At 39.9% G+C, this 72,089-nt stretch overlaps 2 protein-coding genes and 1 pseudogene across 3 annotated transcripts in view; 1 reads left to right on the top strand and 2 right to left on the bottom strand.

Annotated features, from left to right (window-relative positions):
* PRDM13 (PR/SET domain 13) overlaps positions 1–3,301 on the bottom strand; it is a 9,000-nt gene extending 5,699 nt beyond the window's left edge. Inside the window, exons 1-2 of the mRNA XM_003897947.3 lie at positions 2,012–3,301; positions 291–422 (exon numbers count right to left, since the gene is read on the bottom strand). Coding sequence (XP_003897996.1) covers positions 291–422; positions 2,012–2,155 — 276 coding nt within the window. The 5' untranslated portion in view covers positions 2,156–3,301. The remainder of the gene's footprint in view (positions 1–290; positions 423–2,011) is intronic.
* A 31,925-nt stretch (positions 3,302–35,226) lies between these two features.
* LOC101000703 lies at positions 35,227–37,154 on the bottom strand (annotated as a pseudogene).
* Positions 37,155–42,263: 5,109 nt separating this feature from the next.
* CCNC (cyclin C) lies at positions 42,264–68,924 on the top strand. 2 transcript variants are annotated; one of them, XM_031667319.1, is made up of 13 exons: positions 42,264–42,859; positions 48,390–48,496; positions 49,657–49,741; positions 49,912–49,981; positions 52,779–52,830; positions 59,397–59,452; positions 60,253–60,288; positions 60,974–61,065; positions 61,703–61,770; positions 64,806–64,885; positions 66,066–66,184; positions 67,037–67,131; positions 67,697–68,924. In XM_031667319.1, the coding sequence occupies exons 1-12, from the start codon at positions 42,828–42,830 to the stop codon at positions 67,086–67,088; spliced, it is 849 nt and encodes a 282-aa protein (XP_031523179.1). In that variant the 5' UTR covers positions 42,264–42,827; the 3' UTR covers positions 67,089–67,131; positions 67,697–68,924. The 2 variants fall into 2 exon arrangements, with proteins under 2 accessions (XP_031523179.1, XP_031523178.1); XM_031667318.1 differs by lacking the exon at positions 67,037–67,131.
* The last annotated feature ends 3,165 nt before the right edge of the window (positions 68,925–72,089 follow it).

The raw sequence follows: 72,089 nt of genomic DNA, 5'->3' as shown, positions 1-72,089 counted from the left end.
TTCTCTGTCATTTCCTGGGTAATTGGTCAAAAAGCAACTGAGAAGAAAGGTTCAAATCCCGATTCTGATGCTGTGTGACCCTGGAGAAGCTACTGGAGCTCTCTGAACTTCACTTCCCTCACCCTTCAAACGGAAAAACAATAGTATCTACCTTATAGGGTTGTCAAGACATTTAAATGAGACGTCTAGCTAAAGCACTTTGCTCTTAATATTGTTGGCCACCGCAGGGATGGTTAGGTAGATTGAATTGGTGGTGGGGACTAGGGGACGTGGAGAGAAGCCCGCAGTACCTGTCCTCCGGGTAAGTCTGCAATAGCTTCCAGAGTCTGTTCCTGGGAGTTTCTGGCTGCCCGGATTAACCCTATCCACTCCAGAGGGGAGCCCCCCGACTCGTCCACCAGCTCCCCTCTCACCATGCGCACCTGCAACACAAGCAGTGGTCGTTCTCCCCGCACCTTGGCCAGGCCCACAACCCAGACAGAAAGTTTATCCTCCACCCCCACCCAACACAGGAAAGTGGTTGTTTTTGGTTTGGCGAGACCACTAGGGGCTACTGGAAGGAGGAGAATTCCTAATGACCTTGCTTGGGGGAGGGAGAAAGAGGAAAGTCTACCTATGCTAACAGTACCACCACTTTCCTGCGCCCCACCTTGGCAACACGGGGAGGGGGGAGGGATGTTGGGAACATCCTCCCTTAGTGCTTAAGCACATCTTGTACCAAGTTGTTCCCCACACACTACCCCAGCTCTCCCACTGGCAGTTCTGAGAGCAGCCCTAACACCAGGTTAGAGACGTTTCTAGGTCAGTCCCAGGACCCAGAGCGTCCCCCTACAAACAAACAAAAAAATTATCTCATGCCTCCTCTATTCTGTGTGCATCGCACCTAGGTGCCTGTGAGCCTTGCAGCGAAAGTCTCAGAACAAAGCCCAAGCGGGTAAAGGTTGCCCGCAGCTGGCAGGCCATTTAAAAGCAATTAAAAAGCGTTTAAAGAGGAATGAGTGGTGGGCACCAAACCCTGCTTTAGACTATAGAGGGGCGGAGGGTGGGGGCGTGATTGCAGGAGGAGCGAGGTACAAGTCCCGCTGGCTGGACACCGGAGCTTTTTCTTACTAGAAATCTCCAAGCAAAGCAAGCTATAAAGCCAAGGAAGCCAAAGCCCTTCCTTCTACCCCTGACTTCTGCCTTCATTTCCTGGTCGCTGTTTGCCGACCTTTGGCTCCTGGGACACCCCCAAAGCGGGCGAGTGCTTTAAGTCTCCCTGGTCAGGGGTCGCAACGGTGTGTGGGGTGTGGGAGTCAAAGCTAGTGGTTTGGCCCTGGCGCCTGCCGGTTGGGACTCTGAACTCTCAGAGCCCCGCTGTAGGCGCTCTGATCCTGTGCCCCGCGCGGATGGGCGCCCCTCGCCCTTGGAGCCCGCGTCAGAGCCAGCACCTTGCTCATCCTCTCTCCATATGCTCCAAACCCACAAGCCGACATCGGCAAGGGAAAAAATATATATATCTGAGGAGATTCTGGGAACTGAGAGCCTCCCAAAGATTTTTTTTGTTTAGGGAAAAAAGAGGTAAATTATTTTAAGGCGAAATTAGGCCTCAAATTAACATATTGAAGGGCAGAAGGGATGAAAGGTTCTCGATGCCCTACGCCCCCAGAAAGAGGGTGCTTTTGCAGAGAGAGCTGAGGTCAGGGTGCGGGGGTGGGCTTCTGGGTTCTGAGGAGACCCGAGAGCGCGGGGGAAAACACAAGCCGCGAATGGTCCCGGCACCTACAGCCCTCAGTGCACCCCACCCAGGGCTGTCCCCTCTCGGCCACATCCTCTCCTCTCAACCCGACCCGTCCAGCTCTCACAGTTAAAGAGGCTACTTGCTCAGAATAACAGGAGTCCCCTTCCACCCGGCAGAATTAGCAGGTAACGACTTAATCACTCCCTTCCTCCACTTTCTCTCTCTAGCCCTTTCCCGGGTCAGGGCACTGAGAGGCGAACAGCAGTGGGCGGAGGTCTGAATGGTCAATACCTTTTTCTTGGGCCCGGGCTCCCTGCGGTCTGACAGGTACTTGCCCAGCTTGAAGGTACCAGGCACCGGTCCGAAGCGCAAGCCGGCCGGGATGCAGCAGTCGGCACTCACGCTGGTGGCTGGAGCTCTGGCGGCTCCGTGCATTGTTGCCGCCGCCCCCAGGCAGGCGCTCGGGTGCGCCAGGTCCTCGGAAGGGCGCGAGTGACAGAGCTGGAGCTGCGCGCTAGCCAGGGAGCCGCGCCCCGACGTGCGTCCTCCGCCCGCGGAGTGACGCGGGCGGGCATGCACTGCGCCTTTTCAATTGGGGCGGGAGCCTTTTGGCACCGCCAGCGCAAGGGCGCGTAGTTTGGTGAGAGAGTTGCGCTGCGAAGCAGCTGCAGAGTCCTACCCGAGAGGGTCACATGGAGTGGTTCCCTCAGCCCCCTGCATAATCGAGGCCTCTGAATGGCTAGCACACAATGGTCCAGGCGACCTTCCCATTCCTAAAAATCCAATTTGTCAAGGGCGAAGAAAAGGCACTGGTGAATCAAAGGTCCGGCGGGACCATTAATCCTCAGCATGGGGTATTGTCCTCGAGACAGTTACGATATTTTAAGTGACAAATCCACTGTATAATTTCTCCATAAATTTTACTTCCTTTTATTGTTCCCCGACAAACCAGTTTTGGGAAATAAGTGACTACTTTAAGTCTACTTGGCTGATTCCTTTGAGCCTTGGTCTACTTCAAAGATTTTTAATTCTCTCCCCTTGGCTTTATTGTAAAGGAGATTAAACAAAGAGATGGAGACTGTTTGGAGGACTTGTTAACTTCTATTGATTTCTGGCGTGTGCCATACAGAAATTAGGCAGGTACTTGACGGGAAAACACCAGAAAATACCTACACTTTTTAAATAACGACCATTTTACCATTTCAGGGGATTGGGTTCAGGCCAGTCGTCTATTTAGAACTGCTTTAATAGTCACTTCTGTCCCATTTCGTCCCAAAATATGATGAAGCCTCCAGATCAAGTTGAGAAGGCGAGGTCAACTGTGCATCACTTTTCTCGGGCACACCCCGGGCCTGCACTTTCTCTGGAGAATGGGAAACGACCCCAGAACCAACAGTTTCGACCGGGGATCCTGCCCCCCGGTCCGCGGCCCAGGGTTGAAGAGGAAGAAGTTCTAACAGTGGGTTATTGATCACGTCCCCTGGAAGAGGTCCTTGGACTAACTCCCCTAAAACCAACAACCTGGACTTTTCTATTAAAAAATAATAATAAAATAAACAAAAACGAAATCACCGCAATCTGCTAAAGGTTGTAGAGAACGGGGGCGAGGTGGGCGTTTGGGACAACTCTTTCTTACACCTACTTTGTGAACTAACAAGACGTTGTACTTCAGAGTTAAACCGGAGAGCTCCCCGTTTTCTTTTAGGGAAGCCTCCAATTAGCGTGCGGACATTTATTTTCATAAATAGTAGCCGAGTAATCAAATTCATCAGATATTTGTGACTCCTGCCGGCACCTGCCGCGTGCTGCTAGCTCTGGGCACAGCTCCCCCAATCCTATGCAGCCAGCACCGAGCCCGATGCAGTTCTTCCAAGAGAGGCCTGAGTGGTGGTGTATTTCCAAGCCTAGCGCCAGAGGCCCAGCCACTGCACAAAAGGGCGGAGGGCCCTCAGCAGCGCCCACGCTGCTAGCTTCTCCAGGCTTTGTGGGCTGAAGGTGCTGGAGCGATTGTGGTTAGCAAGGGTGGCAGGACGCAAGGTGGCGACACCTGCAACTCAGCAGTTTATCTGAGGAGGTCTTCAGAGAAGCTCCGTGTAGTGCCCCTCAGTCGAAACCTATGTTCGCTACACTGGGCAGGTCCAGGACACTCAGGATCATACATTCTGTGCTCTCCCACTCAAGACTCGGGGAACCTTTAGTGGATTGCTTCGGAGGTTCGGCCTCCTAGTTTGTAAAATGGGAATGATGGATACAAACAGACCCTTTGCTCCCTCTCCGCGGTTCACTTTCATTTGTAACAACAATCTGTAGAGTGAGTGCATTCTGGAAGCTCCAAAACTGGTTGTTTGCCTAATGGGAGAATCCAGGTCAGGCCAAAGGTTTCAAGTCTAACGTCTCACGTCAGACCCTGAGAGGACACACGGATGGCTGGCCTCGGGCCAACTCCAGGGCCTGTGTATACATGGCTGCTGAGGCAGAGAGGAGTCGCTTGGAAAGTCTGGAGGGCCACACACTGTGGCCTCTGGGACCGTGCAGCCACACTATGCCCAGGTCACTTTCTGAGGGAGCTGCCACTGATTTTTCCTCGGAAGCCTCCAATTGCGCCTCTGAGGGCTGCGAAGACTGCCCTCGACGGAGAAGAGGGAGCCTTTGATCCAGCGGCCCATGAATGGCAAAAGCCGGGGGTGGGGGAGGGAAGGAGGAGAGGAAGCCTCTCCGAAGAGTCAGGGCAATAAATTTAAGCCATGAACATGTCCCTCTAACCTCTGGCCTGGCGACTCCGGGATGACACCCAGTTTAAATTACCAGCACTGCAAACGGGAAGGGGCGAGCGCTGGGCCTGGGTTCGGGGCGCCTCCCCGGCCCTCCTTAATGAGTGAAAAAGCGTGAACGACACGCGAACAATTTTATCAATAGGACCATGTAAAGGCCGACTGTGAGGAAAGTTATTTATTAATATAGCCAATTGTGACTGGTTCCCAGCCCCGAGAGAAGAAAGAGACTGCGCCAGAGGCATTCACACCAGCTCGCCGAGTTTTATTCTGTCCTGTGGCTCAGAGTTGAAGTTCCCCAAGTGAAATAAATTGTCCACAAAGGAGAAAAGGAACACATTTTCTTTTATTTTTCCTCCCCTAAAAAGCAAGGGTGAAACCAATCTAATGTGCCCAGTGGAGCAAGATGGGCCGTGAAAGGCTGGGTGTTAAAAGTAAAAGCGGGCTGTGCAGCAAATGGGATGGAAAATTAAATGAAATTAAATAGCTTGAACGGCCGTATTGTCCCTTATTAAAAAGACACATTAATTACATGGTCTCAGCCTTATTCAAAGACAATGTTGAGACTCAATCAAAACATTCCACTCGGCTTTTTTTTTTTTTTTTATCAACTTGAAATGGGCGTCCAGAGGCCCCGTTAAAGCGAAATCTCTCCTACACCGAGGTGCGGGGAAAGGCGGTTTAGGGGCGGTCCTGCTCCCTGCCCACTGTGGAACCGCTCGGGCAAGGCTCCCGCTCCAGTAACAGGTTGCCATAACAAGGCTGGAATGCTCACCAGCAGCCGCCGGCCCTCCGAGGGGCAGGCTGGGGAGAGCTAAGTCCCACCCGCGCGCGGCTTTCGGACCCGGCAGTGATAGCGGACGGCCCCGCCCGGTGCATAGTCGCGAATGAGCGAAGAGCTGGGAATGCGGCCGGCGCCGAGCACGTGTGACCTGACTGGACTCCGCCTAGAGGAAAGGAGCGCCTTAAGACTTTGGCGCTGAGACGAGTGGCTTCTTTCAGACCACACTTCTCCTGCGCTGCTCGTCACCGTTGCTCAAAGGCTTTGAGTTTCAGGTCCCCACGGGGACCGAGTGAGCTGTCCTGAGGGGTGGCGGGGGTGGGGAGGGCTGAGTCTTGGAGACCCTGGTGCTGGTGACTCACCAAACACCCCTCCCTCCCAGGTCGGCGCGGAATCCCGAAACTGGGCCCGGAGGAGTCCGGAACCCGGGGATGCAGAGAGCCGCTCGGGGTCAGCGACCCGAGAAGAAGGAGGTTGGGGAAAGCAGAGAGAGGCCTGCAAGCCCCGCTTTCAGTAGCCGAATGTTGGCCGGAGGTGGCCTAGGCTGCACCCCCCGAGGGTGTCCGCGCGGGCCGGGCGGGCGGGTCAGCTCGGACCAGCTGCGCGGCCCCCGAGGCGCGGGTGGGACATTAAGGCCGGGTCTGAATAGGGCGGCGGCGATGGGCTCTGGGAACGCCACCAGATGACACGCCGGCGATGAGGCCATTTTCCCCTTAATTGCGTGGCCGGTGGATGCGCGGCGGCCGGGAGTCTCCAAAGTGGCAGCCAGGACGCAGCCCGGACGCCGCTGGTGGGTTTTGTGGTGCCTTTTTTGTTGTTTTTTAAGTCCTCCGTTGGAAACGGCTCAATAAAAGTATTCAGAATCCCTCTCAAGTTGCCTTTTAACCGGAGTTCTCCAACTTATTTCTTGGTTCTTTCGGTTGACATGGTGCAAAGAAAAGTCAGCGAGCGTGTTGCTGAATTGCAATGTCTCGGGGCACCTCCACATTCAGCGCTTCTCTGCCGGCCGCTGCCGAATGAGCCCGCACTCAATTCGATTTTCCTTGCTGTTGGGCACATTTAGGAGCGCCTCTATTTGTGAAGTTCATTTCTAGGCAAATGTATTCAAGAGCTGATGGGAATGAATAGGACCGTGTGTCAGCCGCCCCTAATTGGGATTAAAGCACTTAGGAGCATATGCAGAGAGTGACAGAAATTCTCAGGTTGCATTGTGTTCAGACTTCCACCCGCTCGGACGCTCCTCCTCCAGGGGAGATTTATAGAGATTTCTCGGAGAAACTGAGGAAAGAAAAGCGAAAAGGGAAACAACTGGGCTAATGGCTCACGATGGGGCTGCGGTTCCGCAAGTGGTGGTGACAGCTTCTGAGAAAAGATGCTGGGGAATAATTGAACGCGGGCGGGGGAGCAGGTCTGAACTCTTTAATCAGAAAGGCGGAGAGTTAAAAGGCGAAATAAAGATGTTCTGGAGATTCCCAGACGGTGTTTCCCCCTTTTCTTCTTCTTCTTTTTTTTTTTTTTTTTTTTCTTTTCCTTGAAGAGCCGGGATACATTTCTTTTTATCTCTACCCTCCCACACCCACCCTAAATAACATACCCTCTCTTGGAGCAATAATAAGAACAATTTGGTACTCGAATTAGAGAGGGGAAAAGTCACAAAAGAAACAAAAATATCTCTCTTTTTTTGTATGTTGAAGACTTCACACCCAAATAAATCAATGAAAGTATTTTGACATATGAATGTGTGTGTAAACTATACACATGCTATGTTAAACACGATCATAATATGTATTTATATAATTAAGGCTGTGTGTAGATATATAGTGTGGTAAATCTCCACCTGGAAGTAGCTGATAGGTTTCTGAGCTGAATTGACAAAGCTTCCCCCAACTTCCTGCTCTGTCACCCAAGCTGGAGGGCAGTGGAGTAATCATGGCTTACATGGCTCAGTGGTCCATCATGGTTCACTGCAGCCTTGATCACTTGCGCTGAAGCGATCTTCCCATCTCAGCTTCCAGAGTAGCTGAGGCTACAGGTGTGAGCCATGACACTTGGCTATTTTTTTATTATTATTTATGTTTTGGAGATTCCAACCAGGCTGGTATGGAACTTCTGGGCTCAAGTCAGCATTCCAAAGTGCTAGGATTACAGGCGTAAACCATGGTGCTCAGCCCACAAGGCCTTTTAAAACCTGAAAATCAACATGGAACTGAGGCTCAGACAGTTGTCTAAGCAAAGAGAAGTGACAGCCTCTTTTAGCCCTTGAGGAGCAGAGAAGCCAGAAAGGACAGATGAACACTGAACAAAAGAATGAGGGGGAAAGCAGATACTTCTTTTCTGGATTTTCTTTCTTTTCTTTCTTTCTTTCTTTCTTTCTTTCTTTCTTTCTTTCTTTCTTTCTTTCTAATTCATCTGCAAACATTGATTCCCAGGAAAAGTGAGAGACTCTGGTTGTCTGAGCTCAGGATAGGAGAGAGACTTCTCACTATACTACTTTTGGTATCATTTTGGATTTGGTACCATAAGAGTATATTTCCAATTAAAAGTTATTCTTGCTGGATGTGGTGGTTCTCACCTATAAACCCAACACTTTAGGAGGCTGAGGCTGGGGTATTGCTTGAGAGTTTGAGACCAGCCTGGGTAACATAATGAGACCCTGTGTCTACAAAAAAATTTTTAATAAGTTATTCTTGATATTACATTTTTTAAATCTGTATGAGGGCAAGGGGAAAAGAGGAACGAAATAAAAGGATGGTAATGTGGAAATATGAAAAAGAGATGACAACCAGCAATTTTTATAATAAATTCCTATGCAAAATTAGTCTCCCAAACTCACTCTAGAAACACCTGCTAACCATAGGCTTAGCCATGGTGAGAAGCTGTGTTCTCCAACTACAAAGGAGATTCTGGATAAAGGGGATGACCATGTGACAGAGTGACAAGCTCCCCCCACCCCACAACCATGTCAAGCCATGAGTGGAATATTTTCTTTCTCCTTCAATTCCTAAAACCTTCTTTCTCCCCCAGGCTAGCCCACCTCATAAAGAAAGAACTTGTGAATCTGTGTTCAGGAGGCACAGGATTTTCCTTTACCCCCAAATCTAGTTTTAAACTTTTTGGAAAGTAGTGCATTATCAGAGGAAGCTGGCCTGGCAGATACCTTGGTTGTCCCTGGGAGAACCTGTGAGCAGTTGAAGTTGATCCAGTGATCACCACAATAACAAAATAAACAAACAATAAAAATTTTCTGCTTCTGTCACAACTAAGAGCCAAATTTATGTTCATAACCAGCATCTTCAAAGAGCAATTAGAAAGTTCACTAGTAGGATCTGTGTGTTCTTCTACTGTCACCACTAATTATGTGTCTGATGCAACGCTATCACTCATGTTATCCATACTCATGTTATTTATATGCGTGAGCAAATGAGGATACATTTCAATTTCTTGAAAGTATAGTTGAATTTTATATATCCTTCATTTTATGGTAGGATAAACATTCAGATAACCTTTCCAACACATAAATAATCACCATCTAAAATTTTGGTAAGGTTACAAAAGGTAAATTTTATGTACATACACACGAAGATATTGTTTAAATAGTTTTATTGAGATTCACAAGCCATAAAATTCACCCATTTAAAGTGTACAAATTTTGTTAGCGTATTCACAGTTCACATAGTGTACAACCATTACCACAAGCTAATTTTGGAACATTTTCATCTGCCTCACTCAAAGAAAGCTCGTACCCAATAGCTACCACTCCCCATTCATCCCCAACCTCTCCAGTTCTAGGCAACTACCAGCGTTTTTCAGTCTCTAAACATTTGCTTATTCTGGACATTTTATCTAAATGAAATCATACAACATGTGGTCTTTTGAGGTTTTTTACTTAGTATGTTTTCAGGGTTCATCCATGTATAAGAGTTCATTCCTTTTTGTGGATAAATAATATTCCATCGTAGAGATATCTCAAATTTTATTTTTCCATTCATTAGTTAATAGGCCTTTGCTATTATGAGCAATGCTGTTTTGAACATTGGTATACGTGTTTGTGTGTATGTGTCTCTCTGTGTGTGTATGTGTGTGCGTGTGTGTGTATATATATACACACACATATATATATATATGTTTTGTTTTATTTTATTTTATTGAGACGGAGTCTTGCTCTGTTGCCCAGGCTGAAGTGCAATGGCACGATCTCGACTCACTGCAACCTCCACCTCCTGGGTTCAAGAGATTCTCCTGCCTCAGCCTCCCAAGTACCTGGAATTACAGGTGTGCATCACCATGCCCAGCTAATTTTTGTATTTTCAGTAGGCACGGGGTTTCGCCATGTTGGCCAGGCTGGTCTCGAACTCCTGACCTCATGTGATCCACCCACCTCAGCCTCCCAAAGTGCTAGGATTACAGACATGAGCCACTGCACCCAGCTGTTTTTATTTCTTTTGGCTGTATACCTAGGAGTAGAATTGCTTGGCCATACAATAACTGTGTTTAATTTTGGGGGGATTGTCAAACTGTCTTCCAAAGCAGCTGCACCATTCTACATTCCCACCGGGAGTGTATAAGGGCTTCAGCTTCTCCACATCCTTGCCAACACTTATTATCTGTGTTTTTAATTATCGCCATCCTAGTAGGGATGAAGTGGTGTCTCACTGTAGTTTTGATTTGCATTTCCCTAATGACTAAATGAATAATGCTCAGACATACTTTCGTGTGCTTTCTGCCATTCATATATCCTTTTTAGGGAAATGTCTATCTAGGTCCTTTGCCCATGTTTCAGTTGGGTTATTTGTCTTTTAATTATTGAGCACACACATTTTTTATAACTTTTTAAATGCCCAACACATAACAGGCTATTAGGTTGAATGATCATAACAACACTATGAGGTAGAATTTTTTATCTATCTTTTACCAATGAGAAAATTTCAAAGAGGTTGAGAGCTTATTGGGGTCATACAGTAAATAATGGAGACAGAATTCCTCTCACATCATTCTGGGTTTAAAATCCAGGCCATTTACACTTGACCTCACTGCGTTAAGGGGCTTAATTGATGTCACATATCTGTTCTTCTCTATGCAAATGATTAAGTTACCATGGGACATCCAAGTAGTTGAGAGAGTGGGCTCTGCAGTCAGAGTCCCTAGATTCAAATCCTTCTTCTGACACTTAGCCACGTGAACTTGAGCAAGGGTAACCTTTCTATTCTCCAGTTTCCTTATCTGTAAAATATGAGTAATAAAAAAGACCTACTTCTCAAGTGCTCAACAGAGCACTGAAGATGTAGGACATACTCAGAAATGTTACTTAATAATATTCTTATAATGATACTATGCCCACCATTTACCAAGCCCTATGATAATGTATTTGTACTGTTAGGCTAGGAATTGTATATGATAAATTAAATGGAGCAGGACTTCTGGCGCCAGAGGCTACTTGGTCAGTCACATAAGATACAGTCATGCATAGCTCAGGGCAACAAATAATTGATGAAGGAAAGCCTCTCTTTATAGATGTATTCTATCTCATAAATGAATAAAGAGTTTGGGAATTCAAGTATTATTGTTTTGGAACCCTTAGTGAAATAATGAATCCAGGCAATGATCATCAGTGACGGCTAGCAGCACAAAAAGCAAGACAACTACATATTATGTGCCTCTGAATGGAAGAAGGCAACACCGCCTGTGAAACAATCTTGCCAAAACAAGCAAGCAAGCAAATAAACGAAATCAAACCTGAATCTGATTGTTCTCATAATAGGAAATAGAGAGAACAGATGAACATGACAAACAAATCAGTGGGACTTGATCAGCAAAAAAAAAAATAAAACAAAAACAGATTGTGGGACCCTCTACTGGACAACTCATTTTTATTTTTAACAAGTAAGTTGCAAGGTGAAAGGGAGAGGGAGGGGAGACCAACACATTTAAAGAGATTTAAAGAGTGTGGTGGTTTAAAAATATGTCCACAGATTATTTAACAATTCACACCTCAAAAAGCGGAACCTTGAGTGTGGGCAAAATTTAATCACTTGCTTGTAACAAAGAGAATATGGCAGAAGTGATGGTGTGTGGTTTTTGAGACTAGGCCATTGCACATTCCTCCTTGATATCTCTACAACACTGACTAGATATTCCATGGTATTAGGAATTAATGTTAATTTTAAATGAAATAATTTTAGTATGGTTATGTTTTTTAAATCCTTATTTTTCAGATACATACTGAAATATTCACAGAAGAAATATGATGTCTGGGATTTGCTTCACATAATTCTAAGGTGAGAGGGCAATGAGTAGAGGTATAGATCAGGATTTTTCAACCTAAGCACTAATGACATTTTGAACTTTGTTGTAGGGGCTGTCCTGTCATTGTATGATATTTAGCAGCATCCTTGTCTCTACCCACTAGGTGCCAGGAATATCCCTCCCCCATTGTGGTGCAAGACATTGACAAATGTCCCTGAAGGAGAAAATTACTCTCCGTTGAGAACCACTGGGTATAGATGAAACAAAATTGGCCACAAGTTGATAATTATCCAATTGAGTGAGTGATAAGTACATGGGCATTCGTTACAATATTCTGTCTATTTTTGTATGTGTTGGAAGTTTTCAAAATAAAATGTTATTCAAAAATAAGATTTTTTTTAAAAGTCCAGTAGGGGAGAAGAGATGTGAGACAGTCAGTGGGTATGTGTACATGCTCTCAAATCTGAGCGGTAAAAAAAGCAAAAACAGGTTCTCTGCTTCTATGATCTTTTAAGAAGCTATACCAGGGATGGGCTAGAGAGAATGTGCTGAGTTGCAGGGTGTACAATCTAAAGAGCTGCCTGGAATCTTCAAAGCTACAGTGGTACCTTGCTAGACCTAAGAAATCCACAGCCTTCACAATTTTGAAAAAAAGGTACTTCTGTGGCATTGAATAAAACTCTTTCTACTCTTCTCAGTTGGGATAGGAACCACCAAATGTGGTCTGCACTTAAGTCAATTATAAATGGCCTGAATTCATTTCATTTGTGCAAATACCTTCCTTGTTAAAAAAAAAAAAAAAAAAAATCCGTGAAGTTATTCCACATTCATCCTTGACCTTTGAGCCTCAAAGTCATGTTTGGAAGATAGCATGGAGGAGAAGAGTCTTCAGTATTATCCCTCGGTTTGGGGATACTGTGCTCCTAACTTAATATCCTAAGACATGTCTGGATCAGTGAGTGTTCTGAGGTAATGTGGAACTTTCTCCTCCCAAAATTCACATGTTGAAGTCCTACCCACCAGTACCTCACTCAGAATGTGACCTTATTTGGAGATAGGGTTCTTAAAAAGATAACCAAATTAAAATGAATTTATTAGGGTGACTCCTAATCTAATATAACTGGTGTCCTCATAAGAAGAGGCATTTGGATTCAGACATGCATATAGGAAGAATGTCATGCGAACATGAAGACAGTCACCTATAAGCAAAGAGAGAGGCCTGGAATAGATCTTTCCTTCACAGCCCTCAGAAGACACCAATCTTATCAAAACCTTGATTTTGAACTTCTGGCCTCCAGAACTGTGAGACAATAAATTTTTGTTATCTAAGCCACCCTGCTTTTTGGTACTTTGTTAGGGCAACTCTAGCAAACTGATACAAGAACAAACACCAAAAACTCTGTGAAGGGTTGAAGCAGAAAGGGATAAGAGGTGGTTCTGATTCTATCCAAATGTAAGAAATACTGGCTTCAAGGCTACTTCCCCAATAAAACCCAAATTAAACCATAAGATGGCTCGACTGGAGACACCACAGCCAAGGCACAGGACACAGACCCGACTGTCTCTGAGAATGGCTCTCTGCCCCTACTGCCTCAAGAAGTTTGATACTCTGCTGCTGACCTCACAAAAAGGGATTCCACACAGGCGTTTGCTTTTTCACATTACTTATTTCCAAATCAAAGTCTCGGGTGGTAGTTTCTGACTTAGAACCTAAGCCATAGTGCTATGTCCTATATGCAATAAGAAAGCTGAGAAAATGAGCATCTGATTTATAAATAGGGAAAGGATGGAGCCATTCCCAGTCATAGTTAAAACGTCTTCATAAGCTTGATACAACTTCACTACACTGCCTTAGTCGCTGTAACAAAGTCTTCTATTAGCTTCCCAAGTATTCATTTTTCCCATCTTTTAATAGAACCCTGATTGTATTATGTTACTGCTAGTTGCATTGCTGTCTAGAACAAAGACTGTGTGTCCCAGCCTCTTTGTGGCTATGTAAGTCCTGGTCAATATGATGTAAAAAGAGGTATCTTTTAAGACTAAGGAGACATATCAGCCCCCTTTTGACTTTCCTCATGCTTGAAATGCAGACATGATGGCTGGGGCTACAGAAGCCATCTTGGTCCATGATATGATCCTGTGTATAGAAGCCATGTACTGAGGATGGCCAAACAGAAAGACAGAAGGAAGTAGGATCCCAGATGACTTAATGGAACAAGCACACCAACCCTGGATTACGTATGGCTGGACTTCTTTTAGGTGAAAATAAACCCTGGTGTCTAAACCACTACTTGGCAGGGGAAGGGAGAAAGTTCTTTTACTTAAGGCTGATAGCAATCCCGAAGTGGTACTACTAATATATGGAAGATACTGGTTTGTTTCCTTTTGGGCTTTGGCTTTGTGTGTGTTATCAATGAATTAACTTTTTAGATTTCCTTATAATTTGTATTCATTTTTATATTTAAGAGGCTTATATATAAATATACCTTTTAAAATGAGATACTATTGATTTTATTTTACCAAAAATATTTGGAGAATAAAAAATGTTTAAGTCATTAACATAGGAACATTCTTCCAAAAATTGCTATTTAGTGTTGAAAAATAAGACATCCTTTGAATCCAGGACATCATTGCTGTGCATTTACGAATTTGTAGTCTGTCTTGATTCATTTTGTGTTGCTATAACAGAATACCACAGACTGAGTAATTTACAAAGAAAATAAATTTATTTCTTACTGTTCTGGAGGCTGGAAAGTCCAAGAGCATGGCACTGGCATCTGGCAAAGACCTTCTAGTTGTTAAGAAAGTGGAAGGACAAGAAAGTGCTCTCAAGAGAGCAAGAGAGACAGAGGGGGCAGAACTCACTTTTATAACAAGACCTTTCCCCCAATAACTAAGCCACTCTCAGGATAATGATAACAACGTTAATCCATTTATGAGAACAGAGCCCTTGTGACCTAATCACCTCTTATCAGGCCCCATCTCCCAGAACTATTGTATTGGGAGTTAACTTCCCAATCCATGAAGTTTGGGGAACACAGTCAAACCAATAGCATGGTCTGTGGTCTGAATTCTGTATATTGTCAACCCCAACATTTAATTATATTTTAGTAGATGTTTAATGAAGGATATTAAACTATTCATATAGCATCTATCTTCTTCAGAATTGATAAATTTATTCATTCCTAATCTTAAATCAGCTGTGTGATGTATTTTAGGCTTCTAAGGGAAAAGTAACAAATGCAAAAATATTTCAAGTGCAGGGAGAAGAAGTAGGTTCATGTCACTAAAAATGAAAGAGATACCCATACATGTTTCCAAGATCAAACCAAAGGCTATCATTATATGGTTCTTCATTTTATCACTGATGGTGATGCAGAGGACTTAAAAAAAATTTAAGCTGATTCATCTTGAGTCATGTGAGGGTTGAGATGATTTGATATAAAGAAATAATAAGAGAATTCAGTAGAGAGAAATAAATGATAAAGGGGTAGGAGAGAAAAAAAGTAAAAGGAAGAAGTGAGAAGCTATCAGAAAGAAGTTTCTATACTTGAGCAACAGATAAAGATGGAATGATTTGCTGATTAGTATAACTGAAAATATGGGGAGGGGTGGATTCTGCAGGACAGCATCTGGATTAAATACTTTATAAGAAAAAATATAATTCAGCAAAAGTCTTTCTCTTCTGTGATAACATGACAGACATTTCAGTGCCTACTTGCCTCAAAAAGAGGAACTTGATACAGAGCAGCAACCAGAAGCTACTTATTCTTTCATCATTAGACCAGAAAGGAAAGGAAATGTTTTTTAGAATATGTTGCCAAGTAATTAATGAAGTTGACAAGTTGAAGGCAATTTTCTGGTTCTTGTTTTAACAACAACTTAACTTTGTTTTTTATAACCCAATGATGTTGGGTAAAATAAAACCAATTGACAGAGAATAAGTCAGGACAGGACTTGGTTGCATCTGAATATGAAAAATATCTAGAAAGATGCTTCATCTTTATCCTTTATCTAATTCTGTTGCCCTCATAGCATGCATGAATTCAGTTTTTAATTACTTATTTTTAATTTTTAAAATATATAACAAATCACGCATAGCAAAAGTTTTATTCTGTAGAATTGATACTCTCATTCTCTCATTTTTACATTTCACTCAGTCACAGCTTAGAGAAGTTGTGTAATATTGCCAATAAGAATGACTCCTTTGATTTCCACGTAATTTTTCCAGTGACTGTTTTTTCTGTCTTCAGGGGTTAATTTCCTGTAGTAAACTGTTACATAATCATCCCCAGTGAATCAAACCTCCTGGTATTCATGCTCTTGTATAATCTCCTTTCACAATGATCCTAGGCTTTGCCATATGACTCGCTCTGGTCAATGGGACATCAGCAAACATGACACAAACAGAAGTTTCAGTACTTGCACATTTGCATCATCCCCTTTTAATATACTATTGATTGCCATATGAAGAAGCCTGATCTAGTCTTCTTAAAAGACCACTCCTCAGAGCAAGAGGTCCAGCCCTCAGCTCCCCATCAAATGATTATAGCCACTTTAGTGAGCCTAGGTGAGACTAGAGAAAGATCCATCCAGGTAAGCCCAACCCAAATTGCAGAATGGTGAACAAATAAAGTGTTGTTTTATGTCACTAAGTTTTAATAACCAATTAGTTATTCAGTGACAGATAATAGATAGATACACCTCCTCTGAATGAATAAAATTAAACAGAACAGAGATAAATGTGGGGGAGACTGCCTTGATTCGTTATGATCAGCGGTCTAGAAATGTGAGAAGGTAAACTATTTAGACAAGAGATAACCAACAAACTGGGGATTGTGACTGATCACAAGTATGGAAGATATTAAGATATCAACCCAACAACCATCATCCCCATACGTTTTTTGCTAGCAGAACCCTGAGTTTGTGTATAAAGTGTTCAGGTGCTTTAGGGAATGCAAAGTCCCTCCAAACTCCAAGAGGTGAATCTTGATTAACTTAAGTCAGTCATGGTAGTTCCTTTACCCTCATTTTTGACTGGTTTAGGAACAGGAATGTGAAACAATTCTGGGGGGGGAAAAAAAAACATGTGAGAGCAAGTGATTTGGAGGTACATGGGAACCGTTTTCTTTCATCTTAAAAGGGGTGTCTAAAAGAAAACGGTCTCCATTATTTCTGTCTTTTCATGTTTTGTGAGAATGACATTCTTAGAAAAGCAGCAATCAATTGTGAGGAAACCTGAGGACAGAAACCAACATCCACATCAAAGAGTAAAGAAATGTTAGGTGTTTAGTTGAACAATTAGGCAATAGTTTCTGTAACCTAAATGTGAGATGTGGGTATTTTGCTTTGCTTCTTTCTCTTGCACATTGGGAATTGAAATGAGAGGGTGTTTTGATTAATTTTTCTAATTCATGTTTTGCCTCCTATGCTTGCAATTAATTTACCTTTCAGTATTGTTTGGTCTTTTTAAAACTGGTTAGAAACTTGTAAGGACATTACAACTCTATCTCCTTTTCCGAAAGTAAATGCGAACAATCAATTCAACATTCTTGATACAAGAAATGTTACAATGAATGCTGGAATCTCAAAAAGACCTCTCTCTCTGGAGCAATGCAATTAGATTTTCCAGTGATTAAATGGGTCATCGCTGACAAGAAATTATTGCTCAGGGCATAAGATTGTACTTCATTCCATCAAAGTGATGCTCAAGTTCAGAAAGCTGCACAGAAAGCACCCTTAGACAAACACAGACGTGGGAAAGGAATAAACTTGTGAGACTCCATCAGTTTCCCCATTTGGTTCTTCAGCCCCCTTGCGAAACTGTCTGACCTCGGGCATCTGTGGAAACGCAGACGCTGAGGAAGCACGGACAGAGGAGCGCTTGGGATACCTGCGGCCCCATCCCAGGTCAGTACCCTGGAGGCGATGACTGACGTCCCAATCCCTAATCTGGGGACTGGGTGCTGGGGCGGCGCCAGGCTGCTTTCCCGGGAGCCAGAAGACTCTGCTGGACCACCGAGCTCACGTGCAGAAAAAGCTCGAGGCCTGGCCTCTCCCCCTGTGCCAGGCACTCAGGGAAAGAAAAGAGCCCTGGCTTGCTGGCGGGGGGAGGGGGGGAGTGGGGGATGGGGATGGTAAGGACGCCGCGCCGGGGTCCCTCTCCTCTTGGGGGTGGACGTGCCAGCAGGTCAGGCTGTTTTCCTGCGAGGACGGAAAGGGAAGCCTCGCTCCTGTCTCCTCAATTCCGGGGCCCCGCGGAGCCCCCATTCTGCGCTGGAAGTTCACCTCTTCCCTGCACTGTCTCCCTACCACGTCTCAGGCCGAGCTTATGCCTTCTTAGAGATCGGCTTCTGTCTCTGTGGCCCTGGGATGCCTTCTTAGAGATCGGCTTCTGTCGCTGTGGCCCTGGGATATCAAATCCTAGAAAGCAGTCTGAGGAGAGAGAATCGCGCGCTGAAGTGCTAGTGGCCACGCGCCTCCTGGCGGGCGCCAGCAGCTGCCTCGCAACAGCCTGCGGAGCTAGGCGGCTGCGTCCGTGGGCACCCCGCCCCCGCTGGGCACCACCGCCCCGCGCTCGCGCCCTACACCCTACCTGGTGCCTCCGATCCGCCTCACACCCCTCCGGGAGCGCCGCTAACTTGCCGGGGGCAATGCGCAGTGAGCTGGCCTTAGGGTTCCGAAGCGGGAGGAAGGCGAGGAGGGGAAGGAAGGCAGGTGCCCGCTGTGACTATACCAATCTAGTATTGGGCTCCCTAGGCAAGAAGCCTTTTAAAATAATTTCATTAAATGCTTTTTTACTGATGATAATGACATCAATAATAATAAAAGAGATTCTGGCGCTCACATTCGTCTGTAAGAGTTTGGTAGCAGATCTCTTGGTGTGAGCATCATTCATGCTTTCCATGAACACGCAATAAGCACTTACTGTGCGGCAGCTCTGCTCGTGCCTGACTAGGATCATCCTAGTTCCTCCCAGGCCTCTCAAATATGAACTTCCCCCGTGTTTTCAGGAGCACTGCAAGGTAACTGTTACGTAGTTTTCAAAAGGTCTGGAGAACCTGGTGACCACGACAAAGAAAGGCACAGTCATACATAGGAAAATAATGTCTAATTTATTTGCATTGTTCCAGGCTCCATGCCAGAGTCAGGCCTAGGTTTTGATCCTCTGGAGAAAATGTACCAAAGTCGATGGTTTGAGGGACGTCAGTCACTGCCTTGCGGAAGACTAGGAAGACTGAAAGATTCTTTTTCTCATGCTTACTGTTTACCTTTTTTTTTTTTTAAGACAGGATCTCCCTGTGTTGCCCAGGCGAGAGTCAAACCCCTTGGCTCAAGCGATCCTCCTGCCTCAGCCTCCCGACGGCTGCGAGTGCCATCGTGCCCAATTACTTTTGTTTAAAAAGGTTTAATTATGTAAAATCAATTCTATTTAGTCAAAGAGTTACAATTATAGCTCAACTAAACCTGCAGTCAATATAAGTATTCATACCCTAAGAAAAAGCACCACAAAATGATGACTGTGATTATAAACGGTTGACTGGTTTCCTGTGTCCATAGTGGACAATATTATCAAGCACAAACAGGAAAATATGTTTGTTAGGAAGGTTTTATTTTCCTTTCAGGAAATTCTGTAGGTGAAAATGTTGAAATTGGTCAGTTGAAATATCTGGTGAAGTCTGGCATTACCATTAAATAAAACGCAAGTGACAGGAGAGTACTGATGTATATTCCTCTTGGGAGATTAACTCTTTCTCTGCTAGTCCCCCCCTCATACCCCCGCCCCTGAATTTGCCCACAGCCATGGCAGGGCCGTTCGTGTTTGGGGATGCCAGGCAGACGTAATTCGGCTTCAGAGCGCCTTGCTTAAGCAAAAGGGTGTGTGTACGTTCCCGAGGCGTCCGAGGACGGGCAGGCTGGCAAAGACTGGCCCTGGACACCACTGGGAGAGGACACCCCAGGGCTGGCTGCTGTTGCTGCTGGGGCTACTCCTCCCCGCCCCAGCCCTCCTCCAGCTTCTCCGCGGCAGCTGAGCTTCCTCCTCTGGGGCTCTCGCAGCTGTTTAGGTTTAAGGTACGGGAGGAATTTCAAGCCTTTTCTGATCCCACCCCACCCGCCCCCCACTCTGTGAGACTGGCCTCTGGGCACCTCAGGCTCTTCTGTCTCCATCCAGCTCAAATCGAAGCTTGGAGAGAAGCCCCCACAGCTGCGATTCGACCCTGCCCCGGCCCACCGAGATGAAAGTAGCTTGCGGAGGTTCCTTCGGCACCCTGTACGGGCACGCGAGGGAAGACGCCCTGCGCCGAGCAGCGCAGCCTCGGCTTTTGAAGCTGCCCTCTATGCACTACCTCCGGCTTCCAACCCGAATCTACTCTCGATCCGCAGAGCGGGCTGGGCGAGGTTGTGCAGCAGCAGCAACCCCGAGGGAAAGAATTTTGTTTCTTTTTGAGGCCCTGCTGCATTTCTGGTTCCCAGCCTGCGGCCGGGGCCGCCTCTCTCCCCGAAGTCCCACAGGCCTGGGCCGCAGCTGGGCCGACGCGGTCGACAGGTGTGTGAGGCCTAACCCGGGAGCACCGGGAGGCGGCTGGGAGCCAGGGCAGAACGCCCGGGGCACATCCTCAGGGAGGAATCATCTGGCGTTCAATCATCTGGCCGCTCTCGGGTCTTTTGCTGGATCTGCAGAGCGGCTCACGCAGCAGGAGCCCAAGGAGCAGAACCTGGGCACGCCAGACTTTGCAGTCGCGCACGCCACCCAGCGCCCGCCTTGCGCTGGTCTCAGCCGGCGTTCCCTCTATTAGGCAAATCGCTTAGCGCTGGGGTCGGTTTTAGTTCTCCAGTGTCTCTCTCCAAAGGAAGCGCAGTGTAGTCGTTACCTCTCTACTCAGCTCCTAGAGCGATACCGGGCACACAGCAGCGCACAGTAAAGTATTGGTTCTTTCATTTAACATGTGTCTGTTGAGCGCTCACTATGTCCTAAACGCCGCAAGGCCTCTGGCCTCAGGAAGCTTAATTTCCAGTTGTTTGGATGAATGGGAAAAGAATAAGGTATTGTTCTTGCATTGCTATAAAGAAATACCTGAGACCGGGTAATTTATAAAGGAAAGAAGTATAGTTGACTCACAGTTCTTCAGTCTTTACAGGAAGCATGGTGCTGGCATCTGCTCAGCTTCTAGGGAGGCCTCAGGAATCTTACAATCATGGTGGAGGGTGAAGGGGGAGCAGACACGTCACATGGAGAGAGCAAGGGCAAAGGAGAGAAAGAGGGAGAGAGAATGGAAGGTGTGATTGCAGGGATTTTCCACAGTGATCAGCTCTGTGTCCTGTGGACAAATTACCTGCTTTCTATGGAATTTAGTATTATTTTCTCTTTGCCTAGGCAGGAAGATCTTTTAGGTATAAATGTGACCTGCAATTTCAGTCTTTTGGAAGAGCACTCAAAGACGACAAAGACTTAACAAGTGAGAGAGAAAAAAAGTAAGAGAGGAAAAAAAGAATAAAGTGAAAGGGGCACCCAGACCGTCCAACAATTAAAAACAAGCCCATAGCCAAGCATGGTAGCATGCATGTGTAATTCCACCTACAGGGAAGGATAGTTTGAATCCAGGAGTTTGAGGCCAGCCTGGGCAGCATAGTAAAAGCCCCATCACAAAAAATATGCTGGGGCTAACGACATGTCCCGTTTTCCCTTTTCACAAAGAAGTATCATGAGTTTAAATCATATGAACTTTTATTTGTTTTTAATTTAGTTCAAGGACTGCCAATCAAACGAATTAGAATCATAAAACAGGTACATCCTCACAATCTCACCCTAAAGTGGGAATACTACCACCCCAATACTTCTAGCTTTCTCTTAAGCCACTTTAGCTTCTGGCTTTGAAAAGACCTGTGAGGCCTGAGGTAACAGTAAAAGGACAAAGTGTTTCTTCCTATGTTCTTTGAACAGAATGCCCCTGAGAGTCTAACCTGTGGGAGGCACACTTTTTCACTTCAGCTCCTGAAAATGACTTTGGAAGGGAAACTGATTAGTTTGGGTGGAGGGATGATGGAGTCAGATGAAAAAGTCCGGAAAATAAGTTCAGGGAAGTAAGAGCAAATTAAAGATTCCTGAGTTATTAGCCAGACTTTTACTTGGATATGGAATTAGGTTTACAGTCTGTGATTAAGAGGTTGAGCTGTTTTTTCAGAAGTGTGGTACCCTGTCTAGTGGGCCTCTTTGAACTTAGAATTTGAGTCTGTAAAGCTTTTCATTTGTTTTTTAAGAAATCACATTTTCTGAAGAATTCCATACATAATCCCAATATTAAGAAGTAGGCCTAGCAGTTATTATTATTCTAATTTTTTAAATGAGCCTCAGATAAGTAACTTATCCAAAGCCACACAGTTGGTTAATAGAGGAGCCCTTGTTAGCATCTGGGTCTGATACTCAGCTCAGCGTTCTGCCCACCATTCTGCAACGGAAAAAATTTTTTAAACTTAACCGATAAATATCTATTGAGGACCTATTAGTAGCTCAGCACAGTAGGAAGGCCTGTGGAAGTGTGCTATTTGCTGGTCCTTAATATGTTCAACGTTGACACATACCCGCTTTGTTCCTTCTTGGCACTATCAGTATAATATAGAAGACATACACAGTCTAGGCACACAGTCTGGAATTACTTCCTGGCTCCAGCATTCTACAGCCACACTTCATTTTATTGTGCTTCAGAGATATTGTGCTGTTTACTATGGAAAGTGTGTGGCAACTCTGCGTTGAGTACATCTGTTGGTGCCATTTATCTGTTATGGTGATCTGCGATCAGTAATCTGTGGTGTTATTGTTGTAATTGTTTGAGGGCTCCGTGAACCATATTCATATAAGTCAGCAAACACAATCGATAAATGTGTGTGTTCTGACTGCTCTACAAATTGGCAGTCCCCATCACTTCCTCTCTCCTCTGGCCTCCCTATTCCCTGAGACACAACAATGTTGAAATTAGGTCAAGGCCGGGCGCGGTGGCTCACGCCTGTAATCCCAGCACTTTGGAAGGCCGAGGTGGGCGGATCACAAGGTCAGGAGATCGAGACCATGGTGAAACCCCGTCTCTACTAAAAATAGAAAAAATTAGCCGGGCGCAGTGGCGGGCGCCTGTAGTCCCAGCTACTCGGGAGGCTGAGGCAGGAGAATGGCGTGAACCCGGGAGGCGGAGCTTGCAGTGAGCCGAGATTGCGCCACTGCACTCCAGCCTGGGCGACAGAGCGAGACTCCGTCTCAAAAAAAAAAAAAAAAAAAAAAAAAAGAAATTAGGTCAGCTACACCCTACAATGGCCTCTTAAGTGTAGGGTGAAAAGTGAAAGTGTTCAAATGAAAAGAAGAGTTGCAAGTCTCTCATTTTATATGAAAAGCTAGAAATGGTAAGCTTAGTGAGGAAGGCATGTGGAAAGCCAAGACAGGCCCAAAGCTTGGCCTCCTACACCAAACCATTAGCCAAGTTGTGAATGCAAAGGAAAAGTTCTTGAAGAAAACTAAAAGTATTGTTCCTGTGACCATACAAATGATAGGAAAGCAGAACAGCCTTATTACTGATGCAGAGAAAGTTTGAGTGGTCTGAATAGAAAATCATACTAGCCACAATATGCCCTTAAACCAAAGCTTACTCCAGAGCAAAGCCCTAACTCTCTTTAATTCTGTGAAGGGTAGAGAGGTGAGAAAGCTGCAGAAGAAAAGTTTGAAGCTAGCAGAGGTTGGCTCATGAGATTTAAGGAAAGACGTGGCCTCCAAAACATAAAAGTGCAAGGTGAAGCAGTAAGTGCTGATGTAGAAGCTGCAGGAAGCTATCCAGAAGATCTACCTAAGATTGCTGATGAAGGTAGCTATACTCAACGATAGATTTTCTATGTAGGTGAAACAGCCTTCTATTGGAAGAAGATGCCATCTAGGATATTCATAGCTAGAGAGAAATCAATGCCTGGCTTCAAACTTTAAAGGACAGGCTGACTCCCTTGTTAGGGGTTAATGCAGCTAACTTTGGGTGGAAGCCAATGCTCACTGACCATTCTGAAAATCCTAGGGCCCTTAAGAATTAGCTAAATCTACTCTGCCTGTGCTCTATAAATGAAACAACAAAGCTTGGATGACTGCACATTTATTTACAGCATAGTTTACTGAATATTTTATGCCCATGTTGAGACCTACTGCTTAAAAAAAAAAAGATTTGTTTCAAAATATTACTGCTCATTGTGACAATGTACCTGGTCACCCAAGAGCTCTGATGAAGATGTATTAGGAGATTAATGTTGTTTTCATACCTGCTAATACAACATCTATTTTGCAGCCCATGGATCACACAGTTAATTTTTACTTTCAAGTCTTATTATTTAATAACTGTATTTCTTAAGGCTGTAGCTGCCATAAATAGTGATTCCTCTGATGGATCTTGGCAGTGTAAATTGAAAATCTTCTGGAAAGGATTCATCATTTGTCATAGCCATTAAGAACATTTGTGGGCTGAGTATGGTAGCTCACACCTGTAATCCCCGCACTTTGGGAGGCCAAGGTGGGTGGATCGCTTGAGCACAGAAGTTCGAGACCAGCCTGGGCAAAATGGTGAAACCTCATCTCTATAAAAAATACAAAAATTAGCTGGTCATGGTGGCATGCACCGGTAGTCTCAGCTACTCAGAGGCTGAGTTGGGAGGATCATTTTAGCCCAAGAGGTGGAAGTTGCAGGAGCTGGGATTGTGCCACTGCACTCTAGCCTGAGCAACAGAACAAGACTCTGTCTCAAAAAAAAAAAAAAGTAAAAGTTAAAGTGTTAAAAAAAAAATTGTAACTCAGGCCGGGCGCGGTGGCTCAAGCCTGTAATCCCAGCACTTTGGGAGGCCGAGACGGGTGGATCACGAGGTCAGGAGATCGAGACCATCCTGGCTAACACGGTGAAACCCCGTCTCTACTAAGAAATACAAAAAACTAGCCGGGCGAGGTGGCGGGCGCCTGTAGCCCCAGCTACTCGGGAGGCTGAGGCCGGAGAATGGCGTGAACCCGGGAGGCGGAGCTTGCAGTGAGCTGAGATCCGGCCACTGCACTCTAGCCTGGGCTACAGAGCCAGACTCCGTCTCAAAAAAAAAAAAAAAAAAAAAATTGTAACTCATGGGAGGAGGCTGAAATATCATCATGTTTTTCACAGGAGTTTGGAAAAAGTTGATTCCAACCATCATATATGACTCTGAGGGGTTCAAGACTTCAGTAGAGGAAGGAAGTGCAGGTGTGGTGGAACTAGCAAGAGAACTAGAAATGCAGCTTAAAAATGTGACTGAATTGCTGCAACTCATGATCAGACTTGAACAGATAAGGAGTTACCTCTTATAAATGCTCAAAGAAAGTGGTTTCTTGAGACGGAATCTATTCCTGGTGAAGATGCTGTGAACATTGTTTAAATGACAACAAAGGAATTACAATACTCCATAAACTTAGTTGATAAAGTATTGGCAAGGCCTGAGAGGACTGACTACAATTTTGAAAGCAGTTCTACTGAGTAAAATGCTATCAAACAGCATAGCATGCTACAGAAAAATGTTTTGTGAAAGGAAGAGTCCACTGATGCAGCAAACTTCATGGTTGTCTCCCTCCCTCCCTCCCTCCTTTCTTCCTTCCTTCCTTCCTTCCTTTCTTTCTTTCTTTTTCTTTCTTCCTTCCTTCTTTCCTTCCTTCCTTTCTTTTTTTAGAGAGATTTTAACACACCTCTCATAGTAACTGATAGAAAAAAGCAGACAAAACGACCAGTAAGAATAGAAAATATTTAACCACATAATTAACAAATTCGCTGTACCCACAAATGTGTAATAATAAACACATACCTTTCAAATCAGAACACTGCAGTAAGTATACTATGAATAAAGCAAATCATAAGTTGTCTTAGTTTTTAAAAATTACCACAGCCACCCCAACCTTCAGCAATCACTACCCTGATCAGGCAGCAGCCATTAACATCAAGGCAAGACTCTCCACCAGCAAAAAAGTTAGGACCCACTGAAGTCTCAGGTGATCATTAGAATTTTTCCCAGTAAGGTATTTTTTGGCCAGGCGTTGTGGCCCATGCCTGTAAGCCCAGCACTTTGGGAGGCAAAGGTGAGCAGATCATCTGAGGTCAGGATTGTGAGACCAGCCTGGCCAACGTGATGAAATCTCATTTCTATTAAAAATACAAAAATTAGCTGGGTGTGGTGACACACACCTGTAATCCTAGCTACTTGGGAGGCTGAAGCATGAGAATTGTTTGAACCTGGGAAATGGAGGTTGCAGTGAGCGGAGATCATGCCACTGCATTCCAGCCTTGGTGATAGAGTGAGACTCTGTCTCAAAAATGAAGATTTTTTTTGTTTGTTTTTTGTTTTTTGTTTTTGGGGGCTTTTTTTTGTTTGTTTTTTTGTTTTTTTGACAGTCTCTCTGTGTTGCCAGGCTGGAGTGCAGTGGCATGATCTCCGCTCACTGCAACCTCTGTTTCCCAGGTTCAAGCAATTCTCATGCTTCAGCCTCCCAAGTAGCTAGGATTACAGGTGTGTGTCACCACACCCAGCTAATTTTTGTATTTTTAGTAGAGATGGTGTTTCACCATGTTGGCCAGGATGGTCTCCATCTCTTAACCTCATGATCCACCTGCCTTGGACTCCCAACGTGCTGGGATTACAGGCATGAGCCACCGCACCAGGCCAAAAGTATTTTTTGTTTGAGGTATACACATTGTTTTTTAGACATAATGCTATTCCATACTTAATAGACCACAATATACTGTAAGCATAACTTTTATGTGCACAGAGAAACCAAAAAATAATTGTGTGGCTTGCTTTATTGCAATATTTGCTTTCTTACGGTGATGTGGAAATGAACCCACAATGTCTCCAAAGTGTGCTCATGCCTATGTGGACTTGGGCATGTTATTTAACCTCTCTCAGCCTAAGTTTTCTTGTCCATAAAAAGAGAATCATAATAGTACCTCCTTAATAGGCTTGTTAATAGGACTAAATAAAATGTGTGCATGTAACTGTCATTAACTATGGTAACATTTCAGGTAGCTGAGTTAGACGTTTACTGCTGAGTTAGATTTTTACTGCTGAGTTAGATTTTTACATAGGTAGATCAAGAATTTAAGACTAGGCGCGGTGGCTCATGCCTGTAATCCCAGCACTTTGGGAGGCTGAGGTGAGCGGATCACAAGGTCAGGAGATCAAGACCATCCTGGCTAACATGGTGAAACCCCGTCTCTACTAAAAACACAAAAAAATTAGCCAGGCATGGTGGCGGGCACCTGTAGTCCCAGCTACTCCGGAGGCTGAGGCAGGAGAATGGCGTGAACCCAGGAGGTGGAGCTTACAATGAGCCGAGATTGCGCCACTGCACTCCAGCCTGGGTGACAGAGCAAGACTCCATCTCAAAAAAAAAAAAAAAAAAGAATTTATTACCCAGGAGCTGAATAAGGATTTCTGTTTTTAATAATGTGCATTAAAAGGCTAGTGAGATTAAATGTGTTTCTACTAGCTTTACAATTTGTGAGAAAGGTAGCATTATATAAAATAAAATCCTAGATAAAAACTGGTATCACTAGCTTACCAAATTCAAGTATTGTTTTTATCATAACTTGACTAAATCATGGCTTTCATATTAAGGAAAATTTTAACTAGCCCATCCAAGGCCCTGGCCATAGGAGCCTGATCTTCTTGCCTCCAGTGTTGTCACTAATTGTCTCTTCTTAAAGAAATAGTTCCTGTAAGATCATTTAAACCTTTCACTATGCTCAATATGCCTTGATTTCCCCCTCCTATCACATTAGAAAAAGGGAGAAAAAAACAAAAATATAACAGCTTTTTCTCCTTTTTTATCTATTCCCATTTACCCACTGTTTTAATAATTCACATAAAAATTATTTTCCACCAAAACAGAGATACAGACCAAGGGTATACAGAGCCCTTAGAAATAATACCACACATCTACAACCATCTGATCTTTGACAAACCTGATGAAAACAAGAAATGGGGAAAGGATTCCCTGTTTAATAAACGGTGCTGGGAAAACTGGCGAGCCATATGTAGAAAGCTGAAACTGGATCCCTTCCTTACATCTTACACAAAAATTAATTCAAGATGGATTAAAGACTTAAATGTTAGAACTAAAACCATAAAAACCCTAGAAGAAAACCTAGGTAATACCATTCGGGACATAGGCATGGGCAAGGACTTCATGTCTAAAACACCAAAAGCAATGGCAACAAAAGCCAAAATTGACAAATGGGATCTAATTAAACTAAAAAGCTTCTGCACAGCAAAAGAAACTACCATCAGAGTGAACAGGCAACCTACAGAATGGGAGAAAAGTTTTGCAATCTACCCATCTGAAAAAGGGCTAATATCCAGAATCTACAAAGAACTTAAACAAATTTACAAGAAAAAAATCAAACAACCCCATCAAAAAGTGGGCAAAGGATATGAACAGACACTTCTCAAAAGAAGACATTTAAGCAGCCAACAGACACATGAAAAAATGCTCATCATCACTGGCCATCAGAGAAATGCAAATCAAAACCACAATGAGATACCATCTCACACAAGTTAGAACGGCGATCATTAAAAAGTCAGAAAACAACAGGTGCTGGAGAGGATGTGGAGAAATAGGAACGCTTTTACACTGTTGGTGGGACTGTAAACTAGTTCAACCATTGTGGAAGACAGTGTGGCGGTTCCTCAAGGATCTAGAACTAGAAATACCATTTGACCCAGCCATCCCATTACTGGGTATATACCCAAAGGATTATAAATCATGCTGCTGTAAAGACACATGCACATGTATGTTTATTGTGGCACTATTCACAATAGTAAAGACTTGGAATCAACCCAAATGTCCATCAGTGATAGACTGGATTAAGAAAATGTGGTACATATGCACCATGGAATACTATGCAGCCATAAAAAAGGATGAGTTCATGTCCTTTACAGGGACATGGATGAAGTTGGAAACCATCATTCTGAGCAAACTATTGCAAGGACAGAAAACCAAACACTGTATGTTCTCACTCGTAGGTGGGAATTGAACAATGAGAACACTTGGACACAGGAAGGGGAACATCACACACCAGGGCCTGTCATGGGGTTGGGGGAGGGGGGAGGGATTGCATTAGGAGATATACCTAATGTAAATGACGAGGTAATGGGTGCAGCACACCAACATGGCACATGGATACATATGTAACAAACCTGCACGTTGTGCACATGTACCCTAGAACTTAAAGTATATTAAAAAAATTATTTTCCAACTTCAATTGTAAATTTTTTTTTTTTCTTTGAGACAGAGTCTTGTTCTGTCACCGCTCTGAAGTGCAGTGGTGCAATCTCAGCTGACTACAACCTCCGCCTCCCGGGTTCAAGTAATTCTGCCTCAGCCTCCTGAGTAGCTGGGACTACAAGCACCCACCATGCCAGGCTAATTTTTTTGTATTTTTTTAAGTAGAGATGGGGTTTCATCGTGTTAGCCAGGATCGTCTCAATCTCCTGACCTCGTGATCTACCTGTCTTGGTAATTGTCTCTTCTTAAAGAAACAAAGTGCTAGGATTACAGGCATGAGCCACCGCACCTGGCCCAAAAATGTTTCTTCTAAGTTGCAATATTTTTTTTTTTTTTTTAGTCAGGGTCTCGCTCTGTCACCCAGGCTGAAGTACAGTTGTGCAATCATAGCTCACTGCAACATCAAACTCCTGGACTCAAGGCACCCTCCTGCCTCAGACCTAAATAGCTAAGACTAGAGGTGTGTGCCACTGAGCCTGGCTAATTTATTTTTATTTTTATTTTTATTTTATATGTTCATTCACTCATTCATTTAAGACAGGGTCTCTCTCTCTCTCTCTGTTGCCCAGGCTAGAGTGCAACGGGGCAATCTCGGCTCACTACAACCTCTGCCTCCCGGGTTCAAGTGATTCTCCCACATCAGCCTCCCCAGTAGCTGGGACTGACACGCACCCCCACACCTGGCTAATTTTTATATTTTTTGGTAGAGATGGGGTTTCACCATGTTGGCCAGGCTTAATTTTTTTCTAGAGATGGGGTTTTGCTTTGTTGCCCAGGCTAGTCTTGAACTGCTGGGCTCAAGCAATTCTCCTTCCTTGGCCTCTCAAAGTGTTGGGATTACAGGCATGAGCCACTGCATCCAGCCTAAATTGCAAATTTAAAGAGATTATATCATTTTTTCCTTTTCAGCACTTTAAATGTCTTTGAAGATCAGTGCTTCTTGGTTAGTACAAAGAACAAGTGTATATTTTAAAATTTTTAATAAAAAACTAAACATGTGGCTCACACCTATAATCCCAGCACTTTGGGAGGTCAAGGCGGATGGATCACCTGAGGTCAGGAGTTTGAGACCAGCCTGACCAACATGGAGAAACCCTGTCTCTACTAAAAATACAAAATGAGCCAGGGGTGTTGGCACATGTCTATAATCCCAGCTACTCAGGAGGTTGAGGCGGGAGAATTGCTTGAACCAGGGAGGCAGAGGCTGTGGTGAGCTGAGATTGTGCCATTGCACTCTATCCTGGGCAGTAAGAGTGAAACTGTCTCCAAAAAACAAAAACAAACAAACAAAAAAACCTAAACGTCTTTGAACAGAAAAGTTTGGGAGTGGTTTCCTCAAAGAATATATAAAAACTTTAACAATGTTCCCTGATTTCAAGTCACTTTCAAAAAAGTTTTGTTCTAAATCCTGATAAGTGGAGCAAATAAAATCAGCATAGCTTACTGTGATGGAAGTGTTCAGCTGAGCATCTGTCTTGACAACACAGAAAGTTATTTTGGTGACTTCTCAGAGCAAGTGGAATTTCAGTTAGAATTTGTATCATTCTAATTTTTCCCCTCCCTGGGACACCCTGTGCTTGTAGCCCCACAAAATTTGTTGTACTCCTTCTTTTTCTATGTCAATTAGAATGCTCTTGTCTGCAAATAAATGCCAACGGAGTTTTTAAACAATAAAGAGATTTATTTTCACCTAAAAAGAGTCCAAGCAGGACAGTGACCATGGAAGTTGGAATCCACTAAGAACTGTGTAACAACTCACTTGCCAAATCAACTAAAAAAAAAAAAAAAAGAGTCCAGGTATAGGCATGTAAGAGGTTGTTTAATTCAATGGTTCCTCAACATTGTCACCATGAACTAATTTTTTTTGTGCGCTTTGGTTCTGTCATCCTCAGCCTTGTCTTCACAGTCATAGCACATCTGCCATACAACAGTGATCACATACAGCAGTTTCTTAACTTTGGAAGTTGGTATTTGGGGCTGAATCATTCATTGTTATGGGGGGCTGTCCTGTACATTGTGGACTGTTTAGCAGCATCCCTGTTTTCTACCCAGTAGATGCCCATAGCACTCTCCCCACAGTTACAAAAAGCAAAAGTGTCTTCACTCTTCAGTCATTGCCAAAAGTCCCATGGAGAGTGGGGGCAAAATCACCGCTCACTATAGACACAACAATCAGTAGCAGAAAACAGACTGATTTTTTTTCCTCCAAATAGTTTAGTTTAAGACCTTGCTCATACATTCTCAGCAGACTTCCCCTCTATAGCATTGGCTAGAATTGTCACTTGCCCATGCCTAAACTAACCACATACAAGGTAAATGGGAATCAATGCAGCCCTCAGACTCAGGCAAGTGAGATGCCGTACCAACCCACACCTCAGCATCTTTGGAATATATATATACACACACACACACACACACACACACACACACATATATGCATATATATACACACATATATACATACACACACACACACACACACACACACACATATATATATAAAATTTTTTTTGAGATAGAGTCTCTGTCTGTCACCCAGGCTGGAGTGCAGCGGCATGATCCCGGTTCAATCTCTGCCTCCCAAGTTCAAGCGATTCTACTGCCTCAGGCTCCCAAAGTAGCTGGGATTACGGGTGCATGCCACCATGCCTACCTAATTTTGTATTTTTAGTAGAGAGTATTTTTAGTATTTTTAGTTTCACCATGTTGGCCAGACTGGTCTCAAATTCCTGACCTCAAGTGATCTCCCCACCTCAGGCTCCCGAAGTGCTGGGATTACGGGCATGAGCCACCACACCTGGCCTGGAGTATATTTTTAAAGTAAACTTTGTATTGGCCACTCTTGTGTTGCTATAAAGGAATACCTGAGACTGAGTAATTTATTTTAAAAAATAGGTTTAACTGGCTCACGGTTCTGCAGGCTGTACAGAGCAGGCATCTCTTGGCTTATGGGGAGGCTTCAGGGAGATTTTACTCATGGCAGAAGGTGGAGCAGAAGCTTGCACATCACATAGCGGGAACAGGAGCAAGAGGTGGAGGCTGGAGGGCCACGCTTTACAAGGAACAGATCTCATCAAAACTCATTCACTATCATGAGGACAGCACCAAGCCAAGAGGGATCCTCCCCCATGACCCAAACACCTCCCACCAGGCCCCACCGCCAACGATGAAGATTACATTTCAACATGAGATTTGGGCAGGGACAAATATCCAAACTATATCGAACGTTTTATTTTGGAATAATTTAATTTAAATTTACAGAAAAGTTATAAAGATAGCACAGAGAGTGCCTGTATGTCTTTTACCCAGTTTCCTCTAATATTAACATCTTAACATAACTATGGCACATTTGTTAAAATTGAGAGAGTGTTATTGGTTCATGACTATTAATCAATTTTCACAGTTAATTCAAATTTCACCAATTTTTCCTACTACGTCTTTTTTCTGTTCCAGGATCCCATGCAGGATACCACATTACATTTAGCCATTAAGTCTCCTTATTCTCCTCTGGTCTGTGACAGTTTCTCAGTCTTTACTTGCTTTTGATGACCTGGATATTTTTGAATAGTACTGGTCAGATGTTTTGTATAATGTCCTTAAATTTGGGTTTGTCTGATGATGTTTTTTTTTTCTCATGACTAGTTATAGGGTTACAGACTTTTAAGAGGAATACCACAGAGGTAAAGGTAAAGTTCTCTTCTTATCAATCATGTCGGGAATACATACTACCAACATGACTTATCACTGTTGATGCTAACCCTGATCGCTTTGTTCAGGTAGTGTATGCCAGGGGTCTCTGCTGTAAAGTTACTATTTTTTTCCCTTTACATAATCTATTGTTTGGAAGCAAGACACTAAATTCAGCCCATACTGAAGGGGTGAAGCTTTAAGTTACATCTCTGGAGGGGAAACTATCTGCATGTATTATTTGGAATTCTTTAGTAAGGAAGATTTATCTTTTACCTATTTATTTATTTACTTAATCATATATTTACATATGTATGTCAGCATAGATCCAGGTATATTTGTTTTATTATTTGGGTTAAAGTACTATACTGTTTGTTTGTTATGGATGGTTAGTTTTAGGAGTCAACTTGACTAGGCTAAGCATGCCCAGGTAACTGGTAGAACATTATCGCTAAGTGAGGCTATGAAGTTTTTTCTCCTGGAAGAGAAAAAGGACATAGTAGGAAGAGATTTGAATCAGTCGACTGAGTAAAGAAGATAGCCCTCATCAATGTGGCGGGCATCATCCAAACTGTTGCATGATTAAACAGAACAAAAAGACAGAGGAAGGGTCAATTCACTCTCTTTTCTGGAGTCTGGACATCCATCTCCGGACATCAGTGCTCCTGGTTGTCAAGTCCTCGGGCTTGAACTGGAAATACACAACTGGCTTTTCTGGATCTCCAGCTTGAAGATGGCAGGTTGTGGGATTTCTCGGCTTCTATAATCAAATGAGCCAATTATATATATAATCTCCTATTGGTTCTGTTTCTCTGGAGTACCCTAATATAGTTGTTTCTCATTATCATGTGGTTGTTCCCATTATCATTTCAATGTCTTGATGTATATTCTTCCACTTATTTCTTCTTCCTTAGATATAAATAAGTACACAGGCATATAAATATGTTTGTATGTGTATTTCTTCTACAGAAGAAATTTGGTCTGGAAGTCAAGTCTGAAAAAGATTGTTTTAGAAGCACCCTCAAGTAAGTCTAAAGCACAGTCAAGATTGAGGACCACCAACCATCCTAAGCCAATTATGGTTGTTCTCATCAGGGCTGTCCCTAGTTGTTTGGGGCCCTAGACACACTTTTTTTTTTTTTTTTTTTTTTGGTGTGAAACCTCTATCTACATAAACAAAGGAAATAAGGAGAGAATGAGGCAGAATGGAATTAAGGCTGAAAGTTCATGATGAAGAGAAAAACTAAGAGCATACAAACTAAAGTTACAATGCAGAGACTATGAAGCAGACAGAAAATAAACAGAATGGGGACATAGTATAGGCCAGTTGGAAAAGGAAAACAGGAAATACACAAAAAGAAGTATGCCTCAATTCCAGACAGTTTTCTAGTTACAATTCTAGCGCCAATCCACGTTTCTTTTTTTAATGAACTGTAAATTTATGGAAGTTACTTTGCACCAGAAAAGTTCAATTATAGTATGTAGATGTGAAAAAGAAAATGAATAAAAACAAGGAAGAGAATTGACCAATGCTGCAGGGATAAATAATGTAATGAAAGAAGTTAGGGGAGTATCCAGTTTATAGCCAGGAAGTGAGATCCATTCTAAGCTTTAGTTTGAAAAGTACATCAAAATAAATCATTTCAGAAGACCACTAGACAGAAAGACTTCCCCAGAGTTTGCAGATCTGGTCTTTATTTTTGCAGACTCAGAAACATGAGCTGCCAGATTACTAAGTCTTGTCTACCTCTTGGGTGTAAACACATTGATGAAGCTCATAGAAACTCATACATTGAAAACCCAACCAGGCGCAGTGGCTCACACCTGTAAATCCCAACACTTTTGGAGGCTGAGGCAGGAGGATCACTTGAACCTAGGAGTTTGAGACCAGCCTGGGCAACATAGTGAGACCCCATCTGTAAAAAAAAAAAAAAAAAAAAAAAAACCTGCAAAAAACTTAATATATAATCTGTCATGGGATTAGAGTTAAAAAAAAAAAAAAGAAAAAAGAATGCAAATTAATTGATTTATAAAGATAATTGCCAGTTGACTAAATACTTTTTAAATTGCTCATAGCATTATATTTCCATAGGCAAATTAATGTGGGAAACCAAATTATTATTCAAAGATTGCTTCGTAAGTATAAAATTAGATCAATAGAAGTTGGTTGAAGTTAGTGCTATCAAGTTATAACAATCTGATGCATCCATTGTATCTTAAGAACATACATGCTGAAGAGCCTAGATACTTAAGTCTGTGGGCTAGAGCTGATGAACACTCTGAAGACACTGTAGTAGTCAAAATAATAGTCCCCAAAGAAGTCCTCATCTTAATCCCCAGAACTTGTGAATATGTTACGTTACATGGCAGGGAGAAATTAAGGTTGCAGATGGAATTTAGGTGTCTAGTGAGCTGAATTTAAAATAAGAAAATTATCCTAGATTATCCAGGTAGGCCCACGGTAGTAACCACAAGGGTACTTGAAATGTGGAAGAAGGAGGTACAATTTAGAGTGACGCAATATGAGAAAGACTCAACTGGCCATGGCTGGCTTTGAAGATGAAGGGAGCCATGAGCCAAGAAATGTGGGAACCTCTAGAAGCTGGAAAAGGCAAGAATACAGATTATCCTCTAGATTCTTTAGAGAGGAATACAGCCCTGCTGACACCTTAATTTTAGCATAGTGAGACACATCTACAACTTTAGGACTTTTTTCTGTCTTTGTACAAGATTTTATTAAAGTTCTTTACAGAACAACATCCAGACTCCAGACACAGCTGCTAAGGAGACCCTGTTATGCTGTGGGGACTGGCTGGGACATGGCAGGTGGCTCTGGCTTCCTACATTTCTGTTCTGAGATGGGGGTGGTGGAGAGTATCTCATCTTTGGGTTCCACGATGCTCTTGTGGTCGGGCAGGGGCTTCCTAGGGCTAATCTTACCAGCTGGTTCCCAGGGCAGCATGATCTTCACCTTGATGCCCAGCACACCCTGTTGGAGCAGCACATGGTGCACAGTGGTGTCAACATAGTATTAACAGGGTCCCAGCTATGGATCATCAGGCCATCCGCAAACTTCATGAATTTAGCCCTCTGTCCTCAGAGTTTCCCAGACACAATGACCTTGAAGCCTTTGGTCCCACTCTCCATGATGAACCATAGCACACCATAGCAGGCCCTCTGCACAGCAAGCCCTCCTAGGGGTTTGTAACACAGAGACTCTGCCTGGGCAACTGCACATGACTCTTGTGGACACCTTTTCAGCATAAAGCTCTACTTTACCCTCTGATAAGCCAAACCTCTTCTGAACTACAGCAGTCAATTCCCTGATCTGCCAGACCTTCTCATCAAGAACATTCTGTGTTCTGGTGGCTAAGGTAATGATTTCTGTCCTAGTTGGTGTAATTCAGACCTCGACTCCAGAGTAGCTATCTTCAGCCAGCTCCTGAATGAGAACTTCATTCAGTTCAGCTTTGAAGATACCATCAGCGACAAACTTCCTCTTCTTGGAAAACTGTACCACCATCTTGCTGTGGCACACCAGTGAAAGAAAAGGATGACACTTGGACTTCTGACCTCCAGAACTGTAAAATAAGGCAATTTTTTATAGCAACAATGGGAAATGAACACAGACACCCTGCCAAAATATGATTTTCTGACCTCTATTTATGGATTCCATAAATTTTCCTTTCTTAATACCATCTTTTAAAGCAAACGAATATAATAACTTGGCGTAAACTTTTAGTTACATCACAATCCAGACAGGCTTCCCCAGCTGTATCATCTTCTTATATCACCAATTATTTGGACACTTCTTGTTCTGGTAAATCTTGTTTGTGGGCCATTTCCTGATCCTGGGAATCTCCAGATAATAGGATTGCAGAGATCTAGCTCTAAGATTTCTTATTGATACATTTTGTTCTCTCGAAGGTCATTCTAGACTAACCAAAAATGAAAGGTGAATTCTGGAATCTCTCCAAATGTCTGGGGACACCAAATCTAGGAGTGAAAAGGGCAGAACAAATATCTAATGGCATGAGTAAGCTGGCATATTTTAACCCAACGTATTTGATTATTGTTCCCTGCAGAATACAACTGCATTATAGTGTCAAAGGCTTGTATTAAAAGAGCACGTTCCTGCTTGTATCAAGCTAGATACAAAGAGATCTTCCTCATCTCTGAAAACAGAGTTCTTTAGAGTCCATGTTACAGAGTCTAGATTTGTTCTAAATAGTAATAATAAAAAAAGCTAACAGTTATTGAGCTCTTATTATGTATTAGGCACTATTCTAATTTCATTTAAGTTCATTTAAACTTCACCACAACCCTATGACTTACCAATAATTATCCCTGTTTTACAGATGAAGAAACTGAGGCTCAGAGTGACTAAGTAGTTTGACCAGGGTTAGACAACTGGTAAGTGGCAGAGCTATTATTTGAGTCTCGTCAGTCTAGAGACTGATTTCTTAACTAATACACTTTATACTATGGTTTGAATATATCCCTCAAAGTTTATATGTTAAAAACTTGATCCCCAATGAGAAGTGATTAGGTTATGAGGCCTCTGCCCTCATGAATGGATTAATGCTGTTATCCTGGGAATGGGTTCCTTATAAAAGGATGAGTTTGGCCCTATCTTGTGCTCTCTTGCTGTGTCTCTCTCGCTCTCTCTCGCGCTCTCTCTCTCCCTCCCTCTCTCTCTCTCTCTCTCATCTTCTCTTTGTCCTTCTGCCATGGGATGATGTAGCAAGAAGGCCCTCACCAGATGCCAGACCCTCAATCTTGGACTTCCCAGCCTCAAGAACCCATGAGCTAATAAATTTCTGTTCATTATGTGAAAGTTGTCAAGATCAAAATTGAGTCATTTGGGTTAAAAAATAAAAATAAAAAATAGAGCCTCAAAGGGCCATGAAGGAAGGGTTCTCACAAATAAATGCCTGGTAACAAAAACTATCACAAAAGCTACTGCAAAAACCATAACATTGCACAAACACCACAGCAACCTTGCACACAAAACAGTATTTCTGTGAGGATATCTGCCCAGCAACTGCCTATCTAACCTTGGACTGGTGTCACTTTTGTAACTGATCCTTGTAGCCATGGCTAAATTATCTCAAAACAATTATGTAATCCTTTTCATTTTTTCTTTAAAAACCTTTGTGTTCCCTTACCTCCCTAAATACCCATGTAGTTTACTAAGGGCGCACATACTCCTATTGCAATGCCCTATTCCTGAATAAAGATCATTTTATTTTAGAGAGTCTCTCTCTGTTATCTAGGTTGACAATTATAAATTACCCAGTCTGCTATTCTCTTATAGCACAAAACAAAGACGCTTTTCCGTAATTTAGAAGTGTATTAATCTTCAACAAATACAGGTATACCAGAACTAAAATAAAGGGAGGTACAGGGGATGACTACATAAAGAAGAGGATGTTTTTCACAATAAGGACTAGTAATAACAAAGCAAAGTAATTATGATAATAATTTAATTAAAAAATGAGATTATCTCCAATAATTCTGTTCAAGAAGAAAAACTTGTACTACAAACTTCGAATAATGTGCTTACAGCAGTTTAGTCATAGTAGTTTTGTTGAAGCTGTCTAGTTGGGTAAAAAAGTTATTGCACTGTGAATGAGAAGAATCGGATTCCAGGTATTCTTGCCTCTATTTAACTAAGTGAGGTTAATAAAGCCACTAACCTTCTAGCTCCTAGTTTACCACAAATAGTATTCATGCTGCTGGAGAAAGCACTGTAAGAAGAAAAAGATAAATGCTTTCTTGTCACAAGAGAGTGAACACTAGCATCAAGACTTTATTGACATTTTAAAATATTAAAAGAGTATAATTGGATTGTTTGTAACACAAAGGATAAATGCTTGAGATATGGATACCCATTTACCCTGATGTGATTATCACTTATTGCATGCCTGTGTCAAAATAGCTCATGTATCCCATAAATATATACATCTACTATGTATCCACAAAAATGAAAAATAAAAATTTTTTAAAAAGAATTTATTGAACACATCCCTGTTTGAAAAGCACAAGGTAAGTTGAAAATTGGAAGGGACAACATTAATTTATTTCATCAAGTTTCAATTAGTGGGTAGTGAGGCCTGAAAAACAATACTCATAAAATTATAAAGAAAAGTTTAAAAAATTATCAGTGAAAAAAGGCAAATCTACTAGGTAGCTCATGATCTTTTTGCATCCAGGTAAGCTGGGATATCTACGCATTTTAACAGCTTTTATAAATTTCTCTATTCCACTAGAGATATCCTTAAATGAAGTTAGCCTTTGAATCAAGTCAATTTAATTCAACCTACATTTATAGAATGCCCTCAAAAGCAATTTACTCTGAAACTAAGGAAGCCTAAGCTCTAGGCCTTTGACTTGCACAGCCCCCATGAGCACTGGGAGCTGCAGGGCATTTGGCGGAAGCAGAAACCAAGTCACAAACAGGAAGAGGTTCTATGTAGCACTTATTGTAAATTGCCTAAAAGAGTTCACAGAAGGAAAGGACCTGAATTTCCACAGCTGTGGTAAGTTGTTGTGGCTCTTTTTGCATTCTAAATGTAGTACTCACTTTTCAGCATAATTTTGTATCCATAATATTATATCAAAGCACATCCCCCAAATTCTACAAGAGATTTAAACACCAGTATTTGCTATGCCTACTATGCATTATACCCTGAACTAATGGAAATACAAAGATGAAGGATCTCACTGTTTTGTAGGAAGAAGAGTGCAGAATTAGGTATAAAACAAAATTGCAGGTGGCCTATAATCCCAGCACTTTGGGAGGCTGAAGTGGGTGGATTATCTGAGGTGAGGAGTTCGAGACAAGCCTGACCAACATGGTGAAACCCCTTCTCTACTAAAAATACAAAAAAAAAAAAAAAAAAAAAAAAATTAGCCAGGCATGGTGGCAGGCACCTGTAATCCCAGCTACTTGGGGGGCTAAGGCAAGAGAATCACCTGAAGCCATTGCACTCCAACCTGGGTGACAAAAAAAAAAAAAAAAAAAAGTGCTAGTCCAGTAACAGTAACAAAGTGTAGTGTAATAGGATCGCTTATAATAAAACATTAGTAATACTAATTCGTTGCAGTATCCTTAACTTCTGGATGCCAGGCTGACAAAAACAAACAAACAAAACAAACCCTGAGAGAGTTGAAGAAATCCTGAATCTGTGAAATAGCCCACGGCTTGGAGTTTCTTAAGGTAGTGCCTTTTAAATATTTTTTATTGTGATCTGCCGTGTAACAGACAGTAGTGTTCATCAAGTATACTACACACTCCTCTACATTTCTCAGCTTTCTTTTTTTTGAGACAGTCTCACTCCGACACCCAGGCTGGAGTGCAGTGGCATGATCTCAGCTCACTGCAACCTCCACCTCCCAGGTTCAAGCGATTCCCCTGCCTCAGCCTCCCAAGTAGCTGGGATTACAGGCATGTGCCACCATGCCCAGCTAATTTTTGTATTTTAGTGGAGATGGGGTTTCACCATGTTGACTAAGATGGTCTGATCTCCTGACCTCGTGATCCGCCTGTCTCAGCCTCCCAAAGTGCTGGGAGTACAGGCGTGAGCCACCGTGCCTGGCCTCAGCTTTCTTCACAGTTAAAAACTGGAGGCATGAGTCTATTCTGGCACATGAGAGAAGGTGATTGGGTTGTTTCTGTTTTAAGGCTCTTAACACTGGGTAAGAGCTAGTAAAATGAGTCCTCTGTGCTCTCTCTAGAAAGATTTTAAGCCTAGAAGTAAGATGGAGTAATTGAAAGATGTATAAATATTAGTTTCTTGCAGATCTGGAAGACAACCATCAAGGAGAGCAAGCTGACTTTATGGGAGTGACCTATGACATGTAAAATACTTTCATGGTAAGCTATGCTGATTAGGGGTGGGGGTGGGGAGGTGTTACCACAATTTCACCTAGTGTAGCTTATCCAGACTAATTCATTCTTTTTTATTTTTCTTTTTTGATTTGGAGTCTCACTCTGTGTTGCCCAGGCTGGAGTTCAGTGGCACAATCTCTGCCCACCGCAACCTCTGCCTCCTGGGTTCAAACGATTCTTGTGCTGCAGTCTCCTAAGTAGCTGGGACTACGGGCAGGCGCCACCACACCCAGCTAATTTTTGTATTTTTAGTAGAGACCGGGTTTCACTATGTTGGCCAGGCTGGTCTCGAACTCCTGACCTCAAGTGATCTGCCCACTTCGGCATCCCAAAGTGCTGGGATTACAGGCGTGAGCCACCACACCTGGCACAGACTAATTCTCACGTACAAATAAATGCATTTCACATCTTGACTGTGTGTGTATATAATATAAACAAAATTTAATATAATATCCTTGCTATTTCTGATTTACCTAGTATTTTCTGTTCCATTTAGGAACATGATTATACTTAATTTTACCACACCCTAATTGGTCTCCATCCACAATGTTAAAAATACTATCTTAAGTTGCCTCAGATGCTGATCGTCTATAAACAAGTTTCTGGCGTGTCCAATTATTTAGAAAAATAATTAGAAGTTTTACAACAAATGCATTGTTACAATGAAATTGAAATGGAAAATACAAAACATTTCATCTTGTAAAATTAAATTATGGTTTTTGCAGTATGTTTCTATTTGGTGCAAACATATACATACATGTGCATACATATGTGCATGAATGTTTTTAGATGTTTTACAAAACCGGTGATTTCGCTGCTCTGTAAGTTTGCACTTTTCTGTCACTCCAAAAGAACTCCATTAAGATCGCGGCCTGGCGCGGTTGCCCACGCCTGTAATCCCAGCACTTTGGGAGGCAGAGGTGGGCGGATGACGAGGTCAGGAGATCCAGACCATCCTGACCAACATGGTGAAACCCCGCCTCTACTAAAAATACAAAAATTAGCTGGGCGTGGTGGTGCGCGACTGTAGTCCCAGCTACTTGGGAGGCTGAGGCAGGAGAATCTTTTGAACCTGGGAGGCAGAGGTTGCAGTAAGCCTAGATAGCGCCACCGCACTCCAGCCTGGGTGACAGAGCAAGAGTCTGTCTCAAAAAAAAAAAAAAAAAGAAAAGAAAAAGAAAAAGAAAAAAAAAAGAAAGAAAGAAAGAAAAGAAAAAGAAAGAAATCGCTTGATCCAGGCCGGGCCTGGTAGCTCACACGCCTGTTAATTCCAGCATTTTGTGAGGCTGAGGCGAATGGATCACCTGAGGTCAGGAGTTCCAGACCAGCCTGGCGAAATCCCCTCTCTACTAAAAATACAAAGATTAGATGGACGTGGTGGCACGCGCCTGTAATCCCCGTAATCCCTGCCACCTGGGAGGCTGAGGCAGCAGAATCACTTGAACTCGAAAGGCAGAGGTTGCTGTGAGCCAAGATTGTGCCACTGCACTCCATCCTGGGTGACAGACCCAGACTCTGTCTCAAAAGTAAAAAATAGGCCGTGCGCGGTAGCTCACGCCTGTAATCGCAGCACTTTGGGAGGTCGAGGCGGGCGGATCACGAGGTCAGGAGTTTGAGACTATCCTGGCCAACATGGTGAAACCCTATCTCTACTAAAAATACAAAAATTAGCCGGGCGTGGTGGTGCGCGCCTGTAGTCCCAGCTACTCGGGAAGGAGGCTGAGGCAGGAGAATCGCTCGAACTCCTGGAGGCGGAGCTTGCAGTGAGCCGGGATCGCGCCACTGCACTCCAGCCTGGACGACAGAGCAAGGTAAAAAAAACAAAAAACAAAAACAACAACAAAAAAAACTTGATCCGTGAGAACAAAGTCATCTTCATTTATTTCTCTTTCCAATCACAGGTAAAATAAGTCACAAAATCTTATATTTGATTACAATGCCATTGTTCTGTTTTTGAAGTCCTGGAAGAGGTAATAACAGAACCCCGGAACTCAGCTACTTCGCCCAGGTTAGACCCCTACTCAGCAACTCCAGTGCTGAGGACAGGAGACCGAGCGCCGTGGGCCCCCGGCCAGAACCGGCAAGACGCTCTCGCGAGAGTCTTCCAACCGCCGTGAGCACTCGTGAGCACTAGTTCCCTTCTATCTCAGCGCCCCCACAGGTCAGCACCTCCCCGCCGGCTCCCTCCGCTACCGCGGGCCGGAACTTTTGTCGATAGGAACGGGTTTGCACAGTTGAGTGTTGTCGGCCGGCGTGAAGGAGACTAGGGGGCCATCCTCTTCCTTTCGCCGTCGCCGCCGCGGAGCGGAGTCGAGCCGAGCTGATTTGATCGAGGAGCGCGGTTACCGGACGGGCTGGGTCTATGGTCGCTCCGCGGGCCGCTCCGCCGGCTGGTGCTTTTTTATCAGGGCAAGCTGTGTTCCATGGCAGGGAACTTTTGGCAGAGCTCCCACTAGTAAGTGATCTTACGTCTTCTCACCTGGGGCCGGTTTTTGGGGGGCTGTGAGGATGGGGCCTGCGACTCCCTTGGGCCTGGATCCCGGCTCAGTTCCGAGTGCCGGGGTCCTCAGGGGAGACGGCAGCAGCCAGAAGCAAGATGCTCTTTTCTGAGGCGACTCCCCTCCCCGCCCCCAGCCCGTTTCGGGGAGGGAAGGATCTGTGAGGGGGAGGGGTGGGAGAGAGTTTAGTCTCCCAGGAAGGAACGTTTCAGAGTTTAATTTCGGATTTTTAGTTTAAGTAGGCCGCGGGGGGTCGGATAGAGTGGGCACAGGTACGGGAAGTGTGACTCAGCTCAAGACTGTGAGGCTACCTGTTCAGGACAGTTGTGGCGTGCTTTTGCTTGGGATTTCTTCGGGTGATCGGCGTCGTGGTCTTTTGTCATTCACTGTATATCTTGAGTGGATTTAATATTCTGAGGAGAGGAGAGAGTTTGGCTTGTTTCTGCCTACTAACCTCTTCTTGCCAGTACTTTATGTCTAGATGGAGTTTTATATTGATAAGGTATAGGGCAGTTGCTCTCTAAACTTACCCATTTCATTAGCCTGTGCCTTATATTTTGTTTTAAAGGCGTATTTTCCCAGTGATTTTGTTTCTCTATTTAACCTTTTTCATGAATAAGTTCTTGTTTCTGTCAGTGACTATGTGAGAGCTAGAATAATATTAAAAACATTTATCTCTAAATACATTTGTTTAAGCAGACAGGAAGGTGCGTGATGGGGTTAATTGAACATTGAGTAGGCTTTCCACTGTATAGTTGAAAGATGAACAGAACTTGACAAAGAAGGTATCTTAGTATAATTTTTTATGCTAAGAAAGCATTAGTAAGTAATTTAAATTTCGATTCTGTGAATAGGATCTGTTCCTGATGTTCATTTTTTAGCCCTTTGCAAGGAGAAAAAAGAAACAATGAACTCGGTAACCTATTTAAGGAAAAGCAGGTTTTCCTCTTGCTATAAAGTGATTCTGTGGAGATGACATGTTAAAGAGGCTTTACAACTGATCATATGTGTATGTGTGTGTATATATATATGTGTGTGTGTATTATATATATGTTGCATTGTTTTCACACACTGAAATATTACTTGGGCAAAATTAAAGTATCGAAAGTTTAGGTATTGGAGTTAGAGCTCCTGAAAAAAAAAATTTAGGTAGTGGAGAAGAGAGATTCTGATAAACTTTGAAAGAAGCTGAGAGAATTGACAAGTAGCTGACTGTTGATTTGTCAGTTTTTCAACTTAAAAAAAAGCTCCTACCTTTTTTCAATGGTGTTCTCATTATGCTTTCATTTATTCATAGCATTATAAAAACATTTTTTCACTTTTCAAATATAAAATTATTACAAAGTTAAGTGTACTTCTTTGAAACTATTCTCCCAATTCAAATACTCCTAAAAGAAGGGATCACTTTGCCTTGCTCAGATCCCTTGAGCAGTCATAGAGTTTCTTATCTGGAAAAGGTAACAAGTATGGAAGACAAGACAATTCTGGAAAAACAAACGAAAAGATTATGAAAGGCCATTGTTTTAGCTGAATTTGGTGAAAGAGGGCAATTGACATTAAATATGCTATATTTCATGCTTCTAAGATGCATATTTTCACACTTTAACATCTTTGAAATGAGCACGGCAGTTTCTTTCATAGCATATGAAATAATGATGAATCCTAGATGTAATCTTAAATTTGATGAAATGCAGTATTTATAAATTTTTTTAGTTTATCCTGCATACACAGCTCTGAGGAAAATTCATAAAATGTTTGTGAAATTTATGAAATTTATCTTTTTAAAAACATAAAATGACTCTGGGGATGAAATTAATTAGCAAACCACAATGTAGTTGAAGTAGAACAAAACACAGTCTGTGACCAAAATGAACTAGAAGGGGACTAAGTATTTGCTGGGTTGATTGAATGCATTAATGAAGGAGTAACAAAAATAAAAACTACAAAACTAACTGTGGATACTTTATTGTGTGAAAAAGGAAACTGAAAATACAGTTACTTAATATCTATAAAATAACATCATAATATTACCATATATGGAATGTAACCAAAGCTTGAATGTATTAGAAAATCAATATCCTGAATAATTGAGAGATAATAGAAATATTCTATTTAATAATACTAAGAAGGAAACATGAAATAAGCCTAAAGAAACAGGAAGAAGATCTTAAAATAGATAACACTGATGCTAATATATTAAAAGGAAAAAAATTATAAAAGATCATTCTTAGAGTAAACAAAAACAGTAGACGAAACTACTGCTAGTTAAATCAGGGGAAAAAGGAATGATACAAAAATACAAAATTAGGAATGAGAAAAGTAAACCCAAGGGTACTTTTGGGTTATCTCCAGGGTTTTAAATTTGAAAGCCAAAGCAAGTTAAGAGTATTACCCAAGAGCTATGCCTTGTTTCATGGGTAAATACTTTCCATCTTTCAAGAGAATCTCCTTTTGAAATTGTTCCATTTCATACAGAAAGAAGAAAAGCTTTCCTTTACAAAGCCATGATAACACTTACAGAAAAATCTAGCAAAGGGAACACTAAAAACAGTCTCACTTTTGAATACTGATGCAAACATTGTAAATGAATTATTACCAAATACAGTCTAACATTACATTGAAAGTATAAAACGTGACAGTGGATTTTATTATAGAAATATAGTCAATGAAGCAGTGAAGGTATTAAAAAACTAATGCAATTCAACATTTATCCTTGACTAAAGCTCTTACTAAAACAGAAACAGGATGCTTCCTTAACATGAAAAACATATCAAAGCATCAGCAGTGGTAAAACATTGGGATAATTAGGGTGCCTATTTAAGATTTTACCAGTATACTAGTGAATACAATTGATACAAAGGAGATATAGAAAGAATGACAAAACAATGACAAAATTATCAATACGTGGAAATAAAATTAATGAGAAAACTCAGTTAATTGAGAAGTTATTAGAAATAATAAAGGTTTAATAAGGTGACCAGTTATAAAATACAAAAATAAAAGCTTTTTAAAAATGGATAGGGAAGTATAATTTACATTAGCAACAGAAAATATAAAATACAGAGGGAAAAATATAAAGAAATATACAGAACCTGTAGGAAGAAAACTTTAAAAGTCCATAGTGGCACATACAGATTTTAATAAAGTTTGAATTCTTGGTAAGATGTCATTTCTCCCTATATTGATCTTTAAATGTAATGCAATCACAAAATTTGAATGGATATTCTTTTTTAGGACTTGACATAATGCTTCTTAAGTTTGGGTCTTAGAATAATAATTGTGATAAAATGTCAGAAATTTTCAGGAGAATAGTAGCAAGGAAGTATTTTTCATACCAGATATTCATTACTTAATTTTCTGTGTTTTAAACTAGCACAGCATATGAACAAGAAAAACATAGGAAATTATAAAGAAGATCCAAGTATAGTGATAGAATTATAAATCAGAAGATAACTTAGCGCATTTGGATAAGCATTTGACAAAATATTTAGCTGGATCCCAACTTTATACTTTGTACCAAAATAAATTCCAGATGGATCATAAATTGAAGGAAAAAAGCCCTTAAGGGTATTAGAAAATATGGGTGAATTGTTTATCATTTTGAATCAGGAAAGACCTTGCTATGCCTGACAAACATGAAAGTAAAAGATAGATTTAAGTAAGTGATTCAGATTTCTGTATTACAAATAATTAAATACTGAGAGATATTTAAACTTGGGAGAAATTTTGCATTTATTTGTCAAACAAGTGATTTATTATTCATACTGTACAAATTTTAGATGAGAAGAATCTTAATCATTAAAAAAATCGGTAATACCATTAGAAAAATGGTCATATTAGAATTAACATTGTACAAAAGAAGAACTGTATATGACCAATAAAGACATAGAAAGATGTTTAACCTCAAAAGTAAACTACAGGGAAAAGAAACAGTGACGTACTACTTTGCCTTTAAGTTGCAAAATATTTAAAAGTGGCAGTAACCCATAGGATTAATTTTTTTTTTTTTTTTTTTTTTTTTTTTTGAGACAGAGTCTCTGTCCACCAGGCTGGAGTGCAGTGGTATGATCTCATCTCACTGTAGCTTCCACCTCCCGGGTTCAAGCAATTCTCCTGTCTCAGCCTCCCAAGTAGCTGGGACTACAGGCACACGCCACCACGTCCAGCTAATTTTTGTAATGTTAGTAGAGACAGAGTTTCACCATATCGGTCAGGCTGGTCTCAAACTCCTGACCTCAGGTGATCGGCCCACCTCGGCCTCCCAGAGTGCTGGAATTACGGGCATGAGCCACCATGCCCGGCCAGGATTAAATATTGTAAGATTCACTCATGAACTGTTAATACAATGGAAATTGGTATAATGTTTTTGGAGGGTAAACTGACAATGTGTATCAATAAATTACCAGCAACACTAATCCTACTTCTGGGAAGTTATTTCAAATATATTATTAATCAAATATGCAAGGAGAATTACAAAGATATTCATTAAGAAGCATATCATTCAGGAAATAGTAGCAAGGCAGTATTTTTTTATACCAGCTATTAATTACTTAATTTTCTGTGTTTTAAAATAGCACAGCATATGAACAAGAAAAAATAGGAAATTATAAAGAAGATCCAAGTATAATGATAGAATTATAAATCAGGAAATACCTCAGCGCATTTGGATAAGCATTTGACAAAATTTTAGCTGGATCCCTACTTTGTACCAAAATAAATTCCAGATGGATCATAAATTGAAGGAAAAAAGCCCTTAAGGGTATTAGAAAATATGGGTGAAAAATGATAACCTATATTTCCATCAGTAGAGATTGGCTAAATAATGATCCATCCATAAAGCTGTATGAAAGACTGCTGAACAACAAGTTAATTGACATAAGACTTGGAATACATATTGAATGACAAACACAGCTTCAAGATCGTTTTTTCTTTGAGTCATGTCAATTTCATATCTCTGGTTAAAAATAGCACACTTGACTAGGCAAGAGGAGGAGGCTATCAGTGTAACACATTCTGAGGCAGTTTTTAATATAATTAGATTTGTGAAGTAAGGAAATTAAATGCCATAGTTACCCATGAACAGCTGAAAAACTATATACTTCCTCAAATCTAAGCCACCATCAATTGGTGCCAAATAATTCCACCGTTATCTTATATCACTAAGAAAGAATAAACATGCTGCCAATTATAACACGAAGGCATCACAGATTGTAAGACATATCTTGATATCAGAGTCAGAATCAGGGAAATACAAGCTGGTAACAGACTAAGGAGGAAGAAGGAAAAGATTAGAGCAGAATTTTTTTCAGGACATATTTACATTTATTAGTGAGATAATTATTAGTCACATTTCAAGAAATGTGAGAAATAATTGTCTTTAAGGTTACGTTTTGCTCTTTGTACTTTTCAGAATATGAACAATGTGTTCAATCTTAGAGTGTTTTCCCTGACCTTGCTTGTTGATTTTCTGTAACATGTCTTTTCTAGTTTGCAATGGATTTTGGATAAACAAGATCTGTTGAAGGAGCGCCAAAAGGATTTAAAGTTTCTCTCAGAGGAAGAATATTGGAAGTTACAAATATTTTTTACAAATGGTAAACTTTTTAAAAAATTGTTTGAGATTGTATAGTTGGTTACCTCTGAATTAAAATGTTTTTGTGTGGTAATTTGTAAACTGTTTTAGTGCATACCTAATATTTTTATTTATACAGGTGTTCTTTTTACAACGTATTCATTTCTGTTTCTTTTTAGTGATCCAAATAAAGTTTTTTGTGTGAATTTTACATATTACAGGCACTTAAGACAATTTAGAAGTGTTACCTAATCTCCCTAAGGCTTTGTAATAATTATTAGACCCAGTTCAAGGTTGGCTAAAGCAAAGTACTTTGAGGATAAATGATTCTTTGGATTGGCATCCTGTAGTGGTCATTTCTCTTAGAACTTTGCTTTGAAGGGAAGAAGATTAGGGATATATCTTTACTCTGACATGTAGTAGGTTTGTCACATAATTTTTTTAACTTTCAGTTCACTATTTTGTAAACTTATCTCTCTGGTTTTTTTTTTTTTTTTTTTTTTTTGAGGTTTATTTTGAATTTTTTTTTTTTTTTTTTTTTTTGGTGAGCCGTGTAAAGCTAAGTGTGGTAATCTTAGCACTTTGGGAGGCAGAGGTGGGTGGATCACTTGAGGCCAGGAGTTAGATGAGCCTGGCCAACATGGTGAAATCCCCTCTCTACTAAAAATACAAAAATTAGCTGGATGTGGTACACAAGAATCACTTGAACCTGGGAGATGGAGATTGTAGTGAGCCAAGATCGCACTACTGCATTCCAGCCTGGGCGACAGAACGAGACTCTGTCTCAAAACAACAAAAAAGTGGTAGTATTAACAAGTTTCATAGGTGTCTAATATTTTCTTTTTATATTTATTTTAAAGATAATATGAAAAGCATTTAAAATATTTAGAAGATAGAGGGGAAATCCTTATTCAACTTCCTTAATGGATGAATAATTTTTTGCTGTGGGGCAATTTCTGTTTTGTTATTGTTTTGTTGTTGTTTATGCATACCTATATATTTTCTTAACACATTTGCAAATCCTAGTGTTAGACCACTGTGACTCACATAGAGCATGTGTAGGTTTTTCCCTTTGTTAAAAATGAACATAATTATGATTTAATCAATTGGAAGTTACTGTTCAATGTTAATATTATAATGATACCAGAAGATACATTTAAAATTTCATTATTTACCTTTTAGTTATCCAAGCATTAGGTGAACATCTTAAATTAAGACAACAAGTTATTGCCACTGCTACGGTATATTTCAAGAGATTCTATGCCAGGTAGGATTATTTTTATTTTATTTTATTTTATTTATTTGAACTCTTATCTAATGTTGATGAACCTTAGCACAGTGTAAATGAATCATGTGTCTGCCATAGAGTTATCTTGATTTTTTTCCCAGTGTGTTTTCTATATGAATGATATTTAACTTTGTTTTATCATATTTTAGGTATTCTCTGAAAAGTATAGATCCTGTATTAATGGCTCCTACATGTGTGTTTTTGGCATCCAAAGTAGAGGTATAAAACAATTTTCTGTTCTTCATCAAAGTATAGTCAATGTATGTTGGTTAATCTGCCCCAGTTTTCACATTGCCTGTGTCAAATTAATAAATGGTAATGTATGCAAAATACTAAAATTGTACAAAATCAAAGAAATATATACATATCCTTATATATTCACTTAACAGACACATATAGCACTTACTGTGTACCAACTGACTTAATCTTCCTAACAAACTGGAATGCATACTAGTAGTAGTCCCATTTTATAAATGAGGAAACTGAGACAGAGAGAGATGAAGAACTTGCTTAAGATTATACAGCTAGTAAGTGTCAGAGCCCATGTTTGAACCATGGGAGTCTCCTTAGCAATCCTGTGTTCTTAACTACTTTCCTCTGCTGCCTTTGAGACATTTATTGTTTGGCACTGAGTAGTATTCAGTAAGTACCACAGCTTGCCTACCATAACCTGAGAATGTCCCTTATGCTTCTCACCCATATGCTTATCTTCTCCTGTCTTCCCTCCCATCATCCTGATGATTGGCTGCCTACCAAGCCAGAAGGAAGGCAAGGATTAGGGGAAGCTATAGCTATATAGATTCTAACAAGTAAAAGTTGAGGTTATGAGCGTAGAGAAATTAGGTGAGGGAGAGAAGATAGATAGGAACCTGCAGCAGAGACTGAATTTCTGTTCAGTTTTTTAACTTTTGTAGTATTTTCGAAAAAGCTTAGCTAAAGTCCAGAAAATAATAGCAGATATTGGCTGTTTTTCATAAATAATTAATGTAGTCTTTGGTGGTGTGAAATCTTTGCATTATGTTTCTATTTTTGGATAATGTCTTAGAGTTGTATTCTTAGAATTGTATTCTTGAATACTGAATGTGATTTTTACCTAGTAAGTTTATATTCCTTTTGGTACCTACTTTGATTTAGTTTTGTTTTAGCCATGATTTAAGAATATCCATGACATCTTTCCCAACTATTACCTAAATAATGACAATTGACTCTGTTAGAAATAATATTAAGACAAGCTTTCTAGAAGTTTATGTTTTCTAATTGTGAGTGGTAGTTTAAGAAGGCAGAATCAGCTTTGTTTTTGTTAAGTTCTTTAATGGAAAAGAAAGTGTCTATTAAAGGTCCTTATGGATTGAGTTTTCTGATTCTAATAATTCTAATACTACATAATATTTGATTTTATTTAAATATTACTAGGTAATAATTTAATTTTAAGTCTCTTAAGCACAGGCAGTATGGCGGACCAAGACAAAAAATCTTTATAAACATTTAATCTTGTAGATTAATTTGAGGATTTTAATCTATCTTATTTGTTAAATATTGTTATTTGATTTACTGAGTAGAACTCTGTGATGTGATTTACCAAATGAAAGTTTTCCCTTTGAGTTTTGGATAAAGGATTATTCCTAGGCTGGGTGTAGTGGCTCACACCTGTAATCCCAGCACTTTGGGAGGCTGAGGCGGGCGGATCACCTGAGGTCAGGAGTTTGAGACCAGCCTAACCAACGTGGCAAAACCCCGTCTCTACTAAAAATACAAAAATTAGCCGGATGTGGTGGCAGATGCCTGTAATCCCAGCTACTAGGGAGGCTGAAGCACGAGAATTGCTTGAACCCAGGAGGTGGAGGTTGCAGTGAGCCAAGACTGTGCCACTGTACTCCAGCCTGGGCAACAGAGCAAGATTCCATCTGGGAAAAAAAAAAAAATTATTCCTGAGAAAGAGAATGTAGTCTTTCAGATTTGGTGGTAGCATTATTATTATTATTATTATTTTTTATCTCTGTGACCAAATCTTTCTGTATTTTCTCTAGTTTTATGGAAATTGTATAGAAATCTCATTTAAGAACATGTTTCAGGCTTTTACTTTTTCTTTTCAGTTACTATAGTTGGAGGTTTAAATGTAAAACAAATATGTTACTACACATACATTTCCCCTACACAGGATAAGGATGTAGGCTGAAGGTATTTAAATAGATTTTTAGTTTAGCTCCTTTTGTTGGATAAGAAACCAACTCTTGATTTTTTTATTTTAAAATGAAGTGAAGGCTTTAGGAATCTTAGGCAATAGATGAAATAGTATATATAAGGTGGATCATAGTAAGTTTTAGTATTTTCACAATGGGGGTTATTCATTTGAAAGAGGAAACGGGAACTGACTTTGGAAGTCTATTAATTAAGGTTTATCTTATTCACAGATGCGACTGTTTTATCATAAAATGGCATGAAGTATCTGTTAGTACAGGTTGAATTGAATAGGAAACATACTTAGTATTCTTGCAATTAAGTATAGAATGTAAATAATCTTCTTGGAAACTAATTTAAGTCCTAAAACTGACACTGTGACCTTAAGATTTGGTTTCTAATTTGGTACTTTTTATTGTTATTAAATTACAAAATTATTTTAAAATTTGTCTTAAGTTGTAGCAATTTGGGGGAAAGGTAATACAGGCAGACTATCCCTAATCTGAAAATCCTAAATGCTCCAAAATTTAAAACTTTTTGAGCGCCAACAGGACATTCAAAGGAATGCTCATTGGAACATTTTGGATTTCAGATTTTTAGATTAGGGATGCTCAACCAGTGTAATGCAAAATATTCCTAAATCAGAAAAATTTCTGATCCTAAGCATGTCAGATAAGCAGTAATCAACCTGTACATTTAGGGGTTTAAGTACTTCACGCCTCAAGTGGGTAGAAGGTGAACAGAATGTAAACAGGGGAGCAAGGAAATCCTGTTTTGAATAGAGTTCAGATACCCTTAGATTCATTGGGTTAACATGTACCTGCTTTTCTTTCTTTAGGAATTTGGAGTAGTTTCAAATACAAGATTGATTGCTGCTGCTACTTCTGTATGTAAGTGCAAAAAGTATATCTGCTTTAAGGATGTAATTCTAAAGAAAGCTCCAGATTACACAGAATTTTTTTTTTCTTTTTTTTTTTTAGTTTATGAGACATATGAGAGATTGGTTGGCTTTATTAAATTTCCTGAGGATACCTTTATGTCTAGTGTATTTGGCAAAAAATCGAACTAAAAAAGGTTTTTTTAAAAAAAGTTATAAAGATAATACTTGTAATGTTAAAATGGATAGTAATAATCAATCCAAAAACATCAACTCAGTGGCTTTTTATCTTATAAGAGTAAACAAAAAATTATGTTTTCTAGTTTTATTATATTGTTTTCTAATGACTATTATGTCATTCTTATGGGTGGATATTAGTATCTATGTGCAAACCCGTTCCTGTGTTGTTGGGTTGTTATGAGGACCAAATGAGTTAATATTTATAAAGCTTTTAGAACAGTGCCTTGCCTAGTATGTTACTTTGCTGAGGCTGCTGTAACAAAATGCCACAGAATAGGTGGCTTAAACAACAGAAGTGTATTTTCTCACAGTTTTAGAGTGTGGAAATCCAAGATCAAGGTGTCTGGTTATTCTCACATGGATCTTTCTCGGAGCACACACACTCCTGGTTTGCCATCTTCTTCATGTGAGGACAATAGTCTCACAGAATTAGGCCCTACTCTTATGTCCTCATTTAATCTTTTTTTTTCTTTTCTTTTTGAGACAGAGCCTCGCTCTGTTGCCCAGGCTGGAGTACACTGGTGCCATCTTGGCTCACTTCAACTTCCGCCTCCCGGGTTCAAGTAACTCTCCTGCCTCAGCCTCCTGAGTAGCTGGGACTACAGGCATGTGCCACCATGCCTAGCTCATTTTTGTATTTTTTAGTAGAGACGGGTTTCACCATGTTGGCCAGACTAGTCTCAAGCTCCTGACGTCGTGATCCACTAGCCTCAGCCTCCCAAAGTGCTGGGATTACAGGTGTGAGCCACTGCGTCCAGCCTGTCCTCATTTAATCTTATCCCTTTAAAGGCCCTCTCTCCAAATACAGTCAAATTCTGAGGTACTAGGAGTTAGGGCTTCAACGTATGAATTTTGGAGGGGGACATATATTGGTTCACAATACTCAGTAAACTTTAGGGGCTATCATCATCATCTTCAATGACAACAACATCATTATCACTGGAAACCACTGTACCAGTGCAGTGGCATTGGTACCAAGATAAAATACAAGGAATTTAAGGACAAAAAAAATAAGACGGACACATAAAAATATTAATACAGAAGGAAATAAATAGTATAAGAGAATTACAGAGAATGCTGTGAATGTTTTGGGTGGGAAAAGGTTGCTTCATGAATCCAGAAAGGATTAAGTAGAATTTGGTGCAGAAAGTTGAACTGGGGAAATGCAGGAGATAGACAGTCTAAGAATATTGAATAGTTTAGTCAAATAGGGAAAGCTCATGAGTTAGATTAACTGTATGTTGAGTAAGGAAATAGTGGGGAAAAATCCTTACCTGACTAATATCAGCTAATAGAAGGCCTTCAATGCTAAATGAAGGAATCTGCACTTTGTTCTATTGACAGTAATGAAAGTTAGTTAGTTAGTTATTTGAGACAGAGTCTCGCTTAGCCACTCAGTCTGGAGTGCAGTGGCACGATCTTGGCTCACTGCAACCTCTGCCTCCCACGTTCAAGCGATTCTCCTGCCTTATCTTCCCTAGTAGCTGGGATTACAGGTGTGTGCCACCACGCCGGGCTAATTTTTGTATTTTTAGTAGAGATGGGGTTTCACCATTTTGGCCAGGCTGGTCTTAAACTCCTCACCTCAGGCCTCCCAAAGTGCTGAGATTACAGGCGTGAGCCACTGCCTGGCCAGTTTTATTTATTTTTACACATGCGGGTAATGCTGGCATTCTACATTAGGAAGGTAAATCTGACAGAATTATGTAAGATGAATTGGAGGAGAGGGCAGGTAGAGTTAGACAAATTTTAAAGTTATTTACATCCCACAACATGGATGAACCTTGCAGACATTATGGTAAGTTAAATAAGCCAGTAACAAAAAGACATATTGTGTGATTACACTTACGTGGAATACTTAAGAGTAGTCAAATTAATAGAGGTAGAAAGTAGAATGATAGGGCTGGAGGAAGGGTGGTATAGGGAGTGATTGTTTAATGGGTACAGAGTTTCAGTTTTGCAAAAGTTTTGTGTATCTTAACACAATTTAAAAACAAAAACCTTCTGAAATACAGTGAAACTGCAAACTGTATTGAGTGCCGTCACTTACCACAGGGTGCTGTGAGAAATAAAACCTAACAAGTTTAAAGTGGAAAAAATAATTTTTAAGTTGCTGAAATCATCCCAGTGAACACTAATGAAGGCTTAAACTAATATTGGCAGCCAACAAGAAGAACAAACGAGCCAGATTTGAGCAATAGAGTCAGGAGGACTTGTAAAAGGAAGGGATTTAAGAAGAGTCAGAAATGTATTTTGAGGTTTTTTGCCTGGGGATTGGGGAGCTGTAGGTGGTACCGAAAAAGAGAATAAGTGAGTTCTTAAAAGAATTAAATTTAATCTTTGACATTGTAACCATAAATATGTCAGTAGAACATCCTCTTAAAAATGTGAGGCCAGCAGTAGAAATTTGGAATTTGATAACATTTAAGAGTTGCACAGGCCAGGCATGGTGGTTCCTGCCTATAATCTGAACACTTTGGGAGGCTGGAGCAGGAGGATTGCTTTAGAACAGGAGTTCAAGACCAGCCTGGACAACATAGCAAGATTCCAACTCTGCAAAAAATTAAAGAAAAACTAACTGGGCATGGTGGTACACACCTGTGGTCCTAGCTACTCACCTGTAGTCCTGTCTACTCAACTAGGCTGAAGTGGGAGGGTTGCCTGAGCCCAGGAGTTCAAGGTTGCAGTAAGCTATGATTATGCCACTGCACTCCAGCCTGGGCAACGGAGTAAGACTCTGTCTCTAAAAATAAAAATAAAAATAAAAGAGTTGCACAATGTCTTATGCTGCATAAAAAAAGATGTGAACCAAAGAAGAAAACAGATCTTTGAGAGAGAGCATAGTGTTATTAACAATGTGGGGGTAGAGGTAGAAGCCAGATTGCAAGAAATTAAGAAGTGAGTAGGTGCTGAGAAAGGAATAGTCTAACTATATTACAAATATATGAAACGACTTCAGTGAAAGGAATTGGGGGAAAGGTGTTGACATAAGTAGCTTTGGAAATGATTAGAGTATAAGAGTAAAGGCAAAAGGAACTACACATAAGCACTGTACTCTAGTTGATAAAGTTGTTACCCATGGGTGTACAAGTTAACAATTCTGATAATGTTATACATGTATATGGGAATTAAACAATTACGTAAATCAATAGCAAATGCTTGAGAGCTGAGTTTCTCATTGTTGGAGTGGGAATTTACAGATAAACAAAGGGCTGGAAACAGCATGAACTCCTGTACCTTAATACAATATGGATGGTTACATATAGAAATACTTATAGATATGTGTATATAAATGGGTTAATGTGTGTATTTCTTGGCTTTCTCAGCTGAAAGAGTCTATAAGCAATGACATCCCAGTAGCGGTGAGCTCACCTAGTACCCATGTCTCGGTTTCTAATAAAATTCTCCAATAAAAGGTACCAGGGCTCCTTGGAGAAATGGCTGATTCTAGGACTGGGGAAGAAATACACAAGATGGACCTGGACCATCTCATAATGCCAGTAATAAAGAAGTATTCAAAACAAACAAGAAAAACAAAAACCTACATTGATGAGGATATGTCAGAAGGATATAGGAGCCAATTAGGAGAGCTCCCACTGACCAAAACTGAAATAATTTGACCATCAAAATTTTAAAAATAGCATTGGGTGATAACTTAAAGTATAAACTAAATATCCATGAGTCCATACTGATATAAATAAATGAAGGAGAAGAGACATGTCTTCCATGCTGAAGAATTCCAAATAATATATGTAGCTACCCTGCCCTCAAGTAGAGGGAGCATAACTCCCACTCGTAAGGTGTTGGCTATACATGTTAACTTCCTGCTAGTGTGTACATATGGAAAGGGAGGAGAAAAGTAACTTTACAGTGGGGAAACCTGACAAATACTGCCTTAGCCAGGCGATCAAGGTCAATAGCAACAGTGATAAATCACATTAATACCATGTATCCTTGATGTGATATGATGAAGATGGTACTTTATCTCTGTGGTCTTCCTGTCAAAAACCCATGTTCTCTAGTCTAATGAGAAAAACATCAGACAAATTCCAGTAGAGGAGCATTCGACAAAATACTTGACTGGTACTCCTAAAAACTGTCAAAGTCATCAAAAACAAGGAAAGGCTAGAAAACAGTCACAGCCAAACAGTCTGAGGAAACGTGACAAATAAATGTAATGTGGTATCCTAGATGAGACCCTAGGATAGAAAAAGGACATTGGTACAAACTAAGGAGATCTGAACAAAGTACAGAGTTTAGTTAATAATAACATTTCAATATTGGGTCAGTAATTGTATCAAATGCACCATACTAACGTAAGATGTTAGTAGTAGGGGAAGCTGGGTGAAGGCATGTCTTAGTCCACTTGGGCTAATATGAGAAAGTACCATAGACTGGGTGGCTTTCACAACAGACATTTATTTCTCACAGTTCCGGAGGCTGGCAAGTCTATAACAGTGGGTATAAGAGAACTGTGCATGATCTCAGTTTTTTAGTCCACAAAAATAAAAGGCAGAGGAATATAATGAGGTAGAGTTTGTTTTGCTTTTTTCAAGGGAAGTTTGAGCATATCAGTATGTGATGGAAGATTTACTGAAGGAGGAAAGGTTAAAGATGAAAAAAAATAGTAGGAGTTATCAATTGAATAGATGATAACAAATGTATAAGTGGTAAGACAAACAATAGAGAGGAGGGAGGCATTTTTCTCCAAGTTGGAAGAAAAGGATTAAAAGATAGAAAAAAAATGCAGAGCAGTTTTAGCGTGGAGTAACAGATATGTTGTGACAGTATCAGGTAAATATATTCTCAATAGAGGTGTTAGTGTCCAGGTCCAGGGGATGGGGATGTAGATTTGTTTTATATACAGAGGTAATTTTACTTTGTTGATTGTCTACCATTATATAAGAACCTGTTTTGCTGATATACTTTACATCACAAGGATTTGTAAAACTCAGAAACCTTAATAGGTACGTCTTAATTTAAATAAAGGAGAGAAGAAAGGAAAGATTATAAATTTACTAATGTCAAGTTTAAATTTTTCTAGGTTTCAAATCCTGGCAGATATTACGCATCTAAATTAGCTGTAGGGCACTTAATTTGCAAAACAAATCTTTTTGAAAATATACTGCATAGAAGGAATGGAATTTCTTTTCTTTTTTTTTGAGATGGAGTCTCACTCTGTCACCCAGGCTGAAGTGCAGTGGTGTGTTCTCAGCTCACTGTACCCTCCACCTCCCAAGTTCAAGGGATTCTCCTGCCTCGGCCTCCTGAGTAGCCGGGACTACAGGCGCATGCCACTACACTTGGCTAATTTTTGTATTTTTAGTAGAGATGGGGGTTTCACCATGTTGGCCAGGCTGGTCTGGAACTTCTGACCTTAGGTGATCCACCTGCCTTGGCCTCCCAAAGTGCTGGGATTACAGGCATGAGCCACCGTGCCTGGCTAGAAATGGAATTTCTTTTAATTTCAGTGAGATCACTTGGGCTTTGTGCAAATGGAAGCTGACACCAAACATTTTTTAGGACCTGTCAGTAAATACTTGGTTGAATTAAATGTGTCATAATGGCTTGAATACAATTTCTCAAATAGTACTTATATGTATATGCTCACACCATTTTAAAGAGATGGGGGATTGATGGTTAACATTGTTTTTTCATTTGTACTTTAGTGACTAACCAATAAAGTAATAGATAATAGAGTACTACTTTATGTGTTACTACTACTACTTTGAGTAACTTTATGTGTTACTCTAGAGTTTAAAAAAACTCTAGAGACCTTTGCACATATATTAATGCTTTTATTAAAATACATATTTTGATAAATACCTGGTCATTGTAAAAAGTTTAGAAAGTGCAGATTGGTAAAAAGTTCTTAAGTCTCACAGATAACCACTGTTAACATTTTTTTGGTATACTATCCTCCCAATATTTTATATGTATATGTTTTACCAACTATATATATTGTAAACACATATGTAACCCCCGTGTTCCTTCTAAGCGCAATCACTGGAAAACAGAAGAATACCATTCTATAGCTAAAAAGATTTTAGAAATATAAAAGCCAGTGATTTTTTTTTCCTGATCTTTTTCTTTTTTAAACATCAGAACCCTTTCTCAAGGTAGTAAATATAAAATTGAAGCTGTGTAGGGTGTCCTGCCACCTAGTCTTTCCCCTTCCCTGAAAATAAATAAAAATCTGCGTCCCTAAGTATTGCCAAGAATTCCTACTGAAAATAATTTTGTTCTACCCTCTAATATTCTGCTCTGTTAAAGGAATTTTGAGTTAATTCATTTCCCATTTTCTCAGTTTAAATTGTTTTTTGTTTTTTTTGTCTGCAGTAAAAACTAGATTTTCATATGCCTTTCCAAAGGAATTTCCTTATAGGATGAATCATGTAAGTATATGGTATAAAATAGAACACTTATCAAAGCTATATATAAACTAGCTCTATACTATATTAGACTAAATTTAGTAGTTTCCTAGAAATGGCAGTTTCAAATATTACATAAATACAGACATTATTCTAAATTAAAGCTAAATAACTTTTACCATTTAAAAAAAATACTTCATAGTAGTGATTATCAACCCTGGCTGCTCATTAAATCACCTTGGGAACTTGTAAATAATACTGATGTTGGATCCTTTCCAGAACAACAAAATCAGAATTTTCAGGCTTGGGGCTCCCAACATTGGTACTGTGTAAAAGCTCCCAGGTGATACTACTATTCAGCTGGGATTAAAAACTAATGGAACAATATGAAATATAAGGTGAGTTTTCATTGACATTTTAATAGGTATGTCCTTTTTCCACCTTGCAAGGGATTTGTTTATTCTCTTTGAGTTACATTTTTTTAATTAAGTAGAAATAATTGTATTAGAAAGTATACTGGAAAATCTGATGGTTTTACAGGATATTTTAAATAAAAGTGAGTAATAAGAATGATTGTGAGAAGCTGGCTTTTCCTTACAAGGATTACAATCTTTATAATCATAATTGCATGTATAATATAGTAATTTTTTATTGCAGATATTTATTTTAATATAAACTATGTTTATTGTCTGGATTTTAAAAACTTTTTAGTAAACATTTTTAATAATTACTATAATGTCTGTAATTTATGTTAGATTAAGTGGATGGACTTATCTAATTTGGTTTCATATTAACATTTCATTGATAATCTTTGTTTTCAACAGATATTAGAATGTGAATTCTATCTTTTAGAACTAATGGTAAGTAAATCTTCTGTGATTAATAGATTAAAACATTTTTAAAATTTAATGAAGTTGGAAATTATTTAAAGAAATTATTTTAGGGAGGTACATTTTAAAACCATCCACCTGATATGTGATGGTGAAATCATGGTAGCCTATTTATATTAGCATCTAGAGTCTCTCTGATGCCTGTAAAATAATTTGTATATCCTACTTAGGGATGAGAAAATTTTTCTGTTCTATAGTAAGTAACTATAATGAAAGGATTACAAACAGACAAGTCAGGACATTAAACCACCGTAAATTATGTGCACAATTTGTGTGTGCGTGCAGTGTTATTTAAAGATAGATTATGTCTTTGGCAGAATTCTGCTCCTCCAGTTGGGAATTATGGATTTATAGGCTAATAAGAGGTTTCAGTGTGTTGCAGATGTGACACTTTGAGTCTCTAAGGGAATGAATGGATGCTGACTGACTGCCAACCGATTTATCAAGGTATATTCCAGAGAGAGCACTGCCTTCACTATTATAGTAGAGTTTAGGGCTGTCATACTGCTTGCTTAAGAGAATAAAAGGGAAGCAAGCATGAGTTAGTGAAATTCACTTTGAAATACACAATTACAAATCAGTTGGGTAATGATAACATTTTTGTGTTGTAATAAATCTGTTTTTTATACATACACATTTTTTAAACTGTTTCTAGGATTGTTGCTTGATAGTGTATCATCCTTATAGACCTTTGCTCCAGTATGTGCAGGACATGGGCCAAGAAGACATGTTGCTTCCCCTTGCATGGTAATTAGAACAGAAGTTATTAATAGTGTAACGTGTTATTAGATAGGAAGGTTGACAATGAAATATGAAGTCCAGTATTTTTAAAGTCATTAAACTATTGCCCCAAGATATTTTATGTTGAGCAAAATACCACTTGTTGAATTTTAATAACTATAGTGGTGTAAATGCCAAAATGAAAACAATCCTAAATTATCTGTTCCATAAATATACCTATTAAAATTTAATTTTATACATACAAAACACAGACTGTTAACATAAAAATTAAGACTGAAGCTATCTTTAAAGTAATCAGAATACTTTTTGGTAGTATGCAACATACATATAAATTTACTGTATAATTTCTGTTTCTCTAATTTGATTTTTCAAAAATTAGAAAAATGTGTTTATAATTTGTTATGAGATTTTGAAATTTAAAATATATTTAGCTGTAATTTTATTCATTGATACGTGCTTATTTGTTATCACATTCATGTATCCATCCTTTTGCCTTGATGTTTTCACTTTTATAGCTGTGCTTCAGTAATATAAAAGGAAATAAATGTGTGCAAAGATGAGAAATCTGGCCCTCTCTGGAGGAAATGTACAACCAGATGAGGTAGTTCTGCTTTCAGTAATAATATGATTTACATTTCTATAGGAGGATAGTGAATGATACCTACAGAACGGATCTTTGCCTACTGTATCCTCCTTTCATGATAGCTTTAGGTATGTAAGCATGGTGTGCCTTTATTAGTTAAATTAGTTATAAACCTATTTAGGTCATCCTAAACTAAATTTCACCCTGTTGTACTTTGTGTTTTTATGTTCCATGAAGTAATAGACTAATCCTTGCATGTGAACTTTCAATAATATGAACTGCAACTGTCACAAATCAGGATTATTATTCCCCCACCCCCTTTTTTTGGTAAGTTTTTTTTTTTAAACCATTCAAAATAGTTTTAATCAGTGTCTGAATAGAACATATTTGTTTATTTAGAGGGAAAAGTTCAGAATTAAGCCAGCTAATATTAGTTGTAGCATGTAAAATAATTGGGCCTTTCATATCTTGAGCCCAAACAAGTACTCAGAGGTTGCGTAAAGGAGCATCTGTGGTCCATAATGCTTGGCTGGAGGAAGAAGTTAGATACATTCATTCTACTGTCTGTGGAAAGCAGTGCTGTAATGGGTGCAGTCAGATAGTCCTAGGCTTAAACTTTACTTCCTTTACAATTGTGGGAAAATTATCTGACCTTTCCGTGTTTGTTTCCTTAATTGTAAAATGGAGAGAATACTAGTAATTCCACTGAGCCATTTGAAGAATTAAATGAGATAGCTTGTACAGCACCAAATAATGCCTGTTATATATTGGGCACTTGTTAATTTTGTTCCTTTTCCTTCTGTTGATTTTTTTTTTTTTTGAGATGGAGTCTCGCTGTCTCCCAGGCTGGAGTGCAGTGGTGTGATCTCAGCTCACTGCAACCTCTGCCTCCTGGATTCAAGCAATTCTTCTGCTTCAGCCTCCTGAGTAGCTACAGGAGGATTATAGGTATGCACCACCATACCTGGCTAATTTTTGTATTTTTAGTAGAGATGAGGTTTCACCATGTTGGCCAGGCTGGTCTTGAATTCCTGACCTCAGGTGATCCACCCTCCTTGGCCTCTCAAAATGCTGGGATTACAGGCATAAGCCACCATGCCCAGCCCCTTCTATTGATTTTTATAACTCCATCCTCTTGATTTTCCCCTTATTTTCCATTGGTTTGTCTTTGTTCAGTTGTTAATTATTCCTTAAATGTTGATGTTTCTTGGCCTTCTTACATCAGGGCTGACAAATAGGTTATACTTACACTTCTCTATTACTGGCAGCTCCCTGAAAGGACTGGATTTGAAAGGATTTTTGAAGTGGTGTCTGGGTTCAGCGGGTACGAATACTGGGATCTCTATAGGTAGGAAGGAAGGAAGGGATAACAACATGTGTCACATCTTTGCCATCCCTGCAGTTTTCTTCTTGGGTACTTTCCATGAGATTCATGGCTTCTACTATCACTTATGTGCTGAAACATTTAAATTTCTTTATTTAGCCAAGATCTTGCCACTTTTCAGTTCTTTATATCCAACTTCCTTTTACATAGCTCCACTTGGCATCCCAGCAGCACCTCAGCCTCATGATGAGGATTGAGCTCATCACTTTGCCCCAAAATATGTTCCTCCTTTTAATGTCTTTGCCAGCTTGGTGAATAGCACGAGTTATATACCTTAGTTGGAAACCCAGCAGTTAGGCCCTTTCATCTCCCTCAATACCCACATGTAGTTGTTTACCAATACATTTTGTGCCTTCATCTCAATTGTTCCTTCTGTAATCTCATAGTCATCTCATTTCTATCCATGTTACCACAGCAGTCTCCTAACTGGCTTATTAGCCTACAGCACTCCCACCCTCAGAGAGCCTATCTATCCTCCAAACTGTTGAGTGAAGCTAGTGGTTTCACCTGGGGATAATCTTGCCCTGAGGGGACTTTTGGCAATGTTTGGTTTTAGTTGTCATAACTAGGGTAGGGTGCTACTGGCATCTAGTGAGTAGAAGCCAGGGATGCTGCCAAGCATCTTGTAGTATTCAAGACAGTATCAGAGAATTGTTCAACCTAAGATGTCAGTAGTGCCAAGATTGAGAAACCTGGAGCCAGCCGAATTCATCTCCCAATTGATATACATACTATTCTCTTCTCCCACTCTTATTTTTTTTTTTTGTTAAGACTTGGCTTAGATATCTCCTCTTCAGTGACCTCCCCCACCCTTTCGGCATCACCTCAGTCTGGGTTTAGGATGCTTTCTCGATCTCCAGTGTACTCTATGCATGCCCATGTTAATAGCATTGTCCACTGTATTTTAATTTCCTGTTTTTATCATTTCAGTCCTTTAGTTTTTTAACCCCTTCTTGACTTAAGCCCTACTCATAGCTTTGCTTGACTTAGGGCAACCAGTGTGTCAGTTCACATTTGAGTTGCTATTTGCCTAGAATGTCATCCTTAGCAAAGACATATGGATAACCAGACCAAGGAGTATAACTTAAGCTGGGGTCAGTTCAGGATATCCAGGCTGCTCAGTAGAAATTGTTTTAGGCAAAGTTGTGATGTAGATTGTTCTCTTTTGTTAGTTTATATTGTATATAACATATATAACTAATTTTGTATACAGTATATTACATTTTTTTTCTAACTTTTATTTGATTACAACACTGAATTCTGTAAGGATGTGCCCAGCTTTCACATAACTTGATCATATGCTAATAATGAAAAGGAAGAAAAAAGACGAGGCAACACTGCTTTTAACTGAAATGTGGAAATATAGTCAACATTGTTAAAACCTAGTGTATTAATTGACATTTTTGTTTGTTTTGTCGCACTGACTTCTGGGTGCAGTTTAACTGCTACTTTGTACACTACTCAGAGATAACTTCCCTTTTCCATTCTCCTCATTGAATGTTTTTCCTCTTTAACTTGCCTGACTCTCAAGGCAACTGCACCGTGACTAGCACGCATCGAGGACCAGATGTCAAGAACTTGATGTAATTACTCTAGTAATTTTTTCTGTCACGGATTACATTGTTGAGGTGGTCAATGGTAACTCTCATATGTAGCTGTTTAATTTTTTTTAAAGAGTGTTGGAAAATACACAGGAAATTTTTTAGTGAAAAATCTTTGTTAGGTCATATTCTGTGTTTGCAGTTAAACATAGATAGTTGTCTTTCATTTTCATTTCAGCTTGCCTACATGTAGCCTGTGTTGTACAGCAGAAAGATGCCAGGCAATGGTTTGCTGAGCTTTCTGTGGATATGGAAAAGGTATTCTGTAAAATTCCCTTAGTTGTATGTAAACTTGAATGTTTAAAAATTAATGTCGTATGTACTTATCATGAGCCTAAAATCTTATGATGTCCACCAGGCTAAGAAGATTATTGGTTACAAAATATTAAGAAACATGGGCTAGGTGTGGTGGTTCATGCCTGTAATCCCAGCACTTTGGGAGGCCTAGGTGGGCGGATCACCTGAGGTCAGGAGTTCAAGACTAGCCTGACCAATATGGTGAAACCGCATTTCTACTAAAAATACAAAAATTAGCCAGGTGTGGTGGCATGCACCTGTACTCCCAGCTACTCGGGAGGCTAAGACAGAATTGCTTGAACCTGGGAGGCGGAGGTTGCAGTAAGCTTAGATCATGCCACTGCATGTGAGCCTGGGCAACAGAGCAAGACTCCGTCCTAAAAAAAAAAAAAAAAAAGTTTGGTAGGAAGAGTTAATACTGATTATTTAAGCTATGTATCTCTTTTCAGTTTAGGATTAAACAGAATGGTAAACTTTTGGTTTGATTGGTTGCAAAGTAGCCTCTAATTCCCAGGATTATTTTAAAAGCTCCCTGGTAACCACTGAATACTACTGTGAACTTCTGTAACATAGCCTATCTCCTGGCAAAGTGGCTTTTGCTGTGTTTCTAGCTTCTGTGCTCAAGTGTTAGATGCATTAAAATTAATCCTAAGGTTAGGTTCTACTCAGGTGGGAAAAAACGGCTAATTTGGAAACTAGTTATTTCAAATTTGTAGCTGCCAGTTTTTGAACACCTTAATGTATGTGTAGTTAACAGAGAATCAAAACATCTTTTGTGCACTACCCCCCATTAAGTTGTTTAAAATAATTTATACTAGAGGAGTGTGCTCTATAATGGTATATTCCCTCATGATTAGAACCTTTATTCTTAGTATGTTTCCGTTTAAAAGATACCATCAGATGGAAGGAAATCAACTGCAGAGATAGATAAGAATGGACAATGCACACATGCTGAAAAATGAGAGGCTAGAAGGAAAATCCTAAACAGCATTGTGGTGAAAAATACTGCTTTCAAATTTATCAGGATTTAAGGACAGAGACTACTCTTTTCTGAGGGTTGTGTAGTAAGTGATGCGCGTTCTTTATATAATAAATGTTGCTTGTTTTTGCCGCTGAGAACTTCTCAAATATTTTCTTCTAGATTTTGGAAATAATCAGGGTTATTTTAAAACTATATGAGCAGTGGAAGAATTTCGATGAGAGAAAAGAGATGGCAACCATTCTTAGTAAGATGCCGAAACCAAAACCACCTCCAAACAGGTACTTTGTAGACTTTAATTATTGATGTCATTTAATTATATATCATACTTACCATATTTTTCTTAGATTATGTTGTTTTGTAGTTTTTAAAACATTTCTTCCAAAACTTCATGATCCATGTTAATTTAATTTTTTAAATTTGTGATTTGATTGAAAATGTCTCATTTAAAAAAAATCGCTAATCTGATTAGTAACTTTTCCTAATGCAGTGAAGGTATATTACAGGTATCTCTCAACATATGGTCATATACCATAAATTTAAAGCTGACAGAATTAGGCAAGTTCATCCGAAATTCAGGGCAGAATTCAGAACTATAGTAGTTTCATGTCAGTTTGACTCTGTGCCATTTTTTTTTCCACTGCCAGCTATTGTCCTGTTTTATAAATTTCAGTAGCAATTTTCAAAAATTTCAGTGAATGATCTGATATTGTAAAGATAAAGAATTTTGGTTTTAAAGTGACCCTAAGATCCATAGCACATAAGAATATATTTTTGCTAATAATGAATCACCTGTGCTAAGCGGGTTTTTGCTGTTGTTATTGGGGGGGTGTGTGTGTGTGTGTGTGTGTGTGTGTGTGTGTTTTAAGTAAGATCTATTCATTTAGTTCAGTGGTTCTCCGCCCTCACTGTGTATCAGTTCATTTGGGGCAGGGAGAAAAAGTCAGAAGGGAAATAAAGAAATGCCATCCATTTTAATTGTTTCTTTAGAAAAATGATTGTTATATAACAAGATAGATTTATGGATTGCTACTGATAAGTTAATGTTACAATTTGGAAAAAGTTAATACTTTATTCAAGGAGCTGTTTAAGGCAGTCATTCAAACAGCTACCTTTGGATGCATTTTTTGCAGAAATTCCCTGAGTGATTCTCCACTAGTGGCAGGGCCTGAAGCTGCAAGATGATGGTGGACAAGATAAGGCAATAATCCTATTGCCAAAGTTACTGGTATTTTCAGTTTTAGTTATTTTTAAGTATTCAGCATTTTTATTTTAAGTATTCAGCATTTTCCAGGAAATTACCATATTTCTTGCTGACTTATAAAGGTTTGCTATATTTATGTATGATTTTATTGTGCCTTTGGACAACAGTTTTGATTTTTTGTTTTTTTGAAGAACACTTCTTGTTTTTCATAAATAGTAGGAATAGGATTTTCTATGTAAGACTTAATTTTATAGGAAATTTGTTTAGAAGAAGCTGTAATCTCTATGTTGAGTGATACCTGTAATAACAATGAAATCCCATACCCTAGTTTACAGTTTTTGAGTATATATGGACACTAACTTCCAGAATGTTTGTTATGTGTGAGGGCACAAAGTTATATAAGAATAAAAACATAAAACCAAATGTTAGTCTTCTGGATTTTAATTTTTCACATGTCTTATAATGAGGAATGTCTTTATTTTGTATAGTTGTGCCACAGAATAATGAATTTAAAAGTCAGTAGGCTTATCAGGGTGTAAAAATGGATCTTTTAATTGGTATAAAATCTTTTTCTTCCCCATTTGAACAGTGAAGGAGAGCAGGGTCCAAATGGAAGTCAGAACTCTAGCTACAGCCAATCTTAAAACATTCCGAAGAATTCCGTAGTGGACCACTTGGAAATAAACCATTGGACAGATTTCAGTAATGTCTTCAGTGGAACACAAATGAAAATGAATAGCTTGTTTCTGTCAAGCATATTGGAAAGTGATTTTATTTTTGCAAAATAAGTTTTTCTTTAATATGATTCTAGTACATAATTGATTAAAATCTCTTGATTATAAATGTTTGGAAAGGTTCTAAGGGGACCTACAGACAGACATACATAGACATTTCAAAATTAATAGCTTTTGATTAGTATAATATTTCTTAATTTGGATAATAAAAATTGTAGCTTTTTATTAAGCCAGGAAACATGAAGCATAATTTGTTTAAAATTCTCTTTGGTCGTTGAGGGACCAAAAAAGGACGTAAAATTTACAGTCAATATATGAGGGGTTTTTTCCCTCCATAAGTTTAACTTTAAAACTGTATTTAAGGAATCAAATCTTACAAAATCCTGGAAGATTTTGGTAATGATGTTGATAATTTCAGGGAAATTAATCAAGTACCTATATTGATTTAAAAGTATATTTTACTCAATAGTTTGAGGATCTTGCCATGGAAGATACTAGCCCAGCCTAGCAGAAAAGTGCAATATGTATAGCATACTTTGACATTTTAAACGTTATAGTCCATAACCATTTTGAAATGCTGGGCAAACTACATGAAGTTATTTATAATTAATTCACAGCTAATCAGGCATTTTGAAAGCTTAATTGGATTCAAAACCCATAATGTTGGAATTTGGTAAAATTTTAACGTTGATTTTTACTGTGAAAAGTTTTTTATAAGATATACACACCCTAGTTTAATGTTGTGTCTTGGTGTGGATTTACAAATTTACTACAGGTATTCTGAACCAGGAACACAATCAGGTTTCAGGCCAGTTTGATACTGGCTATCCTTAATTCTAATACGAGAGTAGGACATCATACTAAATGTTATGTCAGTGGGACTGTACTGTCTGTGGAACTTAGCAAATTAATCATTTTCTTCAGACTTGAAGGAGAGTAAGAAATAAAATTTGGAGTCATAGGATATTGATGTACAATTTAAGGATTAAACATTTTTAATCAATTGTGGATGATGGCTTATTAAATTAAATGTTGACTTCCTAGTATAAAACTGCAAGAATAAAAGTAACTTCTCCAGCTGTATCGACTAGTGTCTTGAATTTATCTTTTTGAATTTGCCTGATGTTGTTTTTTGAGAATTCTTCCTTTAGTTAAGTGTTAAAGCCTTTTATAGGTTGTCAAGGGGGTAATTTCAAATCATTTATAAACAGATTTTAAATAGAAAATAATTCCTGATGGAGAGTATCAGATGAGCTGGAAAGGGAGACTATGTGTAAAGTCAAGACTGATGACATATATAGGTTTCCTAGGCTTAATAAGAAAAAAAGCTCTCCTCAGGTCTGAAGGAATTAATGTTGGGCTTAGGTAAGACCTATAGTCTTTTAAGTTTTTATTTTTAAAATTAATACCATGCCTCATAGTTTTGTTTTCAATCTCTTATTGTGGAAAATTTAAAACAACATACAGGAGTAAAGTAATGTAAGGAACCTCCATGTATCTATCATCCAGCTTCAGTAGTTATCAATTTATGACCAATTTCATTTCATCTAAACTTGCACCCACTTTCCCCAATTTGCCATCCCCCATGTTATTTTGAAGCAAATCCTAGATATCATGTAATTTTATTCATAAATATTTCAGCATGTATTCCTAATAAATAATAGTTCTTTTAAAAAACTAAAAGTATTATTGTGCCTCAAAAAGAATTAGTAAAAATAATATCGGATTTTCAGTTATTTCACAAGTATAAAAATTGTCAAAGAGTTCTAGTCGGGATCTAAATAAGGATCACACATTACAATTTATTGACAAATCTTTTGTCTTTTTATTATTTTATTTTATTTTATTTTTTTTAGACGGAGTCTCTCTGTGTTACCCAGGCAGGAGTGCAGTGGCGCAATCTTGCTCACTGCAACCTCGGCCTCCTGGGTTCAAGTGATTCTCCTGCCTCAGCCTCCAGAGTAGCTGTGGCACGTGCCAGCACCCCTGGCTGATTTTTTGTATTATTAGAGACAGGGCTTTGCCATGTTAGCCTGGCTGGTCTGGAACTCCTGACCTTAAGTGATCTGTCCACTTCAGTCTCCCAAAGTGCTGAGATTACAGGCATGCGCCACTGCACCCGGCCATGTCTTTTTAAATTCATGAATTCCTTCTCAGTCACATTTTTAAAATTTCTGTTTTTGGTTTGCTTGTCTATTAAGAGTCTCTCACCATCTGGATTTTGCTGATTGCATCCTTGACATGCCATTTATTGTGTTATTTTCTCCTCTATATTTTCTGTAAATTGGTGATTGAATCTACAGGCTTGATCAGATTCAGGCTTGCTTGTTTGCTTGCTTCTTTTTTTCTGTCTTTTTTTTTTTTTTTTTTTGGTAGACCACTGTACAAATGAAGTAGTAGTTTTTAATCAGGAGACATAAAATGGCTGGGTTTCTCTATGATTTAATAGCCATTGATGATATGTATTGTTTTTAAAAATCAAATAGGTTGCATTGCCCAGTGTGATAGATACTAGCCACTTGTGGTTATTGAACGCTTAAAATGTGGCTAGTGTGAATTGAGATGTGCTGTAAATGTAAAAATATACGTTGGGTTTCAAATAGTACAAAACAAAAGAATATAAAATCTCTAATTTGTTTATAATGATTACATATTTTAAATATTTTGGATACATAGGATTAAATAAAACATTACAATTAATTTCACTTTACTTTTAAATTTTTTAAGTGTAAGATTTAAAATCATGTAATGGTTTGCATTAAAATTATATTGGGCCAGGTGCAGTGGCTCATGCCTGCAATCCCAGCACTTTGGGAGACCGAGGCAGGTGGATCACCTGAGGTCAGGAGTTCGAGACCAGCCTGGCCAACATGGTGAACCCCCCTCTCTACTAAAAAATAAAAAAATTAGCCAGGCGTAGTGGCAGGTGCCTGTAATCCCAGCTACTCAGGAGGCTGAGGCAGGAGAATTGCTTGAACCTGGGAGGCAGAGGCTGTGGTGAGCTGAGATCATGCCACTGCACTCTGGCCTGGGCAGCCTGGATAATAGAGTAAGACTCTGTCTCAAAAAAAAAAAAAAAAAAAAATTCTGTTGGACAGTGTTGCTGTAAGACATTATAGAGACAATGTTAGACCCCTGTCCCATTCTCCCTACCTCTTATTCCCATTCTCCAGAGGCAGCCACTTTCAACTTTTAGTCACTTCTCTGCTGTTTACTTCCACATTTCCAAGTGACAAGGTTTTAATTACATTTATTTGAACACTTATTAAAAGTGTGCCAATTATGTTCTAAGCTCTCTGCATTTATGAAGTAAATTCTTAGAACAATCATTTTAAAGATGATGAAACTCTGGAGCAGAAATATTAAGTAATTTACCCAGTCACAGATTAAGTAAGTGACAGAGCTTGGATTAGATTCTAATTCTTAGTATCTGGGCATTTGATCAGACGTGGTGGCTCATGCCTATAATCCCAGCATTTTGGGAGGCTGAGGCAAGAGGATTGAGGCAAGGTGTTCGAGACCAGCCTTGGCAACAAAGCGAGACTCTGTCTCTGTTTATTAAAAAATAAATAAAGCATTTTTTAAAATCTGGGCATCTGACCTCCAAATATATTACCATATTGCCTCCTCCGCTTACACTCCCCTCATTTTTTTCTTTTTTTTAAAATATAAATATTATCTAACTCCCTGCTATGGAAGATGATTTTGCTTTTCATACTTCCCCTATTCTCCTTCCCTCACCTGATCTTACACTGGGACTTCTACTCCTGTCATCACTTAATTGTATAATTTTTGTTAAATTCATATCTAATATATAAATATACATAATATTGTCTTCTATAGCATACCATGATTACATTTTCTTTATCATATTTTTGTATTTCTGCAAGTAGTAATTGCCTTGGTTGTAATTTGTTCAGCTTCATTTGTATCTTCTATTAATTGATCATCAGAATCGTTTGTCATTTTTTATTCTCCAAATCACAGGGAGACTTGTTGGAGTTCTACAGCCTTCAGTCAGGACTGACTACTGTCCAAGTAACACAGTTCTCATAATAGAATTGATCATATTGGGACTTCCCTTTGTTTTCTCTTGCATTTAAGATATGGGGAATCCAAGTCTTTTTCTTTCACCATAGATAAGGTCTCCCTCTGTCACCCAGGTTGTAGCGCAGTGGCACCATCACAGCTCACTGTAACCTTGAACTCCTGAGTTCAAGCAGTCCTCCACTTCAGTCTCCTCAGTAG

The sequence above is a fragment of the Papio anubis genome, chromosome 6 (genome assembly GCF_008728515.1).
Source record: "Papio anubis isolate 15944 chromosome 6, Panubis1.0, whole genome shotgun sequence".
In the NCBI taxonomy this organism is placed as follows: Eukaryota; Metazoa; Chordata; class Mammalia; order Primates; family Cercopithecidae; genus Papio; species Papio anubis.
The sequence above is the reverse complement of the archived record's forward strand: the minus strand, read 5'-3'. Positions and strand labels throughout refer to the sequence as shown.

Bases quoted from the DNA above. Each gene is read 5' to 3' on its own strand.
- CCNC (XM_031667318.1), top strand. From the start codon at position 42,828: ATGGCAGGGAACTTTTGGCAGAGCTCCCACTA. The intron at 59,453-60,252 runs GTAAGTATATGG...TGTTTTCAACAG, and splicing joins TTCCTTATAGGATGAATCAT to ATATTAGAATGTGAATTCTA. The intron at 60,289-60,973 runs GTAAGTAAATCT...AACTGTTTCTAG, and splicing joins TCTATCTTTTAGAACTAATG to GATTGTTGCTTGATAGTGTA.